Source organism: Phycodurus eques, chromosome 1, assembly GCF_024500275.1.
Source record: "Phycodurus eques isolate BA_2022a chromosome 1, UOR_Pequ_1.1, whole genome shotgun sequence".
NCBI lineage: Eukaryota > Metazoa > Chordata > Actinopteri > Syngnathiformes > Syngnathidae > Phycodurus > Phycodurus eques.
The window spans coordinates 48,492,363-48,564,451 of NC_084525.1; the positions used below are offsets into that span (position 1 = coordinate 48,492,363).

Genomic DNA, 72,089 nt, shown 5'->3' on the forward strand with positions numbered 1-72,089 from the left:
TATCAGATTTCTTCCGAGTAAAAGGCCGATATGTGAATGCTATGTTACCTTGTGATGATGTGTTATCCCTAACCGGCAATGTCTTTTACACGCCTCAAAAAGCAGCATCTTTCAGCATTGACACACTTTGATCTGCACTATTTAACTAGCGGTCTGTCTTTTCTGTCCCGCACAGAGTCTGGGTGCTGTTCCAAAAGACTCCAGAATTGGCTTTTTGGACTTGGTGTAGCCTAAGACAGTTTTCATTGTTCTTTTTTGGTATACTGTTCGGTACCTTCAAGAAAAATCTGAAGGAGAGGTTAGAGACCTTATTGAATAATTACACAGGACAGTCGTAATGTTTGATGCTTTCCAAATGACATGTACTGATGTGTTTCCTGCCTTGTATCTGTTCTGGTCTACCATACAGGGTATCGCCCATCATGCTGATGTTCAAACGAGCTCAAAACGAGGTTCCAAAAAAGCACAGTCGCCCTCCACGTCGCAAGGAGTTGCCGTGTCCTACTCACTCCGAAAGTATCAAGTGTGGAAGTATGCGGTCCAAACCTCCATTACGCGGTTTATAAAATGCCCGAATTAAGAGTGCTAAGGCTTCTTTAACACACTCCACAAACAGAAAGCATATTCGTTAATGTGCGCTCTACTATTCACAATACGTACATTGTGTAATATATCTCATATGCTTTAACATAAGATTGAGACATTAGTGGCTTGGTGCTCAATACTCCACTCAGTGGTTATTTTACAAAACTACATTTTAAGAAATTGTGTACAGGAAAACTATTCATTCTGAATGAATAAAAAGGATAGGTGTGCATTGTCATTCTGGAATTCAAGGTGTGAATGTGAGGTACAGTTGGACTCCATCTTACTGTTGACCGTGACACTGAATGGATGGGTGACGTATGAACAGCTGGGTAACCCGTGTTACAAATTCAACAACTGCAACATAACTGACAAGCTGTCCAAATCAACTGACAATCAAGTCGTTCAACTGCTCACAGTGCACAAGTATTTGTTTTCATGACATGCATTTAAAATCATTTGGTCTTTTTCCGATATGTACTTGTGCGACTGACAGAAAGATGAAGTACTTTTATTTAACAAAGTTGACTTTTCTAACTTTCTTATAACTAAACAAGGTCACACACAAATGACACAGGCATAAGGTGCAATTACTCATGGCAGGAAGTGCATTGGAGAGGATGTGAAGAGAGATCATGGGGCACCAATTTAATACCAATAACCACAATGCACAATTTAAATGAGGCACTCCTTCAGAGATATAACATGCAAACTCCACACAGGCGAGGCCGGATTTCAACCCGGGTCCTCAGAACTGTGAGGCAGATGTGCTAACCAGTCGGCCACCGAGCCGCCGTTTACATCACCTGAGAAGACAATTTAGTCGCAAATCATTTCTCGTTCTTGCCCTAGTGTAGGTAAAGAGTAAAATACTGTATCAGAACTGAATACATTTAAAACAGAAATAGTTTCCAAACATGAGGAATCAAGGAAGCAAGATACTCCTCAGTCAGTGTGCAAATGGAGCAGATGCTAATCTGGCATAAGTGGCCAGTATTGGTCAACAACAAATATGCAAATAGTGCAGCGTGGCGAGACTACTACAGTGAGTGCACGAGTAATGTATAATTGGCCCGACAAAAATGTGACAACGAACTCAAGTCAAAAAATTACCAGCATGTTGTCATGGAATGCCGCTGGAACTGTGGACTCTGGGGCTATGGCAGGAAATAGAGATGGTTGGTAACCATGCACAACGTGAAAAGGCGATAGACCAGTGGATGCAGAGGGGAGGGAATTGTGAGAGAATTCGACCCAAACCAGTTTCTGAGACCAGGATCGTGGGTCCTGTGACGCGAGACATCGGAGCCCAGTCTCCAGGTCCTGGTCCAGCCTCTCTGTTTGGCCGTTGGTTTCAGGGTGAAACCCAGATGACAGACTGACGGTAGCACCTCTGAGATTGCAAAACTCCTTCTAAAATTGCGAAATGAATTGGGGACCCCTATCCGATACCACATTCTTGGGGAAACCATGGAACTTGAATACCTGGTGTATCATTAACTCTGGAGTGTCTTTAGCTGAGGGTGAGTTTTGGGAGTTCAATGATGTGGGCCATTTTGGAGAAACTGTCCACGACTGTGAGAATGGTGGTATTTCCTTTCGAGGTCGGTAATTCCGTCACAAAGTCTCGGAGATGTCTGACCAAGGACTTTGTGGTATTGCCAGGGGTCGCAACTCCCCAGAAGGACTTTTACGAGAGGACTTGTTAGCAGCACATACCTGGCAAGCATTGACATAATTAGTAACATCCCTTCTAACATTGGGCCACCAAAAGCGCTTTTCGACCACAGATTGAGTCTTGGCAATGCCTGGGTGACATACAGTCCGGTTAGTGTGAGCCCAGTGGATAACTCTTCCCCTTAAGGTCGGAACTACATAAAGCCTGTTTTCAGGGCAATTTTCAGGGCTAAGAGTGTTCTGCAGAGCCTCCTTTACCGCAGTCTCAATGTCCCAAACAAAAGCAGAAACGAAACATGCCTTGGACAAAATGGTTTTAGGGTCGGACAAAGAATTCTCTGTGCAGAAAATGCGTGATAAAGCATCTGGCTTACCATTTTTAGAACCAGGTCGGTAGGATAACATGAAATTGAATCTCGTGAAGAACAGAGCTCACCTGACCTGCCTCGCATTTAATCTTTTAGCAGAATTAAGATATTCCAGGGTCTTGTGATCCGTCCATACTAAAAACGGAGTATGTGCCCCCTCTAGCCAGTGCCTCCACTGCACCAAAGCAATTACCAAATACTCATAATGTCCCGTTGGTGTGTTGAATGCTGTTTTCCATTCATCCCCCTCCCTTATCCTGACTAGATGAAATGCATTTCTTAAGTCTAGTTTGGCGAAAACCTTGGCTCCCTCCAGGAACTCAAAGGTGGTGGAGATGAGAGGAAGAGGGTCTAGTCTTACTGTGAGTCGGTGATGGGGAACAAGGAAGTCTGGTACAACGAACTGGCGACTAGAAAGAATGAGAATGCAAAGTGTAATTAGGGTAAACGAGGCACAGGTGGTGAAGATGCTCTCAAGAGCAGGTGTGTACGAGACAGGGGGAAAACAAAAACCGGAACACACACCCAGGACATTTGCTGTTAATTGTATCATGATCCTAAATTTTAGGCTCATGATGTTTGGGCCATCCCAAAAACATGCATGGTAGGTTAATTGGAAACTCTAAATTGCCCGTATGTATGAATGTGAGCGCGACTGATAGTTTGTTTCTATGTGCCCTGTGATTGGCTGGCAAGCGGTTCAGGGTGTACCCCGCCTCTCGCCCAAAGATAGCTGGGTTAGGCTCCAGCACTCCTGTGACCCTAGTGAGGATAATCAGTCCAGAAAATGGATGGATGGATGGATGGATGTTTGGGCCTAAAACATACTGAGGTACTGTGAGTTCGTTGACTTACAGACCCCTTGCAAGGATATCCTGTTCTTCTACTCATCTTTTCAGTCCCATCTGAATGGATGAATGAATGTGTTGGCAGTGATCTGGAATAGACTGTTTGAGATCTGCTCCTGTGTCATACAGATGGCCAGATTACCTGATGGTAGATCCTCTTATTTAATGAGTGAGGGCAGCTCATACGCATAACACACACATCTGCTGCTCTTCAGCACAAGCCATTGATCCAGCCAGTCAGCCAGAAAGCAACTGCTTTGGTTAAAAAAAGAAGAAAAAAGACCAGAGACAGAGTGTACGTATGTCTGCACCGCTGACTCGTATCTACATTGTTTCATTCATTCCTTAATTTTCTTCCGCTTATCCGAGGTCAGGTCGCGGGTGCAGTAACTTTTGCAAAGAAGCCCAGACTTCCCTCTCCCCAGCCACTTCCTCCAGCTCTTCCGAGGGGATCCCGAGACATTCCCAGGCAAGCCAAGAGACGTAGTCTCTCCAGCGTGTCCTGGTCGTCCCCGGGGTCTCCTCCCGGTGGTACGTGCCCGAAACACCTCACCAGGGAGGTGTCCTAAACAGATGCCCGAGCCACCTCATCTGGCTCCTCTTAGCGGAGGAGCAGCGGCTCTACTCTGAGCCCCTGCCGGATGACCGTATCCGGGATCTTGTTCTTTCGGTCACAACCCACAGCTCGTGACCATAGGTGAGGGTAGGAACGTAGATCGACCGGTAAATTGAGAGCTTCGCCTTTCGGCTTTGCTCCTTCTTCACCACAACGGACTGATACAAAGTCTGCATCACTACAAACGCTGCACCGATCCGCCTGTCGATCTCCCGTTCCATTCTTCCCTCACTTGTGAACAACAACAACAAGATATTTGAACTCCTCCACTTGGGGCAGGATCTCATCCCCGACCTGGAGAGGGCACTCCACCCTTTTCTCAATGAGGACCATGGTCTCAGATTTGGAGGTGCTAATTTTCATCCCAGCCGCTACACACTCGGCTGCAAATCGCTCCAGTGAGAGTCGGAGATCACGACTTGATGAAGCCAACAGAACCACATCATCTGCAAACAGCAGAGATGCAATACTGAGGCCACCAAACCGGACCCCCATTATGCCTCGGCTGCTCCTAGAAATTCTGTCCATAAAAGTTATGAACAGAATCGGTGACAAAGGGCAGCATTGGCGGAGTCCAACCCTCACCGGAAACGAGTCCGACCTACTGTCGGCAATGCGGACCAAACTCTGACACGGTTCATACAAGGACCGAACAGCCCGTATTAGGGGGTTCGGTACCCCATACTCCCGAAGCATAGGACTCCCACAGGGACACGGTTGAACGTCTTCTCCAAGTCCACAAAACATATGTAGACTGGTTTGGCGAACTCCCATGCACCCTCGAGGACCCTGCCGAGGGTGGAGAGATGGTCCACTGTTCCATGACTTCCCGACGGACACTCCTCTTCAGCACCACTGATCGTTTATCTGCCCCCAGACTCCCAATCCAGAGGCACTGTCCCCCGATGTCCACGCGATGTTGCAGAGGCGTGTCAACCAAGACAGCCCCACAACATCCAGAGCCTTGAGGAACTCTGGGTGAATCTCATCCACCCCCGGGGCCTTGCCACCGAGGAGCTTTTTAAACACCTCGGCGACCTCAACCTGCCTCAGAGAACCCAGACTCAGCTTCTTCATGGGAAGGCGTGTCAGTGGCATTGAGGAGGTAGTCAAAGTATTCTCCCCACCGACACACAACGTCCGCAACGGTCAGCAACGCCCCATCGCCCCATCGCCACTATGCACAGTGTTGATGGTGCACTGCTTCACCCTCCTGAGACGCCAGATGATGGACCAGAATTTCCTTGAAGCCGTCCGGAAGTCGTTCTCCATGGCCTTACCGAACGCCTCCCACGCCCGAATTTTTGCCTCAGTGACCACCAAAGCCGCATTGCACTTGGCCAACCGGTACCATCAGCTGCCTCAGGAGTCCTACAGGCCAAAAAGGCCCGATGGGACTTCAGCTTGACGGCATCCCTCACTGTTGGTGTCTGCCAACGGGTTCGGGGATTGCCGCCACAACAGGCACAGACCACCTTAGGGCCAGAGCTCTGGTCGGCCGCCTCAGCAATGGAGGAACGGAACATGGTCCACTCGAACTCAATGTCCCCTGCCTCCCCCAGGACGTGGGTGAAGTTCTGCCAGAGGTGGGAGTTTAAACTCCTTCTGAAAGAGGATTCTGCCAGACGTTCCCAGGAGACCCTCACAATACGTTTGGGCATGCCACGTTGGACCGGCATCTTCCCCCACCATCGGAGCGTATTCACCACCATGTGGTGATCAGTTGACAGCTCCGCCCCTCTCTTCACCAGAGTGTCCAAGACATGCGACCGCAAGTCCGATGACACGACCACAAAGTCGATCATCGAACTGCGACCTAGGGTATCCTGGTGCCAAGTGCACGTATGGACACCATTATGTGTTCGTTATGGACAATCCGTGATGAGCGCAGAAGTCCAATAACAGAAGACCGCTCGGGTTCTGATCGGGGGGGGGACGTTCCTCACAATCACGCCCTTCCAGGTCTCACTGTCATTGCCCACGCGAGCATTGAAGTTCCCCAGCAGAACGATGGAGTCCTCAGTGGGATCGCTCTCCAGCACCCCCTCCAAGCACTCCAAAAAGGATGGGTCCTCTAAACTGCTGTTTGGTGCATATGCACAAACCACAGTCAGGACCCGTCCCCTCACCCGAAGGCGAGGACTAGAGGCTACCCTCTAGTCCACCAGGGAGAACCCCAACGTACAGGCCGGGGGGCAATAAGAATACCCACACCTGCTCGGCGCCTCTCACAGTGGGCAACTGTGAGCTGTGCTTTGTCTGGTCCCTCACCTAGGACCTATTTGCCATAGGTGACCCTGCCAGGGGCATAAAGCCCCAGACAACTTAGCTCCGAGGATCATTGGGACACACAAAACCCTCCACCACGATGGCTGGGGGCATTGGGTCCCTGTGGCCGCCACTGGGTGGCCAGTTGTCAGGGTGCCTCGGTGGGGCCGGCGGACCGCCCTAGGTCCCTCGTGGGACGTGTCCCGTCCGCCGGACTGCTCTCGGGTGGACCCCTGGGCCTGATCCCGCCCCTCGATTGGTTGGGTGGGGTCACAGCGATTACAGGACACTTGTGTCAGTCTTTGTGTATGTAAAATGGTGTCAATTCACTTGCATGTTTCCGCAGGCACACACCCCTGGGACTCTTTCACTGGGCGTGGGGTCACGCACTTACTGCGACAAATAACTCATGAATATGCAAATCGCTTGTGTATCCCCTCACTTATACTCCTTTGCCCGAAGTCAGCTGGGATAGGCTCCAGCACCCCGCAGCCCTAACCAGGATAAGCGCTGTTGACAATGGATGGATGGATTCATAAATGAGGAAGACCTTAATTAGATCTCTGCAATTGGCTGGTGACCAGTTCAGGGTGTAACCCGCCTCTCGCCCGAAGATAGCTGGGCCAGGCTCCAGCACGCCCGCGACCCGCGGGAGGATAAGCGGTACAAAAAAATGGATGGATGGATTAATTAGATCTGAGTCCAACGGTGGGAAAGACAGTAAAAAGAGGAAAATGTGGTCGAAAATTTGTCGCTTTAGAAGTATCAGAATGCATGTGACCTACCCTGACTGTTTGTTTATCTGTCTCGAAGTTGGGTAATCGTTGAGGACCGATGGGGATAATTCTCATTAATCCTGTTCACGCAATCACCAGAGTGAAACAGATGTCAGATTTTACTGGTGAACACCATTTACATTTTAATGAATGAGTGTTTGTGTGCGTGTGTGTTCCTGTGCGTGTGTATGGATCTGTTACACTTTACTCAGAAATCCTTGATCCAGCACAATAATAAACAGTTTGAGAGTTGTTGTACTGTTTCTAACCCAGTCCTCCTCGTCATCATCATCGGAACAAAAAATCAAGAATTTATCTGATAAGGTTATACGAATTTTAAATCAGCCTGGCAGTTACAGTCCTCACATGGAAATGTCACTTCTTCCATGTCACATTAGCCAAGTCTCTTTTTACCCCCCCCGCAGCGGTGCATGTGTAAAATTTTAAAAACAAACAACCTCAAGACACAAGCACTGTTCAGTTCAGTGAACATCAGCCGACTAACTGTCAAACAAATTTCTTTGGAAAAGTTGAAAGGAGGCAAAGAAGAATTTACACTGGAAGCAGACTGCATTCAAAGCAATAAAATTCCAGTGAATCCAGTATTACCGAGAGTTGTCAGAGTTGAATCTTCCCATTGAGGGTGACATTTCCAGATTCCTTGTACGCTTTCTTTTCAGTCCCTGTAAAGTGATAATACAAATGTCGACACACCACAGAGAAGAGTGTTGTTAAGAACCCTGCCTAATTTGAATGATATATATATATATATATATATAAATCACCAACTCTATAAAATGAGGCTTGAAAATTGTAAAAAAAAAAAAACAAACAGGCCTTTCTTCCTGCTCCCGAACACTGTGGGTGTGTCTGCTGAATGCACTGCAACCACACCCTGCTCAGCTGTCAACTGATATCAAATTAAATACCACACATTCCTTGACATGGGAGTGGATTTTGACTCCTGCTCCTGAGAGACTGATCGCAATCTTGACTGAAAATTTTACTGAATCCCACTCCCTCCCTTTTCCATTTTTCACCCCTCTTTTTACGACCAGTCAATCCTGGTCCTACACACCAAGCAGCTATAGGGGGCAGGAGGCAGATAAATGATCGTAGGTGGGGATAGATATGTGAGGTCCGCGAACATATTTAAGTCACCAGCAGTTATCACCAGCTCATTCTGTATTTAATTAGGGTACCCGCTCACATTATCTGTTGCCACACTGGCCAAGAGCAGCGACAATGTTCCAGTTAGGTTTGGCTCACGGGCACATTAGAACCCAATGTAAAAAGGTAACTTATGTAAGTTTTTTTTTTTTTTTAATCTTGTATCAAGCTTTTCAGTAGCTTTTTGGATTTTCTACAGCTGAGTAAAAAAGTGGTAGTTGAAGTATTGTTGTGACAGGTGGAGGTATCATTTGGGGAAAATAACCTTAATTAAAATTAACTTGGTTGATTTCTATAGGCGGCACGGTGGTTGACTGGTTAGGATGTCTGCCTCACAGTTCTGAGGACTGGGGTTCAAATCCCGGCTCCATCTATGTGGAGCTTGCACGTTCGCCCCGTGTTTGGGTGGGTGTTCTCCAGCCACTTTGGTTTCCTCCCACATCCCAGGAACATATGTGGCAGGTTGATTGAAGACTCGAAATTGCCCGTGGGTGTGAATGTGGATGCGAATGGTTGTTTGTTTCAGTGTGCCCTGCGATTGGCTGGCGACCAATTCAGGGTGTACCCTGCCTCTCGCTCGAAGATAGCTGGGATAGGCTCCAGCACGCCAGTGACCCTGTTTTTGGGATGTGGGAGGAAACCGGAGTGCCCGGAGAAAACTCACCCAGGCACGGGGAGAACATGCAAACTCCACATAGGCGGAGCCTGGATTTGAACCCCGGTCCTCAGAACTGTGAGGCAGATGTGCTAACCAGTCGTCCACAAATCCGCCGTTTACATCACCTGAGAAGACAATTTAGTTGCAAATAAACACCATTTCTCGTTCTTGCCCTTGTGAAGGTAAAGAGTAAAATACTGTATCAGAACTGACTCAATTTCAAACAGAAATAGTTTCCAAACCTGAGGAATCAAGAAAGCAAGAACTACAAAATTATTATTTGTTAATTTGTAGGTTACGCTGCCAATTAGCTAAAGAAAAGGCAAGACGTTTCAATTCATTATGAAAAATGGGCGAATAAGAAGTCATTTAGTCCAATCATTGTTTTATTGATTTTCTTTTCCCAAGATTCTTACACTTTTTATGTGAAAATAAGTGTGTAAATTCAAGACGCTTCTAAACAAATACTGATTCTTAGTTATGTCACTGTGTCAGATGCCATTGGCTTTATTCAGCGAAGTGCTGCTCCTTTGTTTGGTACCCAAGTCCTCCATTATGGCTTGCTCAACAGCATCTGCCAAGGACAGCTTGTCCTCTGCTTCAGTCTCTCTGTGATAGAAATAGTTGAAATTGGAGACAATGACAGGAACAGGCAGAGCGATGGTCAGCACACCTGCAATGGCGCACAAGGTCCCGACAAGTTTACCCCCGAGCGTGATGGGACACATGTCCCCGTAGCCTACAGTAGTCATGGTCACCACTGCCCACCAGAAGCCATCGGGTATGCTGACAAACTGTGTGTTCGGCTCGTCTACCTCAGCGAAGTAGATAGCGCTGGAGAAAAGGATAACTCCAATAAAGAGGAAGAAGATGAGCAAGCCAAGTTCTCTCATACTGGCCTTGAGGGTCTGTCCCAGGATTTGCAGCCCCTTGGAGTGGCGCGAGAGTTTAAAAATACGAAACACCCTGACCAGACGGATAATCCGAAGAATGGCCAAAGACATATTCTGTCCAGAGCTCTCTTCCGTCTTTGTGACCAGTTCTGTAACCACTGTGACAAAATAGGGGATGATGGATACGATATCAATAATGTTCATCAGGTTGTGGAAAAACTCTCTTTTGCTCGGGCAGACCAGAAATCTCAAGCAGAGCTCAAAGAAGAACCAGCCAATGCAGGCAGTCTCAATAATGAAAAAGGGATCAGAGAAAACTGTGGGCATCACACCAGGTGGAGCCACAGAAGTGTAAGCTCTGGAGAGGTTGACAGGCTTTATGGAGGCGGGCAAAACAATGTCAGTGTCATCTCTGAATTCCGGCAGCGTTTCCATGCAGAAAATAATGATGGAGATGACTATAACGAGCACGGACACCAGTGCAACACACCGAGCTGCATTGGAGCTCTCTGGGTACTCAAACAGCAGCCAGAATTGTCTGGAGATATCATTATTAGGTAGTGGTATGTCAACATCTCTGAGGAATCCCTCTTCATCGCGAAACTGCTCCATGGCTTCATTTCCCAGCTGGTAAAATATGATTTCATCAGCAAACACATCCAGAGGAACATTTGCTGGGCGTCTGACCTTACCCCCAGATTGGTAGTAATACAAAATCCCGTCAAAGCTGGGTCGGTTCCGGTCAAAGAAGTATTCATTCCTCATTGGATCAAAATAGTCCATTCTCTTCTGAGGGTCTCCCAGCAGCGTATCAGGAAACTGGTCTAATGTTTTGAGCTGAGTCTCGAAGCGAAGACCTGCGATGTTAATAATGACTTTTTGGTCTCCATCGTCCAGCCCTCTTTTATCCACAAAAAGGTCCTCGCGGCACTCCTTAGCAAGTTGGCTGAAGATTGTCTCGCTTTCCTTCGTGCCTTCACTGCTTAGGAGCAGCTTCCAGTTGGAGATCATGCTGGAGCGACTACTTCTCCCGTCTATGCTTGGAGTAAGCATGGAATTGGGTACTTCAAGTGTCTGGATAAATGGGAGCGGTGTTGATGATGTGGATTCCCACATGCACGAAGGAACAGGACTGGGCTGGGATGGCGTACAGGCGGCAAACTGCGGGGATCGCAGTCGGTAGTTGCCGCCCGCCGTGTCGTGTTCTGACCGTATGTCCAAAGTAAGCGCTGTGGTCTCATCCGCATAAGTGTCCTCATCCTCAAGGCTGGCGTCGAGGTCATCTAGGCTCCCAAAGTCTACCAGGGCCATATCCATGGCTCCAGTTCAGCCAAAGCAGACCAACAGGCCCCAAGATTTGAAACAAAACAAAAACAAAAACATACACAGCTAGACGAGTGGCTCAGTCAGCAGATAGCAACTTGTAGACCCTCAGTCTTCTTTTTTTCCCTCATCCACACCTGCAGAATGAGAGACACGAAAAGTTAATCAGTTTGACATAGAATTGTTATCATGACTATTTGAACACCCTCAACAAGGCAAGTTATGTTAGAGCCAAAAGAAATATCTAAATAGAGAGGAGGGAGGTTGAACGACAGAAAATAAGACAACAACTCCCTACTTCTTTTACTTTCTGCATTCTGGTACTGAGGAGGCACTGTGATGAGTCATTGTAACTGTGAAAAGAACACCATACACGGAGATCTGGTCGCTTATTTGGATAAATTGTCATGTTTACAACGTGTCGGCGTAATAAAGCATCGGGAAGGAACAGTCAAGGGGCAACCACCGTATCTTGACGATGGCCCTTATTTAGGTTGCAAAGTGGATAGTGCAGCGTAAACGGAGCTGTGCATACTGTACATTAGCTCTTGACGAGCATCGGTCTCGCTTCCTTATAATACCAGGACAATCATTCAAATGGCACAATCACCCCTTAATCTGTACATTTGAGAAGTATGGAGAGATAGTGGCTCTAACAGAAGGGTGAATTTTAGAAACAGGAGCAGATTACAAACTGAAACTGCAAATGGAGAAAAACCCATAATAGTTTGTGTGTGTAAAAGAAGAAGCTGCATTTAAATTTTTTTTTTTTTAAAAACAGTCCTTTTTCTCAAAGGTATAATGCTCAGCAACGCCAAAGTAACACGTGTCTTTTTGCTCAAGGGAATAGCGACCATTTTGGAGCACCCAATATCTTTTGATTGTCCAATTTCTATTGATGTGAATCACCAGCGTTAAGCATCTGACCTCATAAAAAAGTGGCAAAATACTGTCTTTGTCCCAATAATAAATGTTCAAAACTTCCTGTTCCCTGGGGCTACAACGACTTTTTTTTTGCAGAAGCACAAACACCGTACTGTAATGTGCGAACAGTTATGCTAATTATAGCGCATGAAATTGTCCTGTAATGGCAACAAGCTCAATAACATACAAGGACGACGTCATCGGAAACGAGACTTAGTTGCCCATAAATTCGATCCTCATTTAGATCAAATGTAATTTAATGCAAATGAGATTACAATTTGTGATATAGTCACAATGAAGAAAGTAATACCGAACCGATCAATACATAGTCATGTAAAGGGGACATTCATTTATGCCTCCTCACCCTACGTGTACATTCGTTTTTACGATCCATTCATGACATCAGTCTAACAAAAAAGACGAGGCTGACTCTCCATCGCTCTGCCGTGTACTGTCCAAACAATCTTCCATCATTCGAAAGCAGAGCTCTTTTTGGCAACAGCAGAGTTTATGAATGATCAAATGTCAGATTCCCAGGATGCGCAAATCACGGTGGCATAGCACTTTGTCCGCACACTGTAAAAGACATTGGCATGTCGGAAGCTGACTTTACTTTGTAACAGGAGCATGTCTGCACAACCTCTGCAGACTTCTTGTCAACAGCCTGTACTCTCTTTATCTTTACCTATTTGTGACCCTCACATTAAAATATTTCCCCTGCTTCGATATTTACTTTAAGAAAAGAAAAATGTCAGCGATTCATGATTGTACGATAATTCATTTAAAGGTTGTCAGGATTTGACATAATTGTTGTTTTAAGTTGACAGACAGTAATAGACTGTAGCAGGGGAGGGACTATTCAATTGTAAAGAAACGGCATGACCTTGGACAGCTTAAAACAGAGGTGTCACATGGGGCCCACATGAACGCCTGGCACTCTTGTCTATTCTTGCCATTCTATTAATACACGGCGAGTCAATGAGGGAGAAAGCCGTAAGATAATAGCTTGCGGCGCATGTACATGAACAAGAGGAGTGCACGTAGAAGGAGATATTGGATTTTGCACCGGAAATATGGTATCGCATGCTGCTCGGAGAAACATTACATTATAGTGAGCTAACCCCTGTGACTTCGCCAGATGCGTGTAAACATGAACAGATTTTTCCGCTAGATCTAGCTCAGCTTCAAACAAACTCTTCCGTAGCGGGGCAGAAGGGTTTATTGTATACATCCAAAATTGCAACTTCTTTCCGATAAAGATTATTCATAAGTAGAGTGGATTAGGGCGTAGGAGTGAAAAAGTGTTCATAGGTACAACAAATAAAGGATCTCCACACGGGAGGCCCTGACGTACATTTGCTGACTATGCTAAATGTGTACGCACTTGGTCGAGATTTTATTCGTTAATTTTAATTGGAGAAAATGAATTCTTCTATTCATTGTGAGCTTGTGCTTTACTAGGGGTGTGAGCATACAAAATACAGTATTGGTCAATATACTACAAACACATCGTATCCGCAGTGTCCCAGATGTTTGTAGCTGAGTACAATTAAGTGTGGTGCATGGTGAGGTAATTTAATCATTCGTCACAAGAACCTCCACGGACATTGTTGTCCAGCTGACTTTCTGCAGCTGACTTTGGGCATTGTCCACCCTTTAGCTATGCCCGCTTATAATTTGGTTGCGGGAGGACATTAGTTGGTAGAGGTGATATTTTGGGACAAGATTTTTGGGATTAATGCAGGCTGAGCAGCACAGTGCCATAAGCCGAGGGATCTCTTCTGTCGGATCAACACAGATGCCAGCTAGCCGTCATAGATATGCAGACAAGCGCAAAAAGTGACCCCCCCCCCCACCTCCCCCACACACAAACACACAGGCACCCACAATGTGCTAAAAACATGATTAGTGCTTTGAAGCATGGGCATTGTATTTGGAAAATAAACACCACTGTAGATCATGGGTTTTCACAGTGTTGACCAGGACACCCACCCTGGCTATTTAGTCGAAATATTTTTTTTAGAAACCAATACATAATAGAGTCAATCAAATACAATGGCGACCTGAGATACCAGTTTAATTCATTCTGTGACCACGCTCGTAACTCAAATCATCTTTCCCCTTTGAAATGAGTGAAAATGCCATTAATCCCTTCCAGCCTCCCCCGCAGCCCAAAACTTGTGTAATGTGTTTTTCAATTAGAAAAATAGCACTCTATAACATTCCACTTGATAGAACATACACTAAAGACAGAGTTAAATATGATTTAACACATTATCAAATTTTTTGCTTCAAATCAGTGGACATTGTGCTGCTTCTCCTGGTTGTGTGTGCACCTTGGCCACCTGGAGGCAGTACAATACAGACATATGGCTATCGATGGAGCCGCTGAAAACAATAATTTGAGTCATTCTTTGCTGAGGATGAAGAATATATGCCTGTGAGTTTGTCATCTTATCTATCTACATGCATTGCTCTGCTGTTTGTGTGCCAATATCCGTTGCTCCAAGGGTTTTAACACCGCGACACAGATGCTATTCACGAGCCCGCCTGTAGCGTTTTAGACTGTTTCTTAGCATTAAGATAAACTGATTTATCCAGAGCGAAGATATGTGGTGGTTTTTAATAACGCGTTCTGCATGTACATGCACGTTGGTTGTAAGTTGTCAACACGAGTCATGACATCTCAAGGCAAGAGTTCAGGTTCATTCCAAGTATTATCAAAGTATCCTCCAGCAATTGAGACACAGAAATCCAAGTTGCTTCTTACGCTGCGTCGGCAGTGTTTGAATGGGTTGCTCGTGTTCCTTCCAGGGCAACACGCACCATCGCCATTGAGTGAATCAGGTCATCATTAAAAAGTGATGACCAATTTGAAGGTAAAAAGTCACAATTTAAAGCCTATTTACTGTAACATAAATAAATAAATAAATAAATCATAAATAACACAAAGCCGTATTTCCCACATTTTACAACATGCCAAATGTAATGTATTGAATGTAGGGCTGTCACTATCGAATCTTTTTAGAATTGATTATTGGTTGAATAATCGAATAATAATCACCCCCCACTAATAAATTATTATTATTGACATTTTTACAACGAACATGCATTTTATTTTCATTCATAAGGGATAGACTCCGATCCTTAAACTGCATATGTTGGTACTGAGTGGATGGTATAAATTTGGTGTACAGAATTGGAGGCAGCAAAATGCTGACTATTAAATGGTTAGCAATCATGATTAGCATTAGCGCGTAAGCGATTACCATATAATGTAAAAACACCATTCAGCTCACTCATAAATCATGTTATATCTACATTGCACATTGCACATCATTTTTGGCAAAGTTTATCAGTGGCACAACACTGCGTCTGTCTGCAATAAATGTCCATGTGAAACATTGGTTCCGGCGGCGAAAACATTGCTCCCGGAGCTTTTTGGGGTGGTCACAGCGGCTCTTCGAGGCAGCAATTTTGCGTCGATCTATTTTTTAAGTTACTCAATGTTTTCCCCCCAGCCCTAATTGAATGTGTACACCTATATTGGATATATTCAAAATAAAGGATTTATACGGTAGATACAGAAAGTTGACATGGCACGGTGGTGAAACATTTCCAAGAGAAGATGTGTCCAGGCATTACGGCTTCTTCCCACATTCTAATGGACTCTAAATTGCCCATACTTGTGAATTTTAATACGTGTTTGCCAATACAGTTTGATTGACTGGTACCCAGTCCAGAGTGCACGCAATCTCTCACAGAAAATGGATGAATATGGTGTTGCGTACACTTAAACCAAGACTTTGCTGAGGCACTTACGTGCTAATCAGGAAAGAGCCAAATAAGTGTCGACTCTGTGCAACAAAGTACAGAATGGTCAAAATGTTCAAAAACAGCCGCATCCTCAAAAACCTGACATTTTGCAGAGGGGTGTCAATGTTGCATACACGAGAGATGGCTAACACACCAAGATAATGCGCAGCACATCAGTGCTTTTTCCTCATCCACTTGTGTGGAGCACATGTGTTGTTTATGTGTAGTATCCGCGAGGCATTTAGAAGATGCATGCTGACAGGGGGGTGTGTCAGCAGGCTCCAGGCCAAGATTCTGTGCACAGCAGCTGGGTTCAAAATCGGTCTTTGGCTTTTTCACACACACACACACACACACACACACACACACACACACAACAGCTTGAGCAAAACAAAATCACTCCCTAATAAAATTAAAACTTCTTGTGAAAACGTCTATAAACAGCAAATATCAGCTTATTTCGCTTCTATCGTATACGGAGATACTAGTGACCCGACTTTAAAGTTCGCTTTGACTCGCGAGCGCAAACTTGAGATACGAGCGCTGTGTGGCGGGTGCGAACTCGACTCAACTCACTCCGCAATAGAAGCTGCACTGTGGCAAATGGTGAACAATCAGAATCAGAATCGGAATCAGAATCAGAATCAGAATCATCTTTATTTGCCAAGTATGTCCAAAACACAGTCAAACTAAACATCAAACAAAGAGAATTACACATTGTGTTTTTACAACTACTAAAACAATGGAAAATTTGACATGCGAACGATTGGGATCATTAGTTGCGGTTTGGGAACCCTTTAAACAACTACTATTTGAACATAAACGGTGGACAGAGAGCAAACCGATGGATGGATGTTTAAAATAAAAGGCCCACATACGGAAACACTATTATATTTCTAACTGGAACATGCCGAAAATATTAGAAAGATAATGTTTCATGTTGTAATTCTATTTCCTCTAAATTTGTGAGTATTGTTGTTGCAACACTTCCTTTTTATGTAGCTCTTACAATACATAAGAATTGTAAGTGGAGCTGTACGAACAAGGCCAAAACGTGTTAATCTGAACCCACTTCATTAACTACAAAATTCACAATCCCTTCCTCCATTCCACCTCCCAGAGAAAGAGATTAAGCCTGTCTCATTTACAGAAATGTTACATTATTTTCCAGAAGCCCACTTTGTATGCCAGACAGGGAAAATATAGCCATCTGGACCGACTATTACACTAATCCCAGGTGCCACACAATCATATAAAGCAGCCGTGCGCACACACACACAAAGATGCTAACATAGGACTGAACACAGCACCCTTTAACTCTCCGCGGGTGCTTTTTCGGCTCCTGCTTTCTAACGTTCATTGCAACAAATCGAGTTGCTTAACAGCACTTAAAACACTCCGGACCTTTCCATCATCTTCTTTTCGAGAGCGGTCACGTCCCCTTCATTACTGTACAAATGGCGTGCACTCACAGAAGCACTTCCACGTAGCTTTACGCGTGCCGGTAACGTGACACTTGAATGGGGACTTAAAAGGTACAGATTTTATACTCGACACATGTACTTGACCTTTCTTGGAAATAGTAGCTGCATCTTTTCGGCACTGGAAAAGATCCAAACTGTTACGCTGGATTCCGATAATTAGCCGTGGGTGTATGTTACTGATGATCGTAGCTTTTGAAACGGAAGAGCACAGGAGTCAATTGGTGTATCTCAAGAAATAATCCGAAAATAATAAGAACAATAATTTAAAAAATAATAAATAATTAAAACAAACATTGATTATACTCATAATAATAATCAATAAAAATAATCTGAAAATGAAGCCACAGAAATATGTGATTGTCCCTTGAACGGCGGAAATAATACTGAAAAACAGAATAACAGTCCAATATTATATACTGTATGCATACAGTATATATATGATTATTACAAAAATACTTTTAGCACGTTATAATGATAAGCCTGCTAATAAATTGCAAAAACAAATGCGCAAAAAAAAGGCAAGATATTTTTAGGAGCACATGTTGCGCCGTCACATAGTTTATTGCACTTGTGGAAGGATGGAAAAGTCACGGAAGCAGCTTACCTCGGTTGCCACTGAGACCTTTAAAACTCGCCGACTCTCCTAGCGTCGGTCCGGCTCGCCTGGCTCTAAGGGCCGAACCGGAGGCATGTCGGTCGCACACTGGACGCAGCCGGCACATCCGCAGCTGGCGTTGTTGCACCAGCGCCACAACTGCGGCCCCCGCGGGCAAGTGGAGGTCATTCTGGGGCCAGATGTCGTCGTGATATAACGAGAACATTATTACGTTTTATTTGGCCAATTCCCCGCTTGCCCTCCTCGCTCTCATATATTTAAAAAAAAAAAAAAAAAAACGACAACAACAACAACTGTGCAGCAAATTGAGAGAGAGAGAGAGAGAGAGAGAGAGAGAGAGAGAGAGAGAGAGAGAGAGAGACTAAGGAGATTAAAAAAAAAAGGTTGTTTCCTAACCTCTGTCATAAGCTTCCTCATGCTCTCTTGGCAGCACTCTGTCACGATGGCTCTCTCATTCTCATTTCTGATTAAGGCGAAAAATCATTCGTATTAATAGTTCAATTCTAAGGAGACCCAGATACGACAGTCGGGTGGAAAAAAATGATAATTGCGACTTTGAAATAGGTTTAACATGCGAATGAAATATTCCCTTTTAAGCCAGAAATTGCTCTCAAAATGCAAATCTGTCGGTTTAATATCATTGCCATGAGTTCTGGGTGAGCAAATGAAAGTGAACCTTTGATAGAAATCAACTTCTCGGTAGCACAAATTGATCGCTGATGGCGCATCTTAAAAGAAAACAAAAACAAAAAAGGGCTCTTGGACAAAAAAATATATATAAATAAATAAAATAGGGAGGACAAAACAACTAGAAGCCGTGCTAAAAAGAGTTATAAACTCATGTTTCAATTGTCTTCCATCATTCTTCAAAATGACATACACATTGCCTGAATGTTTAGCCACTGAGGTTGGAAGGTTTCCATCTTATGTGGGTCAGTCAGATCCATTCACTTCATTGTCAAGCGTCATCTTAAGCCCCCTGTCATGTGACGTCACCCCATCATAGCCCACATCCCTGCCGACTGACCTTGCTGGCCTTTCTCACATGGAGTGAGGAGATGCTGCCCTCTGCTGGCTTCTCTGCTTAGTGTCGTGACTCGTGGGCCTATTGTTGTTATTGATTGCCCGACTGTTCGTACCATGCTGAGCCAATCAAATTGCGGCCACGTGTTTTTTATTCTTCCCCAGGCTGTGGCGTCTGAATATCACCCGTCAATCACTCTTCAGCTAACGGTACTTGAACCTGTAGATAGATAAGAGAGCCGGACCGCAGTTAAGATGGACAAGAAAAACAACAACCTTCCCCCGAGGAAGTGGCGACCACGCATAAGAAACTGCTGGATATCGACAAACACCAAAGTCCTAGTGATATAACGGGAAGTTATGTTTGAAACTTTGTGACGCTTGAGGTGAAAAGGCTTATTTGGCTAACATTAGCTCGGTTGCTAACAGCGTGAAGTGCGTCGTGTTAGCTTACATTTCACAGAGATCAAAATTAGCATCTTCCAAAGAACAAATGTTTCCCAGATTTGCCAACCTGCGTACCGATATATATATATATATATATATATATATATATATATATATATATATATATATATATATATATATATTTTTTTTTTTTCTGGTTGAAATCAACCTGTTACTTTCTTTGAACTGACTCTGCTACTAAATGAATAAATAGCTTATATATTTTTTTCTGTACATGCCCCGCCCTTTGTACACTGGGATCTATACATGGGAGATTTTGATGAAAAAAGTTTGAATTCTTAACATTTGATGACTTGTTTGCATTGTAATTTGATGTATTTACCTTTAACATGCATGTATTTACTTCCAAACAATAAAATATTGAAATACACATGGCCAGTGTCTTTTTTAATCTATAGCCTTTGAGGCCAGCTAATAAATTTCATTTGTATTACAAAAAAAAAAAAAAAAATGGCTGTTTGAAATCGGAAATGAATTTTAGGTTCTTGAGAATACTTTTTGATTCTTTTCAAGTCCATCCCCACGTCTCACTGGAATTCACTCAAATAACCAGGCAGCTTTGCTTTTCTTCCTTTTCTTCGTGTGCAGTTTTACGACAGCTCAACAAGCCATTAGCCTTGAGGTGAAAAACCTTTGAATCAAAGAAACATACAAAAGATGTATTTGAATTCCGTGCATGTCATGAATATGTCCAATGGCTATATACAAAATACAAGACAAACGCCTGAGAAAATACATCCCGTAACACCCGACCTGTTCCATTAAATTGAAAATTAAGTGCAAGTTAATTTCTTTCTAATCCTAGTCACTTTTTATTGGCAAGATTTTAATTAAAGTGCAATTTATACACTTACGAAGGGTGAACATTAAAAAATGACTAAATGTTTGCATCCACGCCATTTTTACATTGCTTGATTTACCCTGTGATTACACAACAAATGATCTTTTCATAATGAGCTCAAAATTAAAATCCCACATATTACACATGTAATTTCACCACATTCCAATAAATCAGGTGCCCAAAGTCAAGTTCGCAGGCTCCAGTTTTTGATCCTGATGAGGACAAGTGCAAGAGAAAATGGATGGCTTGGTTATTATTAAGCGGGACTTTATTTGTACAATATAGCGTCACATTTATCGGATTTTATAGAATCATTTATTGGTCAGTTCTTATTTGTTGGATGAACATGCGACGTAGGCAAAGGCCGGGCAGTCAAGGGCACCTCAGCAGTGTTCTGAAGGCAAACACGTACCAGCAACGGGGTCCTTACTTTGCAGCTCAGGCAGGCCTTCTGCTTCATTTAAACATTTGTATGTGAAATTGGCTGATATATAAATACAAATATAAAGTAAGCAAAGACTGAAGATTACATTTAAAGCAATACAATCAATGACACATAAATGACTTTCCTGAAACAACAAAACTTGTATGTACCTCCTGGTGGCCACGAGGGGTCAGAAAAGATCACGCACAAAATATTTCTACGGGATTTATTCCCTTGTTGACCTCATGACCCCTGGAATGAAATGCATTTACGGACCAGGAAAGCCCTGTAGCTACTGTCCTTCACTTCTCCAGGCGAGCTCTTTCTCTGTCTTTGTTTAAATGTCTTAACACTGCAGCAGCACATTTTTATTACTAGGGTAACATAATTCATGGCTCAATTCATTCAATAGAACAAACTGTATTTTCACTTCCGGACCAGTGCAATCTATTTAGAACACGGCAGGGTTTCGCTTTGTGTTGTGTTTAAATGCACCTCAATTTGTACTGCATGAGGCGTTAACACAAACTATATGTCAAACAAAATAAAAATAAAAAAACACACAACATGCAGCCCAGTGTAAACTCATACGCACTCCTGCGTTCAGCTCTGAGTAAACTTTGAAGGTCAAAGCCGCTTCTCAATTCATTACACGAACTGTCAGGTTGGAGCTCCCTTGTGGCGTTTTGCATCTCCATCTTTGGTATTCCCTCGCTCTTTCATTAGTGCAGCCTTTCTGCATATATTATTTTCCAAAAATAAAGAAATCAAAACTATTAAAATGCGATTTTAGTCGATTTTAGTTGACCAGCACACAGTCTTTAATCTATTCGAAGCAAGGAGCAGGCATTCCCTGTCAACAGAGAGGGAATTAGCACTATGTGCTATAAATAGAACGCAAGTGCAAAGGGGGCTTCCACTGTTGCGACAGGAATGATGACAAACGCCTCCCTCACCTTCTCTCTCCTCCACGCGGGCACTCAGAAACGGTACAGGTTTCCTCCGCTCTAAAGTAAAAGTTCATGTTGACAGCTCATTAAAAGGCCCGAGGATGAAGTGATAAATCAGCATTTATTGCGCGGATCTAAATGTTGCCAACATGGGAAGTGAAAAAAGACGGGACTCTAATTTAGAGGCTTCAATCAACCTACCACGCATGTTTTTGGGATGTGGGAGGAAACCGGAGTGCCCCGGGGAAAAGCCACGCAGGCACGGGGAGAACATGCGAACCCCGCTCCTCAGAACTGTGAGGCAGATGCCCATATGTATATGTATGGGCTGGGCTGGTTAGTAACTTCCAGTTACTGCTATTCTTAGCTGACTTACTGGATGCCAGCCAACTGTGATGGACAGAGGGTGCGTCACCCTGGATAATGTGTACAGCAGGCCTGCGTTTGAGAGGCTCTCATGTGTTTAGGAAGCTGCCGCAAAGAGGGAAACATGAGAGGAAATGTCTGCTTAATGAAATGTGAGAAGGGCGGAGAGCGCGGAAGAGCTGAGTGGAGCCAGCCCAGAAGAGAAGACGAGAGCACTGACAACAACTTTCTGAAACTACACTAGTAGACCACCAAGATAACAGGTTCTGAGGTTGTTTGTACGTGTCCCACTTTCTGTAGGAGCAGGAGACATGAACGGTTTTCTTTCCTCTGTGCCAAACTCTCTGCCTCACTTTCCCTACACCGGGTTTATAAATAGAGCACTTTTCTTTCGCTGTAAATCACAAAACGAGCAGCATAGAGACTCACGAAAGAAAAGTGCACGACAAAGCAAGAGGGAAGGTTTACAGTTGACTAAGGTGGTCCTCCCGTAATGGGCACGGGCCCCAGTGGCGTGTTCATCAATGCTGTACCAGAACTTTCTATTGCCATGTGGACGACTCCGCTCTTGCAGGCAAACGGACAGACTTGGTGATAAGCTGTGTGCTATTTCAATATATAAACAAAACAAAAGAAATGGCGATAAAAGCAGTTCACGTCCGACTCATGCTCAGAAAAAAAAAGACACAATAGCTCGAGGATATTGTGTTAATGTTTTATCATCAAGACCAATATAATTCATATTACATTTAAAGATCTCCATTTCATTTTGAATGACTAACTATTCTCTAGACATTTTATACTAAGTTTGTAGTTATTCTCTGGAAGTCCTTTTGAAGGGCATGGCAAACGCTAATTTGTAAATAACAATGAACAGCCTGCTAACATTGGCGAATTGTGCAAAACAATGCAATGACTCATGGATGTGTTCTCCTTGAAATTATACGTTCTTAATGATTTCTTCAAAATGTTCCTTTTACAGAGCATTCCAAACATATAAAATATACTTCAGCTGCGTATGCTGTAACTCGGTCATGTCGCGTGGCAGAAAACAAAGCTAATGTGACGCTTCGGCCGTTCAGACATCGTGGAAAGCAGCTATTGTGCACATGTGCTGATTGTTTGATTCCCCATTCAATTTTAGTGTCAGTCTCGACAGCAGATGTTACAATAAAAGCAAACATTACGCTTACAGTCACTCTTATACTGTATGCATGTACAGACTGGATATGTACTTGTAATTGTCCATGCATTTTTTTTTGCGGGGGGGGGGGGGGGGGGGGGGGGGGGGGGGGGGGGGGGGGGGGCGTGTACCCTCTGGTCCACTGATGTAAAGTACATCCGTGATTTTCCCGTATCTCGATGTGCCGCCTATCACATCGGTTGCTCAAATAGCCTAATTTGGTTTTGACAGTACTGCAGTGCCCTTGTGAACAAAAAAAAAAAAAAAAAATGGATAAAATGCACTCCAGGCAGACTTTGCCGACTACATACTGTAAAGACAATAATCCACGTCAGGAAGACAACCTCGTGGGCAGTGTTAATCTCTTAATCTTTCATGTATTTATCCCCACATTTAATACCTGGATTTGGTTGATAATGCATCTTATCTCTTCCTCACCTGAGCTCCACAAAGCAAGCCGTTGGATCCCCTCACTTTATTGTGCTCTGTGTCCATGTGCCGATTACACACTCAAGCTGTAAACGGTCCGCTGAGAGTGCAGAGTGTATAAGGGAATCAGGTGTATGCAAACCGCACGGTATTTTCCTGTCGTCACTTGACTGAAGCGAAACAATGGCAAGTTCGGTCCCCCCATCGTCAAGTGCGATTTTGTCCTCCTGAACTAGCAAAATGAAAACTTTCAAATGGCTTAAAGCGCACATAGTTTTTGTTACAGAAAGCATATACAAAGATGCATCAACAAGACACCAACGTCTTCCACATATTGCACATTCTGCCAGTGCCTATAAATACAGTGGAGTATATGTGAGTCCATTTGCCAGGATTATTCATACTAATGCATGCTACAATGATTACTTCCAAAGACATGCAGCACTACAAGAGCAGAATAGCATAAGTTTGATAAATGCGGTTGAAGAATGTAAACTAGGTCTGCAATAGCTCATGGGCACCATCGGAATGATTGTTCAAAGTGCACAGATACAAACATTTAAATATACTGTATAAATGCTGAGCTCACAGTACATCTACAGTATTTTACAACTCAAGACGCCAATCCAGGTGCCTGCATGTTTGTCTTTGGCTTCCTGCTAAGCCATCCATACAGTGGCTACGGAAAGTTTTCAGACCCCCTTAAATCTTTGTTACATTGCGAGCCATTTGTTAAAATCGTTTAAGTTCATTTTCCCCCCCTCATTAGTGTACACACAGCACCCAATATTGACAGAAAAAAAAAAAAACGGAATTGTTGAACCCTTTGCTGATTTATTGAAATAGAAAAACTGAAATATCACACAGCCATCAGTCTTCAGACCCTTTGCTGTGACCCTCATATATTGAACTCGGGTGTTGTCCATTTCTTCTGCTCATCCTTGAGATGGTTCTACACCTTCATTGGAGTCCAGCTGTGTTTGATTATTCCGTTTGGACTTGATGACGAAAGCCACACCCCTGTCTATATAAGACCTTACAGCTCACAGTGCATGTCAGAGCAAATGAGAATCATGAGGTCGAAGGAACTGCCTGAAGAGCTCAGAGACAGAATTGTGGCAAGGCACAGATCTGAACAAGCTTACAAAAGAACATTTTGCTGCACCTAAGGTTCCTAAGTGGCCACAGTGGCCTCCATAATCCTGAAATGGAAGACGTTTGGGACGACCACAACCCTTCCTAGAGCTGGACGTCCGGCCAAACTGAGCAATCGGGGGAGAAGAGCCTCGGTGAGAGAGGTAAAGCCAAAGGTCACTGTGGCTGAGCTCCAGAGATGCAGTCGGGAGATGGGAGAAAGTTCTAAACAGTCAACCATCACTGCAGCGCTCCACCAGTTGGTGCTTTATGGCAGAGTGGCCCGACGGAAGGCTCTCCTCAGTGCAAGACACATGAAAGCCCGCACGGAGTTTGCTAAAAAAAAAAACACCTGAAGGACTCCAAGATGGTGAGAAATAAGATTCTCTGGTCTGGTGAGACCAAGATAGAAATTGTTGGCCTTAATTCTAAGCGACATGTGTGGAGAAAACCAGGCACTGCTCATCACCTGTCCAATACAGTCCCAACGGTGAAGCGTGGTGGTGGCAGCATCATGCTGTGGGGGTGTTTTTCAGCTGCAGGGACAGGATCACTGGTTGTAATCGAAGGAAAGATGAATACGGCCAAGTACAGGGATATCCTGGACGAAAACCTTCTCCAGCGTGCTCAGGACCTGAGACTGGGCCGGAGTTTCACCTTCCAACAAGACAATGACCCTAAGCACGCAGCTAAAATACCGAAGGAGTGGCTTCAGAACAACTCCGTGACTGTTCTTGAATGGCCCAGCCAGAGCCCTGACTTAAACCCAATTGAGCATCTCTGGAAAGACCTGAAAATGGCGCTCCACCAATGTTCATCATCCAACCTGAAAGAACTGGAGAGGATCTGCAAGGAGGAATGGCATAGGATCCCCAAATCCAGGTGTGAAAAACAAAAAAAGACTCATGGCTGTATTAGCTCAAAAGGGTGCTTCTACTAAATACTGAGAAAAAGGGTCTGAATACTTATGGATGTGTGATATTTCAGTTTTTCTTTTTTAATAAATCTGCAAAAATTTCAACAATTCCGTTTTTTTTCTGTCAATATGGGGTGCTGTGTGTACATTAATGTGGGAAAAAAATGAACTTCAATTGATTTTAGCAAATGGCTGCAATATAAAAAAAGAGTGAAAAATTTAAGGGGGTCTGAATACCCCCAGAGATTTATATATGTACAGTATATGGATACGTTTTCTCATATTACAACGAGCAATTCAAATAAAACATTTTGTTGTTGTTTTACTGAATGCCAACGCTTACGACAAAAAAAGCTTGCTATTTTCTTTTTAATGTTAATAATTAACCCCTGGAGGGTTAATACACTTAACGCCTAATTAGCTGTACATTTAAGCATTTATCTTTGCTGTCATTAAGCTGTAATATAAATTTTTAAAAAAAGCAAAAATATCACCACATTTTTGTTGTTAATTCACATTTATCTATTTCTACACAGATGGAATGCAATGAAGTTAAGGACAACTGTTTATGTTGGGCAGTGGTGTCAACCTAAACAGTACGGTATTCCTGTTACAATCGGTCTGGGTGGCAGTTAAAGAGACACTTAAAAGTAGAACTAATAACCCCCCCCCCCCCCCCCCCCCCCCCCCCCAAAAAAAGGCACTAACGTACAATGCGATTCAGATACTTTTGTTTCCCTTAATTTTCTTATCATACAATCAGGCATTTCTTTTAAGTACCAACTGATGAAATGTGATCCGAGACATTTCCTCTTTTCAGAGACGTTTGCAGTGACTAAAAACCAAAACTGGCTTGGGAGCGCGTACCTACTGCGTACCCACCAATGTATCATTGGTGAAAAGGAGAAAAACTAATGTGTTGTTGTGGTTCACACCCAGTGTAGAGCAATTCCCCGTGGCCTACGCGTTGGTCTCTAAAGAGGCCACTGGTCTGGACTACATCTAGTGATGGTCCATCAGGGAATGCTAGTGCACTGACAGAGCTTATACCGTTCCATATGGAGCATTATATGACCATGGCGCCAAGCGGATATTAGCATCACTTGCTTTCTCAGTCGCTCCCTTCAGGTTTCCCTTGACAGTAGGGCTGGGCTCTGGTCAGTTAGAGCAATTTTGTTCATACTACGGCCTGATTGAATCGGATTTACGTATGCTCTCGTGTGCATTGTAAAATAAACATTATGCTGATCTTATTGTGTATTTTCTTCTTCAAACACGTGGACCCATTAGTCTGTTTCTATTGATTATTACTTCTTAGGCTACTATTTGGCTACTTTTCCCAGCTGGACAACGACTGCCACAAAAGTAAGACTAACTCCATGCGGAAGCCAAAGATGTCCCCATAAGACAGGTTTCAGTTCTATGATGTGCTCCAGGTCCCTTGAATGTGGGCAAGCATGAGGTCTTCTCCTGTCGACCTTTGTGCCTTCATATGCTCTGGACTCCCACACTTCTCCCCGCAAATATTGGTCACGTGGGGCCACACTATTCCAGTCACTGCAGACCCCACATGAGGCGACTCATCGATAATAGCTCACATTATACATCCGTGCGCATCTTGGCGATGTTGACGTAGTTGGCGTTGGCGAGAGTGCAGTTTCCCGTTTTCATGCCCTCAGGTCTGAAGTCCTCAGCGCTGTGGTTGACAGCTTCCTGAATCTCCACATAGTCAGATTTACTGAGGGTTGAGCCGCTGCCACTCCGACCGCTCTTCTTCAGGTCATCAACTGAGCTTGCTTTCGGCACACTCGGGATATTTAGATACTGAGCCTGTTCTTCACCCTCCGTCTCTCTGTGGTAGAAGTAGTTGAAGTTTGACACAATGACCGGCACTGGCAGCGCGATGGTCAAAACGCCAGCGATAGCGCAAAGAGACCCCACAATTTTTCCTCCGATGGTTGTCGGGACCATGTCTCCGTAGCCGACAGTCGTCATGGAAACCACTGCCCACCAAAAGGCCTCTGGGATGCTGCTGAACTGGGACTGGGGCTCGTCTGCTTCGGCAAAGTAAACGGCACTGGAGAAGAGGATGACGCCAATGAAGAGAAAGAAGATGAGGAGTCCCAGCTCGCGCATACTGGCCTTCAGAGTCTGTCCCAAGATTTGGAGCCCCTTGGAGTGACGAGAGAGTTTGAAAATGCGAAACACTCTGACCAAGCGAATGACACGGAGAATCGCCAAAGACATAGCCTGCTGTCCGGCCTCTCTATCCTCTGGCCTCTCTGCTAACTCTGTGCCAAGGGTGATGAAGTAAGGAATAATTGCCACGATATCAATGATGTTCATGATGTTGCCAAAAAATCCCGCTTTGCTGGGACAAGCAAAGAACCTGACAAGGAACTCAAATGAGAACCAGATGATACAAAGGGTCTCCACGATGAAGAAAGGATCGGTAAAATACGGCGAGGTCTCGTAGGTCGTGGTGACGTTGGAATTGGTTTGGTAGGGATAATTGTACATCTCCTCATCTTCGATTCGGAAAATTGGCAGCGTTTCTAAACAGAAGCTAACAATAGAGATAAGGATCACCATGACGGAGATGATGGCAATGATACGAGCTGCACCTGAGCTCTCAGGGTACTCAAAGAGCAGCCACACCTGTCTCTGAAACTCATTGTCTGGCAACGGACGCTCCTCCTCCTTTATGAAACCTTCATCCTCCCTGAAGATTTCCATTGCCTCCTCGCCCAGCTCGTAGAAGCGAATCTCTTCGGAAAAAATATCAAGAGTGACATTTACGGGCCGCCGCAGCCTCCCTCCAGATTGGTAGTAATAAAGAATGGCATCAAAACTTGGTCGATTGCGGTCGAAAAAGTACTCGTTCCGGAGGGGGTCAAAGTACCTCATCCGTTTCTTCGGATCGCCGAGGAGTGTCTCTGGAAACTGGGACAGGGTCTTGAGCTGCGTCTCGAAGCGTAAGCCCGAGATGTTGATGACCACCCTCTCGCAGCACTCGTGATCTGGCTCGGGCTCGTAGCGGTCGCGAGGCTGACCTGGATGCGCAGCCGCTTCGTCTGCGGGGTCGCCGGTCGCGACCGTCATGCTGGAAGGCGATGGAACCTGCAGCTTTCAAAAGGGGCGGGGCCACGCTTGGCCTCTGGAGATATGCCTATAAAGAGCTAGAGGGTAGAGAAATTACAACTGTAATTTCACTATGGTTTGATTGTCGCAGACAAAATCAACAGTAACACCCAGAAAAACTGAATTCATGAAAACAATCCTGCAGACAAGCAAGAACTGTTCTGCGGGGCTTTTGAGAGACGGAAGCAAGGAGGGGCCCGATCATTTGAGCGCATCGGCTCCACTTTGTCTCTGAGTATTAGGTTATGTGTTGTGTCGTATGAGCGTGCTGTTGGATCAATAGGCCATCCCGTAATATGGTATCAGCTCTCGCTGGGCGCAATTACAAGCAACAGATCTGGTTATGCACTGAGTGCCGCATACAACCTCTGAGATTTTTGTCTTTGCTTGTGTGGTATGAGAGCCCTTATGTCCAAAAAGATGTTGATTTTTAACATACCTTTAACTCTTTAACTGTGCTAATATATATATAAATACAAATGCAATTTGTTAGTAAAACAAGCGATAAAGAACAAAGCCCTCTACCTGTTTGATGTGTTTTTTGTAAGACTGGCTCACAGCTGTCGCTCTGGGCAGTGCTGATGCACAACAGGGCCAGCACAAGTGTCCAAAGTTGCCTCTTGCCGTCCAGCCAGCTCCTTCCCTGCTCTTCCGGCCACACATCACCCAACGCTCGCGCGCTCTGCAGCAAGGCAGCGGAAATAGGAGAGGGGACGAGGGATGAGGACGCAGGAGTTACCGCCCTCAGCTCACGTGCGGATACATGCCGGGATGCACTTATGGGCGACAGGTTGGGCATAGCACTGCTGGCGAATTTGAAATTCAGTCATGAGCAAAGTCACATTGAAGAGTTTCTTATTCAGCATGTCGACGGATGGAGCAGCAGAACTCTTCAAGCCACACGTCAGCAGACTTGAGGGAGGCAGCTGATGTCTTTATGCATACTCGTGATTGCCATCAGAAGCATCTGCTCCAGCAAATCCATAAATCACCCACAAAAAGATTTTTGTGTTTTAGCAAGATTGAATGGAGTTGATAATTTGTCTCCTGACAGCTTTATTCCTTGTGGGGAAGACTGCATGGCGCGCATCACTAAGGCTATATTTATATTTCGACTTACTCCTGAGGTTAACCAAGTAGCTTGACTGAATCTTTCAACATTCCAGACAAAGCAGCCAAGTCCATGCACTGGCTCACTTCAACATTTAACGCCGGTGTGGCTGTTGTTGTTGTTGTTGTTGATGATGATGATGATGCTGATGATGATGAGGATTGGCACACACACGAGGGAGAGTTAGTTGGAAGTGGCAGGTGCCAAACATGCTTAAGCCATTTGCAGCCCTTTCCTGTTGATCCAGCCACAGTCATGTCCATGCACTAATCAAAGCAGAGCATTGCATTATTTCTTATTGTTTCAGCTAATTGCATGCAGGAATTCACCGTGATTCTCTGAATGCGCAGACGCACGAGATCGTATCCAGTTGGGCTCCTCTTAAAGTGCGCTTTTGCAGTGACGGTGCTGAGTCTTCCTTGCTCTCCTTCTCCCCTCATCTGACTCGTACGCTGTCGTATGCTGCGCCATATCTGCTCACGGCCGTGTGGAGCCAGTCGCCTGCTCGACCCTCGTCTCTCACCTGTCACTTCCATCCACCGCCGTGGAGATGCGTGGGCTGCAGTTGGGCATCGCGGCGCATACTAAGAGCTTCTGCGTGGCGCGCCTCGCCCCTCACTGCTGCTCTCCCCACTTTCCCGACACGCCAGCGTTCCACGTTAAAGGGGAAGCGTCGCTAATAAATGCAGAGTGGAAACAAGCCTCCTCTCTTCATTTTATTGTGTGTGTATTTAGAACACAGATATGCGTATATGGACTGGATACAAACAGCAATTCAATGTTTTCTTGTTTTGATTGGACAAAAATCATGTAAACGTTCACAGTGCACGCTGGAAATATTTTTGTGAACGAACAAGCGAATGACTTCTCCAAGCTTCTCCAAGAGCTAAACAGAGTCGGGAGTCAGCCGACCTAGAGGCCGATCAGTGTGACGAGACTGGAGGTGTTGGTTAAAGCTGCCTTATAAAAAAAAAAAAAAAAAAAAGTATCCACTAATTTTGAGTTTTTTATTCTCAAGAAGCATTTCCCGCCTTGAATCACGCCGCACGCGAATCGGCTCTCAAAATGTCTGCTGCATTGCTATCACTGACGACAAAATGAATTCTCAAATTTATCGGTCGACATTTTCCAGGGAGAACTTAAGACGGTCTGTCTGCCAATTGAAACTTACTAACGGTCAAAGCTTTAGACACACTTTCTGATTCAGTAGTGTATCTGTATCTGTATTTCCACCTGCCCGACTTCCAAGCGGGGGAGGAAAGATCTAATCGCTGCGCACTCACGTGAATTCCAGCAATTGTAGTTCATGATTGCATTAGAGTCTTGTGTTTGTATGCCTGCATGTGCCTAATAGGTCTGGGCAGTAGTTAGTGGCCAGTGATACAGTGAGCAGGTCTGTAAATAATCCGAGCGATGTCAGCAGCACAGCCAATTGCATTGTGCAGGCTTGAGTACAGCCTCGGGATTCTGCACTCAAAGGCACCTGGCAAAGAGTCACGTTAAAGGTAACATTTCATCGGCAACGAATACAAACTTACAAATTATAATGTCCATATGATGTATACGTTTCTCTATCATGCATGATATGTGGTTAAATTGAAATGCTTTTTTTCCCAGACTGTTTGCTGTGCTTTCGTTTCACTTTAACAGTAGACGAAAAGGGTCGAATACACGCAGCAAACAGTTTGTTAGTTTTTCTTTTTCATAGTATGTCTGTAGTGTATGTCTTTAGGCAGACAAGAGCAACTTCACAATGATGATTACTATATGCTACAATTTTTGGAGAGGAATACCTCATGTCCTATTCTCCTTCCCTGCTCTGCCATTCTGCGCAATCCAAGGACAGGTTGACCATGATACGCAACCCTACTCCAATCAAACACAGGACCACAAGAAACATTATCTTACCGCGCACAGGCCAATAGTAATCAGTTTTCCACTTGGACCGAAGAGCAAGTGACACTTAACATAAGACGTGTGACTGATGGCCAGAAACTCTTAAACCACCACCATCCACGAATGTAAACGAAGAAAGAGCTAATCTTTAAATAGAGGGCCAATGGAGCCTGCGCGCCGATGTCCAATTCATCATCCGTCCATGGTGCTCACTGAGATGATCTACGGCACACTCAACAAGCGCACTGAGGTGACGGGCATTGAGAGTATGGAAATTGGGGGGAATTTACATTGAGTGGAACATTCACCTCAAAACACAGGCTATGCTTTACCTCCAGTGGAAATAACACTTTGAGCTCCTGTGTAGCTATGTAGTACCTTGCATGTGGGCCAAAATAGTGCGGCGATAGTGGGAGAACTGGAATAGAATGGAATAGAACAGAATAGAATAGAATAGAATAGAATAGAATAGAATAGAATAGAATAGAATAGAGTAAAATAGAAAACAGTTTCTGGTTGATACACCTCTGCAATATCGCATGGACATCGGGGACATTGCCTCTGGATTGGCAGACTGAGGTGGTGGTCTCCCTTTTTAAGAAGGGGGACCGGAGGGTGTATTCCAACTACAGGGGGATCACACTCCTCAGCCTCCCTGGTAAGGTCTATTCAGGGGTGCTGGAGAGGACGCTCCGTCGGGAAGTCGAATCGCAGATTCAGACTGAATCTGATCTGATTCAGATGCAGACTTTGCACTGGTCCGTTGTGGTAAAGAATGAGCTAAGGTGAAAGGTGAAACTCTCGATTTACGTGACCGAAAGAACAAGATCCCTGATACAAGCGGCCCAAATGAGTTTCTTCCGCAGGCTCTCTAAGGCTCTCCCTTAGAGATAAGGTGAGAAGCTCAGAGTAGAGCCGCTGCTCTTCCACATTGAGAGGAGCCAGATGAGGTGGCTCGGGCATTTATTTGGGATGCCTCCTCCACGCCTCCCCGGTGAGGTTTTCCGGGCACGTCCCACCGGGAGGAGACCCCGGGGACGACCCAGGACACGCTGGAAAGACTACGTCTCTCAGCCGGCCTGGGAACGCCTCGGGATCCCCTCGGAAGAGCTAGAGGAAGTGGCTGGGGAGAGGGAAGCCTGTGCTTCCCTGCTGAGGCTGCTGCCCCCGCGACCTGACCTCGGATAAGCCGAAGACAATGGATGGATGGATGAATGTTTTCTGTATAACATAAGTCAAAATAAATCTATGACCTTGTTTAAGTTTGACATCTTTGTGTTTTTTCAAGCATAAGGCTTGCAAATCAACCGGATCAGATTTCCGTGTGTTTGTGATGTAGCAATTTAGTAATTATTCAAATACCTGCCCACTTCATGGTCGCTACACACCCACTCATCTCCGGAAAACTGGCTGAGTGAGGACGTGGCTGCTTTAAAGCTTTGAATTACCTGCCAAACTCAGACGCGTTCAGGAATAAATGGCTTCAATTTTGGGAGTGGGGGGGGGGGGAATTCCGATGCATTTCGGAAACCCAAATTGTGCAGTGTTCCGGCCCAATTCGCGGAGGATGATTTCGTAAACATGAGCTTTCACACACCGCTGGAGCGGGTCTTGATCGAACGACCCAGCCTGGCAGTCGTAGCCAAGCCGTGCAAATACAGTAATACAGTAAAGTAGAACCTCGATTTACAATAGGGGGGAGGGGTCGTCCGTTAAATCCGATTGTCTGTTAAATTGAAGCACTTTTTTTTCGTGGCCTAAAAACACCTAGTAGAGTACAAAATTATTGTAAATAAATATGAAAAAGCTTTAAAATGTCTTAAAGTTTATCCAAACTTAACTCGCTGGAGCATAGGAAGGGGAGTTCAAACTGGACACTTCTTTCTGTCCGGTAAAGCTCAGGTACGTTAAATTGGGTTCTGTTAAATCGAGGTTCCACTGTATATAAAACCTTACATGTGTTGTGGTTTACAACAATATTTAACTATATTTATGTTGTCGAATGTAACTGTTAAATAGTGAAGCTTGCAGTCACTGTCGCCAAAATGTGCGTGAGCGGTGAGCATCATGCCGGTTACGTTGAAGTGACTCGATAGGACCACAGGACCCGCCTCTCAAAATATCCTTCTCTCTTTTATTTCACCCATGTCCCCTGCTCTGTTGTGATTAGTGAACAAACAAACCAATGCTTAGTGAATTCTGCTTCACGCTGATAGTAAGACACCCCACAAAGAATGATCCAAATATATGCGAGGTCGCTATGAATGCTTGGCCGCCAGGATATCACCAACGGTCAATCAGAGCGAAGCTGTTTTTCATATTTCAATTGAGAAAATGAACGCTGCAGTCAGACCAAAGTTTATTGACATGTCACATATTAATGAGAAAGCCGTCCGTCTCAACTGCCAGGTGAAAAAGATAAAAAGAGACTTGAAAAAAGGACATTCTGGGCATTTTCGACCCAAATTACCTTGCAAACCTGATAGAAGGACATCAAAGATTATTAAAACAAAAAAATATGGAAGGGGATGAAATGGTATATTCATGCCTTAATCGGGTTTACTACTTGTTTTCCTGAACTAATGTGGAAAAGGTCAAATGACTGCATATACGAGTGTTGTTTATTTATATCGTATTCTAAGTTTCTTCTTTGACCTCGAGAGCAGTTGATGCATAGATTGGGCCGTCTCAGTCTCGGAGTAACAACTGCCAGTGAAACCACATCCAGAATCAATAGAGTACTCAACTGTGATGGTAAGGACATATCTCACCATGAGAGCAATAATGGCCAACAGCCTGGCTTGCTCTCAGCAGGTAAATTGACCATTGTACTTCCAAGGATCATGTCTAAAAATATAGCGGTAGATCACTGAGGACTGAAAGGTGAACAGCTTTAGTGTTGAAATAATTCACAAATTTCGAAAAGAAACACACACCATTGTGGAGAGTGAAATCTAATGTAATAATTGTCTGTAAATTGTGCTGGTGTGTGTACATGTTGTAGGTTGTTATTGAGCAACACCTGCTGCAGCAGCAGTAGAGGTCATTCAGGACTCCTCCCCTGCAGTGTGCTGTCATAAGTTGGATCCGTGCCCTCTTCTCACCTTTTCTGTGCCTCTTATCCGCTCACCTCCTCCTCTGCCTCCTCCAAACATCCTCCTGCGTTGATAAGGGAGGACTGCACCACTATGATCAAGATTATTTATTATTTATACTAGACTCTTACAAAGTGGAGTGAAATGTACCCTCATACTGTATGCCCGCAGACAGCAACAATAAATAAAAGTGCAGCATTAAGGACACAATAAAAGCATTTCGACAAGCATCCATCCATCCATCCATCCATTTTCTACCGCTTAGCCGAGGTCGGGCACGGGGGCAGTAGCTTTAGCAGGGACGCCCAGACTTCCCTCTCCCCAGCCACTTCATCCAGCTCTTACGAGCGAATCCCGAGGCGTTCCCAGGCCAGCCGAAAGACGTAGTCTCTCCAGCACGTCCTGGGTCTCCTCCCGGTGGGACGTGCCTGGAACACCTCACCAGGGAGGCATCCGGGAGGCATCCGAATCAGATGGCCCAACCACCTCATCTGGCTCCTCTCGATGTGGAGGAGCAGCGGCTCTACTCTAAGATCCTCACGGATGACCGAGCTTCTCAAGCTATCTCTAAGGGAGAGCCCGGACACCCTGCAGAGGAAACTAATTTCGGCCGCTTGTATCCGGGATCTTGTTCTCGAGGACCCTGCCGAGGGTGTAGAGCTGGTCCACTGTTCCACGGCCAGGACAAAAACTGAGTCTGAGATTCGACTTCCCGACGGACCCTCCTCTCCAGCACCCCTGAATAGACCTTACCAGGGAGGCTGAGGAGTGTGATCCCCCTGTAGTTGGAATACACCCTTTTTAAGAAGGGAGACTACCACCCCAGTCTGCCAATCCAGAGGCACTGTCCCCGATGTCCATGCGATATTGCAGAGGTGTATCAACCAGGACAGCCCCACAACATCCAGAGCCTTTAGGAAATCCGGGGGAATCTCATCCACCCCTGGGGCCTTGCCACCGAGGAGCTTTTTAACTACCTCGGTGATCTCAACCCCAGAGATAGGAGAGCCCGCCTCAGAGAACCCAGACTCTGCTTCCTCATGGGTAGGCGTGTCGGTGGAATTGAGGAGGTCTTCAAAGTATTCTCCCCACCAGCTCACAATGTCCCGAGTTGAGGTCAGCAGTGCCCCAGCCCCACAAAGTGTTGATGGTGCACTGCGGATGGTGGACCACACACGGATGGTGGACCAGAATTTTCTCGAAGCCGTCCGGAAGTCTTTCTCCATGGCCTCACCAAACTCCTCCCATGCCCGGATTTCTGCTTCAGCGACCACCAAAGCCGCATTCCGCTTGGCCAGCCGGTACCCATCAGCTGCCTCAGGAGTCCCACAGGCCAAAAAGGGCCGATAGGACTCCTTCTTCAGCTTGATGGCATCCCTCACCGTTGGTCTCCACGAAGAGGTTCATGGATTGCCGCCACGACAGGCACCGACCACCTTACGGCCACAGCTCCAGTCGGCCACCTCAGCAATGGAGGCGCGTAACATGGTCCACTCGGACTCGATGTCCCCCGCCTCCCCTGGAACATGAGCAAAGTTCTGTCGGAGGTGGGAGTTGAAACTCCTTCTGACAGGGGATTCTGCCAGACGTTCCCAGCAGACCCTCACAATACGTTTGGGCCTGCCACGTCGGAACGGCATCTTCCCCCACCATCGGCGCCAACTCACCACCAGGTGGTGATCAGTTGACAGCTCCGCTACCTCTCTTCACCCGAGTGTCCAAGACAGGCGGCCCCAAGTCCGATGACACGACCACAAAGTCAAATCATCAAACTGCGACCTAGGGTGTCCTGGTGCCAAGTGCATGTGTGGACACCCTTATGCTTGAACATGGTGTTCGTTATGGGCAATCCGTGATGAGCACAGAAGTCCAATAGCAGAACACAGCTCAGGTTCTGATCGGGGAGGCCATTCCTCCCAATCACCTCCTTCCAGGTCTCACTGCCATTGTCCATGTGAGCATTGAAGTCCCCCAGCAGAACGATGAAGTCCCCAGCGAGAGCGCTCTCCAGCACCCCCGCCAAGAACTCCAAAAAGAGTGGGTACGCTGAACTGCTGTTTGGTGCATAGGCACAAACAACAGTCTGAACCCGTCTCCCCACCTGATGGCGAAGGGAGGCTATCCTCTCATCCACCGGGGTCAACCCCAATGTACAGCCGCCGAGCCAGGGGACAATAATTATACTCACACCTGCTCGGCGCCTCTCACCGTGGGCTTCTCCAGAGTGGAAGAGAGTCCAACCCAAAATCCCAAAGTCGCCCAAATGTGTAGCCCCCAGGTGGCCCCAATTGTAATTGTGGTCAATTGGGGCGACTCGCCCCTAAATGGGCGACTCTGAGGCACCCAAAACGTATACTTCTACGCCAAAAGGGGACGCCCAAAAGAGACAGTTCCTCTCGAGAGGACTGGTACCAGAGCCCAAGATATGTGTGGAGGCGAGTCCGACTATATCTAGTCGTAACTTCTCGACCTCACACACCAGCTTGGGCTCCTTCCCTGCCAGAGAGGTGACATTCCACGTCCCTAGAGCCAGCTTCTGTAGCCGGGTATCGGATCGCCAAGGTCCCCGCCTTTGGCCACCGCCCAGCTCGCACTGCACCCGACCCCTATGGCCCCTCCCACAGGTGGTGAGCCCATGGGAAGAGGGATGCATGTTACCCTTTCGAGCTGTGTCTGGCCGGGCCCCATGGGTGCAGGTCCGGCCACCAGGTGCTCGCCTTCGAGCCCCACCTCCAATCCTGGCTCCAGAGGGAGGCCCAGGTGACCCGCGTCTGGGCAAGGGAAACCTAGATCCATTTGTTTCTTTCTTCATAGGGGTTTTGGACACGTGCTTTGTCTGGTCCCTCACCTAGGACCTGTTTGCCATGGGTGACCCTACCAGGGGCGTGAAGCACCAGACAACTTAGCTCCTAGGATAAGTTATCAGTCAATTACAGGGCACATGCGGTCTAGCCTAACAACCATTCACACGCATTCTCCCCACCGATTCACAATGTCCCGAGTCGAGGTCAGCAGAGTCCCATCCCCACTATACACAGTTTGATGGTGCACTGCTTCCTTCTCCTGAGACGCTGGATGGTGGACCAGAATTTCCTCGAAGACGTCCGAAAGTCGTTCTCCATGGCCTCACCGAACTCCTCCCATAGTCCGGGTTTTTGCCTCAACGACCACCAAAGCCGCATTCCGCTTGGCCAGCCGGTATCCATCAGCTGCCTCAGGAGTGCCACAGTCCAAAAAGGCCTGATAGGACTCCTTCTTCAGATTGATGGCATCCCTCACCGCGTGTGTCCACCAACGGGTTCGGGGATTTCCGCCACGACAGGCACCAATTACCTTACGGCCACTAACTCGATCATCGAACTGCGACATAGGGTGTCCTGGCACGTGTGGACACCCTTATGCTTGAACATGGTGTTCATTATGGACAATCTGTGGTGAGCACATAAGTCCAATAACAGAACACCACTCGGGTTCTGACCGGGGCGGCGGGGGGAGGGCGTTCCTCCCAATCACGTCCTTCCAGGTCTCACTGTCATAGCCCACGTGAGCATTGAAGTCCCCCAGCAGAACGATGGAGTCCCCATCGGGAGCACTCTCCAGCACCCCCTCAAAGGACTCCAAAAAGGGTGGGTACTCTGAACTGCTGTTTGGTGTATTGGCACAAATAACAGTCAGGACCCGTCCCCCCACCCGAAGGCGAAGGGAGGCTACCTTCTCGTCCACCGGGGTGAACCCCAACGTACAGGCGTCGATCCGGGGGACAATAAGTATACCCACGCCTCTCACCGTGGGCAACTCTAGAGTGGAAAAGAGTCCAACACCTCTCAAGAGTACCAGAGCCCAAGCTGTGTGTGGAGGCGAGCCTGACTATATCTAGTCGGAACTTCTCGACATCACACTCCAGCTCGGGCTCCTTCCCTGCCATAGAGGTGACATTCCACGTCCCTAGAGCCAGCTTCTGGAGCCGGGGATCGGATTGCCAAGGTCCCCGGGTTCGGCCACCGCCCAGCTCACACTGCACCCGACCCCTATGGCCCCTCCCACTGGTGGTGAGCCCAGGGGAAGGGGGACCCACGTTACCATTTCGGGCTGTGACCCATGGGTGCAGAAAACAATAGAAATACAATTTTAATTGAAAGGGACTTTTAAGAGATGTGGGTTCCTTCTGCCGAATGTCTTCAAATAGTGGCCAGTGTTCTATTTTTGACTTGAATTTGTTGTCTACTTCTCGTGGCTTGTGTGATTGCTTTGTCTGAAGACTTCCTGCTATGTGCTTGGGAAATGCTGGAAGGTAAACAAAAGTTGAATTGACTGGCGAGTTACATGCCAGATGTCACACTATGTATACGAAGCTGACGCACCTATCTGCTGTGCTGATCGGCCATCTTTACACACTCTTTGGGAAAGCCACCCAGATGATGTTGCCCAAATTTGGGTGAAGCAAACTGCCCACGTGAGCGCAATGCAACTGCTTGGTGGAAGAGGAGTTTAATTTTCTTTAGTTTTTATCATTTCTGGTTGTATTCAGCTAAAGCATAAAAACAACACTTTTGATGGTGGCTCATGACTTTTTCGCACCGTATTAGTGATGTTCGATACCACAGATTTCCTTTTCTGATCCGACAATTCAAACTGGTATCGACGGTACCGATCCAATACTTGATGCAACGGTACGGTAGCTAAATCTAAAATGAAATCGTGTACTGTATTTCAAATCAGCTTCACAGATACTACAAGCCAGTTTTTAAATGTATTTATTTTGAGTGTATTATTTTTTTTAACTCTTTTTTATTTTTTAACTCTTTTTTAAATATTTTAAGGTGGCCATCAAACATAATGGCCATCAAACTGTTTTATAATGCTGGCTGACTAAAATTGTCATTGGTTGTAAATTTTTAATTCAGTAAATAAATGTGTGTGGGTGTCACAATAATTGCACAAATTCGTAAGTACATACATTTTAAAATATTGATTTAACGGTGAAAGCAAATTAGACTGATTGTAATGTCAAACGTATCGATATTTTGATTTGAGAATCGATTTTTGCGCATAAAGATCTGGTATCGGAGTGATCGGTATTTCAGCATGGATGCGCACAGTATAGTACAAGTTAAAATGCAGTTTGAGTCAGGTCAACCTTGCACTTCTCACAGCACGGTAGTCTGACTTAATATACTGTAATTCTGAATCTAGAATGACGTGAAGGAATCGTTCCCACGACAAATGTTTGCTCTCCAGGCTGCGGGCGACAGTTAAGTGCTCTCCGTCTGGTCAGTCCAATCAAATCAGCAGTTAATGCACACTAGATGAGGTCTGACAGTCGCACTAATCAGCCACGATTGTGTTTCAAGAGACGGCGCCTTTTAAAAATTTTTTTTTTTTTACGTTGTAACAATGTGGTATTGAGGTAACAGTTGACCAAAGCCAAGGCAAACTGTGGTTTAGCAAGTCCTCAAGACCTGTGGAAGTGTGCGGGCAATGAAAATGTGGGAAAGAGGGGTGAGAGAGATGGCGATGGAAAGGTCACATGACATGAGTCATCGTGAAGGGCACACCTCTTTCACTCAAGTTAGCACTCTCTTTTCCACCCATCTGTTTTGCTTTGCTATGTATTTGACTTGGAATACATAAACAGTGCGAATATGTTGAGGTAGCTGTAGTATTAATGTCTGCATTAGCTTGTGTTCGCCCTCACTATATTGTGAATATGTGGACACGTGAGTCTATTCTGTTCATTTGCAAAGCATATTTCTGTTGAGGGAGTCCCGCCCTCTCTACTCTGCCTGCGGCTGAATACCGAACCAGATCAGCCAATCAGCATTCTTATTTTGTGCGGCAGCATTAGCAACGAGAGCATCATCCCTGGCAATAATAAATCTCAGCTCTGACACTAGCATAGCTTTATGGGCCCATATAGAAACAAAAATGAATCGAATCTACAAAATTGATCTTAATCTGGTTACATTTTTGCCACACATGATGTATGATTTTTAATTTGTAAGACTATCATTAAATGACGGATAGCACAAGATGCACGATTCAAATGTAAATGTTAAAAATACATTGACGACTCTCTACTGCTAAAGCTTTCTGTCGGGCCAATTACATATTACTCGTGCACTTACTGTAATAGTCTCGTCACGCTACACTATTTGCATATCTGCAAATATGGCCACTCATGTGCCTGAGTAACATCTGCACCATTTGCACAATCGACTGAGGAGTATCTGCAACGTTTGCACTTCTAGTCACTTTAAACTGCATACATTTCTTGAAGTCCCGGCGCCCTTTGCACAATGGTCATTGCACTGGACTATTGCTCTATTAGTCATTCAAACTGCTCTCATTGCTAGAGAACTCTGCATCTTTTTGCACAATTGTCAAAAAAATTAGTAACAATAAATAAAAATTGTACTGGCATTACCAGATTACTAGCAACTTTTTATTGCTCAGTGACTGTTTTTCTCAATGTCTTGATGTCTCCAAAGTGTTCTCTGTCAATTGATTGTCTGTTGTCGTACTGGAGCGGCTCCAACGACCGGAGACAAATTCCTTGTGTGTTTTTGACATACTTGGCAAAATAAAGACGATTCCGATTCTGATTCTGATAACATGGTTCGTAGGTTACCCGAAGACGCTAAAACGTCATTAGGTGTGAATGTGAGCACGAATGGTTGTTTGTCTATCTAGTTTGTGCCCTACGGTTGGTTGGCAACCAGCTTCAGGTCGATTCCGCCTCTCGGCCAAAAAACGGCAGCTGCGATACGCTCCAGCGAAGCCGTCACCCTGTAGTGAGGATCAACTGTATACTGTAGAACATCTTGATTTTTTTGCATTGTGCCTTATACAGATATATTTTATACATTAATTTCGGTAACTATCTCATTTCTTTCAAGGGGATGAATAAACTACCTTTCGTTATTGATCTATTCTAAACACCTTCAGTTATAGTTTCATAATTTACTGATGGCTGAGCCCCTTGCTGTTTTTTTATTTGCTTGTTTTGCTGGTTCCGGCTCAGGGATCTGGTCCTGCTATTGTTTTCAACTCCTGTCCAAATGGAGTCCCTGCCTGCTTGTGGGGTTATGTGCTGTTCCTCTGCCAGGAAGTAAACACACAGACACACACAGGCCACGCACACCAACCACCTTCCTGTCAGAAAGTGTAAAGAGGTCACCGAGGTCTTGAGAATTTCGATGAGTTCTCCGTCTGTGTGTGTATACGGTCTTAGCAACAGCTTGCTCTTGTTGCTATGGTGATTTCCTGCTGTAGTCCTTTGGCGAGCATGCACTTTCACGACATTATGCATATTTTCTCAGCGTCAGGGAGCTGTGCATACGCCTCTCATGATTATGTTTGGCTGTATAGATTCATTCCTATGTTTGAAACAAATTGGGAGAATAACATCACCACATAGCAATAATCCCCCCAAATTCTTCAGATAATCTTTTACCCTCAGAAAGGAAAAAAAATCAAAGAAAGATTGTTTTCCAATGTTCAAAAACACGCATTTTGGAACATGAAAGCGGTTTTTCAGTTGTGGCACATACAAACGGAAAACATAATCAAATTATGGTCACAATTGTTTTTGAGTAAATAAAACATTCTCTTGGAAAGTAGTCTTCTCATACAAAGAGGGATTTCCCATCGCAGCACAACACATCTATTGTGTGACTGCTGTTGAAGCTTCGCCTTGAGACAGTACTCACGATATAGGATTTCATAATTAATAGGAAAAGCGCATCATGAAAATGTTATGCCCCAAGATTAACCCAGATATATTTTCAACTGTAGATTCTCTGTAGCCAATGTAAATACTTTCAGCTCAGCATTTCTGGCAGCCGCAGTGGCAACTAGGAAAGAATCCACTTCAAACTCATCGTTGAGGCTATTGGATCTGTCCCAGCCTTCTCTCTTGGTGTTTTATTTGTATACATACAGGATTTACGCTAACTCCAAAACTATATGGTGTTTCTATGACCCTCATTTATGGCACTATAGTAGGCACATCTTGTAATCATGTAATAACCATGTAGTAATCACGTAATACCACACATGCGCAATCAATTCTGCCTTCTCCTGCATGAAGACACGCTGTTTCAAATGAAGACAGTGCAACTCATGATCTCGTTGTATACGTCATGTTTAGGACAGCACAGAGTAACACAGAACAAATAGTGACAAAACCTTCCCCCTGACAACATTCGGCACTCGAGCACTCAGGGGCTGATGCAAGCTTCCCACAGCAGGCATCTACGTGTGTTTGCATGTCTGTGTTGCATGTACCTTTTTATCATTCTGCATGTGTAGGTCAGGGGAATAGCAGCGGCAATTACATTTAACATATTTTAAATGTTAGCAATACAGAGCACACTGATCGAGCTAACAAAGGCATGTGGTTAACAGTCTTTGATTTGTGTCACAGTTTCTTAACACTCAATGTTTGGCCTCTTTTTTGCCACTTTCAATATGAAAACGACATCTGTGTTCTGAGGATCAGTTAGCAGAAACGCTGATATAGTACACACGTAGAAATCCTTACAAATGCAGAGAATTGTGTGCTTTGTGTTTTAAAACTGCCGGCTGTTTCCCGGAGCTGCCGTTTTCTCCGACTTTTAAAACTTTAAGCAACATGGAGAAATGTCTGACGCGGGCTTCTCGAAGAATTTTCTCACTGCTTGCAATTTTTAATGCTGCGATGCTCCCAAACAAAAAAACAGAGAGCGGTTAGAAAACACTAGCTCCACAACTGTAAATGAAGGATGTTGTTTGGTAAACTGTACTTTATATACAGTATCAACCAATTTATTTGTTTTCATTTGAATTCTTGCCTTTTCCGAACTTTTTTTTTGTTTTTGTTTTCGAAAGTTGATCGACTGGCAGGCGGGAGCTGCTATAGGCACCAAGTAAGAGGACGCCAGTCAGAAGGCAGAGGGGAATTCTTCGTCAATCAAGTTTATCCCGTTTGGTCCACAGAAATACTGCCTTCACGTCCCTGCAGAGACAAAAGGGCCGTAATTTAAAAAAGCGTAACGAAACATCAATCAGTCATTTTCCGTACATTTTCGGGCTGCTTTTGAAATATTACCTGCACGAGCGACAGTCGACGAGGGAGCATCAAAACTTCCGGGCGACCTGGACAGCTTCCACCTGGGAAAATGACATGCAAGGCAATATTGTCAATGAACTGCTCGTATGAATGATTATATTACAATATATTTTACTTTTCTCTCTCCTTAGCATGAGCAAATCCAAATCCAAAACTTATCAGCGAGAGCGGAGAGACCTTAATTTGACCATGGATTCATGTGAAGATTGCATACATTCATAAATGTTTACATTTATGAATGTAAAATGAGTGATTCCTGCATCAATATACAATATATATTTTCTCACTCCCCCACAAATAAATGAATTGCAAACCAAAGATGAAGACCCTGTCCTATAATGTCATGACTTCCCGCTTGTTCCATCAGCGGTCAATAACTGGCACAATAAAGATGGCGTTATGCATATCATATACACACTTATAAAGCGCTTTTATCTACACCATCATGGTTCGTTCACAGAGGCTCATATTCGCCCACCGACGGGCAGCTGCTGCCGCGCAAGACGCCGCCAGGCCCACGGGGAGCAATTTGGGCCAAGGACACCTCGACAGCAGGCGGTTGCAACCGGGACTTCAACCGCCGACCCTTCGGTCACGGCCCGCCGTATGAGCCGCAGCCGCCCCGAAACACAAAACTCGAATGGAAGAATAAAAATAAAATGCGCAAAAAGCGAGGAGAAGAAAGTATACGGCGTGTTCCTTTCTCTCTCTGATATTGTATAATCACTTTGCTTTGGGATTGAGCAAGATGTAGTCAGTTGCACGAGGCAGATGATAACTGCCTGTTTATGTGTGCGAAAATGACGTCGCCGAAGGGGAAATAGAATAACACTTTTCAGAGGTCTTTAGGTTGTTTTTTGAATTCTCCCCTTACGTTGCAGGTTTTTAATGTGATTGCTATTTTCAAAGTGCTCTTGTCTACTCGAGGGTTAACATTATTCCCTTGACGCGCAGGACGGGACAGCTTGACACTGACACCTTTTACATGAGCTCGCCCCTTCTCACCGTTGTTTCACTCCGTCGTTCATGTCGAAAAGAAAAAAGAACAACCTCAAATGAAGCAAAGAGGTACAGTAACTAAGGATGTGAATTATACTACATATGTCAAGGGAAATGTCATGTCGCTCTTCCTTTTCAGATGAATATCTCAAGTCTTTGCTGCTCTTGGGTAAAAACAAACATAGGTCACAGAGACAAACGAGCCACCTGTTCTGCTGGCGGGCGATGATGGCCGCCAGGGGGCAGAGACGAGAGAAGCAAGGTGGACATGCTTGCCATCCACAAAGTCAACTGAAGGTGAACGTTCGACACACAAACAAAACAAAACAACAACAACAACAAACAAACAAAAAGTCTGTTTACCTCAGCAAACGACATGAGTATTTGACACAACCTCTTTGGGAGCATTCCGAACAAACAGGAAGCCAGCAGCAGTACCTTTGCAGCCACTTTGGTGGTGAAAGGGAAAGAAATATATGCCATTAGGGCACGGGTGGGGGGGGACGTGCTTGGAACTCACTTGTGCCATCGATGGGTCAAGCGCTCCCCCTGCTGGGCGCCATCGGTGTTGCACCCAGGATAGCTAAACAGTCCATTCAGAATTCCTTGAAGGCTGTCTCTCCATCCGCTTCCTTCATTCAGGGCGGGAGTTGATGGGAAGTTTTGGATCGTCGCGCGGCTGCATTTAGGAAATCTGCTCGCTGCCGGACGCCCTCCGCGAGGCTGCGTTCACGCACACGCCCAGCCGACGTCAGCAACGGCGGTCCTTGAAGACGGATGCTCATCTTCAATGTCGCTCCCGAGCCATCTGGGAGGTTTCTGTGGAAACAGGGGCGCCATGGCAACGGTGCTCGGGGTTACCCAGGAAACGGCCGTCGCCATGGAGATTGCATCACGGCGGGGCGATATTTGAGGCGTCCAAAGAGAAGCGCGTGTGTGCGCGGAAGAGCTCGGCCTCCCTCTTTTTTTGTTTGCTTGTTTTTTGTTTTTTTTGCTCCCGTTCTCACACGTGTCTTGAGCGGGTGATGAGACGCAGCACGGCGGTCCGCGCGGCACCTCCAAAAGCCTCTATTCTACACATGTAGTAGCACTTTGGACTCGACTTTAACGCACGATAACGGCATAGCACAGTCTAATTGATAAAGGCTAATATAGGTTAACTTGTTGTGTTCCCCAGCCCTCCCCCCCCCCCCCCCACCCCAGACATTACGCGTTTCTAAAGACACATTGAAAACATCGAAACGATCGCACGTTGGCTACGACTGATGAATCACAACTCACGTTAATACGACGCGAAGGTCATTAGACGACACATTTGAGGTCTCGATAAAGCTTTTCCGTCAGCGGCTACAACGGGCGTCCTCTCTATTGCAGGCTTTTCAGGAGTGCCTTTTCTCCACACGCGAATGATTTTATTTGGACATCGTGAGCTCTGAAACCAATTGTAATTCTCTCAATGTGAGCAGACGGGACTTTGTCTCCTTTTTTTTTTTTTTTTTTTCCTAACTCCTCACTGATCCAGCACCGCTCCCGTGCTCGTTGACCTCCGACCCCGCGCACGTCCACTCGCGACGTCCGTGACAGCGGAACCGACTACACGTCGGTGAAGATCTTCTTGTCGACGCCGATGCAGTTCTGCGAGTTGTTCTGAGCGCTGGTGGGAAAGTTGGGCTGCTGCTTGAAGGCGCTGTTGATGCCGTGCTCCTCCATCACCATGTACTCGCTCTTGCTGAGCGAGGAAGATGAGCGCGTCTTCCTCAGCTCCTCGGGCTCGGCCAGCGGCTGACAGCTGCCCACGTGCAGGTACTGGGCCTGCTCCTCGCCCTCCGTCTCCCTGTGGTAGAAGTAGTTGAAATTGGACACGATGACCGGCACGGGCAGCGCGATGGTCAGCACGCCGGCGATGGCGCACAGAGAGCCCACGATCTTGCCCCCGATGGTGACCGGGTGCATGTCCCCGTAGCCCACGGTGGTCATGGTGACCACGGCCCACCAGAAGGCGTCCGGGATGCTGTTGAATCCCGAGTCCGGGTCGTCGGCCTCGGCGAAGTACACGGCGCTGGAGAAGAGGATGACGCCGATGAAGAGGAAGAAGATGAGCAGGCCCAGTTCTCGCATGCTGGCCTTGAGGGTCTGACCCAAAATCTGCAAGCCTTTGGAGTGACGCGAGAGTTTGAAGATGCGGAAGACGCGCACCAGGCGGATGACGCGCAGGATGGCCAAGGACATGGCCTGCTGGCCGTTCCCTTGCCGCTCCGCCAGCTCCGTCCCCAGGGTGATGAAGTAAGGGATGATGGCCACGATGTCGATAATGTTCATGATGTTCTTGGAGAACGTGGCTTTGCTGGGACACGCGAAGAAGCGTACCAGAAGCTCGAAGGAGAACCAGATGATGCACAAGGTCTCCACCACAAAGAAAGGGTCCGAGAAGGGGCTGACCGAGTAGGCGAAGGTGCCGTTAATCGCCGGCGCCGCGGGGAGGGCGTCCCGGTTCTCGTCCCGGAATTCGGGCAGCGTCTCCAAGCAGAAGATGACGATGGAGATGAGAATGACCAGGACGGAGACGATGGCGATGCCCCGAGCCGGGCCCGAGCTCTCTGGGTACTCGAAAAGCAGCCACACTTGCCTCTGGAACTCGTTCTCTGGCAGGGGCCGCTCCTCCTCCTTGATGAAGCCCTCGTCCTCCCGGAACTTCTCCATGGCCTCCTCGCCCAGCTCATAGAAGCGAATCTCCTCCGAGAAGATGTCGATGGGGACGTTGACGGGTCTCCTGATGCGCCCTCCTGACTGGTAGTAATAGAGAATGGCATCAAAACTGGGTCGGTTCCGATCGAAGAAGTACTCGTTCCTGAGGGGGTCGAAGTACCTCATCCTCTTCTTGGGGTCCCCCAGCAGGGTCTCCGGGAACTGCGACAGGGTCTTGAGCTGCGTCTCGAAGCGCAAGCCGGATATGTTGATGACCACCCTCTCGCAGCACTCGTGGTCCGGTTCGTATCGGTCCAGAGAGTGGTGGCCCGGGAGCGCCGCCGACTCCTCCAGCATGTTGTCGCACGCTACCACGGTCATGACGTCAGCCTCCGTCTCGGTGTACGCGTGGTTCACCAGGTTGTCGCCCCGTGCTTTGCTCACGCTCGGCGGGGGTGATTGCAGGAGGCTCCGGTGGTCGTCCATGCGCGGCTCACGACGCATCCGGGGACGGCCGCCTCGCCCCCTCCGCGGCGGGACGCCGCCGCTACAGCCCGCTGTCTGGCGTCTCCGTCGTCCTCCTCCGCTCTCGCTCCGCTCGGTTGTTGCTGCTCCCGCCCACCACCGGAGACGCGGGGGTTATAAACGAGCCTTGCACCCGCCCACAGCGCGCCGCGCCCGGGTGCGCAGCCAATGGCAGCGCGCAAAGGACGCGCGCTCAACGCGCAACAGTCGGTCGTCGTTCAACTCGCAACGTTCTATGGGCGTGCCCGCCTGTCCTGCGTGTCGCGCGCTCAACTCCATTTCCACAGCGCTTCATCAAACAACCGCACCTGGAACAAAAGTGTTGTGCAGATTTGCGCATAAAACAGAATCAATCAAATGATGATTGATTGTCCTCCACCCCGCCCCTTATGTTTAATGCAATCATGGAGACCTCGGGCTTCACCGACCATCCGAAAATGTCGTTGTCGTGCTCATTCGCCACAACAGCCAGCAAGCGATTTGTAAACGGGACTACATTTGTTCCTCCCAATATACTGGAGTATCCATTGATCGAAATATCACACGTTGTATTATTCCCCCCAAATTCTTGTTCCACTGGGTTGCAGAAATGTTCCAAAACTGTTGCTGTCCAAGGTTCTGAAATGAAAAGTTTCAATCAAAATAAAATCCATCTTTTTATGCATACGTATTTCTATTGAGGTCTGGTTAGCTGCACCCTTTGCCCCCTCTGCGCCCCCCCCCCCCCTTGGCGACCATTCCCAATCAGCCCAATCAAAGTGAGACTTTTGTAATGTCCATGACAAACATTACACTCAAATGACGACGATGAGTAAAGCCAAGTCGCAAGTGAAGCTGTGCGTGGCTTCCACGTGACTTTTCACGAGTCCACCGGCACGCTCATCGTGACAAGAAGTAAGAGATGGTCGGTTATTATTCTGTTTGGCGGAAATGAGGATCATCCTCGCGTGGAGGGTATTAGGAGGAAAATACTGTGGCAAAAAAAAAAGAAGAAGTATTTATGCGAAACTGCTGGGCACTTGCGTGTGCACCCCTGCGTGTGCGTGGGTGGTTGTGGATTTAGCTGGTAATAAAATGAAAAATACAGAAACTTGGCTACATGTGCTGAAAAGGAAACATCAAATATACTCTTAACTGGTGGTTTAAAACCTTCATGGGCACTTTTTACACACCGCTGAATGTCTTTGAGGATGACGTCACACACGCAGATTCTCGCTGCGCGAGTGAAGGGACTGACTGTTTGCATATCGAGGCCACACTGAACAAGCCTCGCATTAAAGATCCACTGGGACAGAGCTCGGAGACGGGCGAAGGGGGCCTCGAAATGTGGGTTCGACAGCGCCGCGCTAAATATAGAACGAGTCCGACTCCCAAGTCAGCCGACAAAACTGTGCTACAAAAAGGCAGTGAAGCCGGCCTGGAAACATATAGCTCCGGGGGTGTGTGTGTGTGTGTGGGGGGGGGGGGAAGTGGGTCATTATGTAGGAAGACGAACTCAGCCGGCTGAAGTCACGGACATCTGGTTGCGCTTGGGAAAATGGCTTGGTGCGCATCCCCCTCCTGAGTTCACTCAGACAATTCCCGGAAAACGGACGGGGTTTGAAGTGAATTTACAGGATGTTAATAAGGCGGATCACGACCTGTCTCGAGGTCTTGGGCCGCACTTGCGATACTGTGTCGGCGATACTGTTTATTTTTGGGGGATATTACCCGAAAGGTTGAATATCGTAATAGGATCCAGATGGTAATTACGCCTCCTTCGTTCGGTGACATGCTCTCACCACCCAGTGTTCATGATCTCATAACCCGCCGATACTCGCAAATAAAAAAAAAAAAAGGGCAATTGGGGAGGGGGGAATGAAAAACAACACCTGGACTTTGCAGCTGCACATGACAGAGGCAAAGAGGAGGAGGACGGCGAGAGGCAGAGAGGACGGGCCCATCTGTGGAACAAAGGCCGGCTGGACAGGAGCTGCATCACATCCCGCTGTAACCCCGGCAACAAGGTTGGGGGGCGGGGTTCGGGAGGGGGGGGGGGGCAACGGCAGGGAGAGGGAGCAACATGGCCGTGACACTGCGAGCGTGCGCTTTTTTTTCTTAAGCCTTTCAGTCCGACTGTCAGCGTAATAAATATGAACGCGTTGTATGGATGCGTAAGAAATAAGAGACTGACTGGGAGCTCAGCACCCCTCAATCGCCGATTTTAGAACCCCCCCCCCCCCCCCCCCCCCCCCCCCCCCCCCCCCCACCCCGGCTGATCATGTTTTATCCATACTGAATCTCCGGAGCCAAGGGGACTTTGATGAATTATTAAGCCTCTTAATTATCTATTAAATAGATGTTTTTGTTTTGTTTTTCTGTGATGTGTAAAGTGCATGAGGACAAAATGGAGGAGGAGCAGGAATAAATCACACGTAACGCACAAACTGGAAACAGGACACGACTAACATATTTCAATAGCACTTCAAGTACATTTATAAGTGTGTACTTTTGTGCTTTGGCATAAGTAAGGGGGTGGCTGAAGAACTTTTACCAGACTTTTACTTTTACCGAAGGACTGAATACCAGTGCTTTTGACATCCCTGACATGTTCCTGAGACAGCCGGCGCCACCTGGTAACGTTCCCCGTAGTCCCGAGTCCGCCGTGACTGAAAAGCAGGTGGAGGAGCAGCGAAGAGTCGACGAGGACGGGCAGCGACAGAGGACAGCGACAGCCAGGAACACCCAACATTCACTGTGGCCGCAAGGCGGAAAAAACACCCAAAGTGCAAAGTCAACACAGAAAACCCCCCAGCTGACACCCACAAATATATGCGCCATATATACGGAAGCGTCTCCGGCCCGCGTGCGGCTTCTTTCTCAGGCGGTGCGTCTTGCTAAGCGGGGTCAGCTCCTGTTTGCAGACGGCAACGTGAGCCACGCGCGTGCAAAAAAAAAAAAAAAAAATACGAGCAAAATCGGAGTCTTGTCTGGGATTTTTGCGGATGGGCAACACCTGCCACTTTCACCGGTCCTACCTAATCGAGTTTCATACGGCGTCATAATATCAGACAGTCGTAAACGACTGTGTATGCCTTCAAATCCATTTATATGCAAGCCCATACTACAGTTGTGCCCTTGAAGTCAAGGTCAAACAGAAGCGCAATGACCCACTACAAACATCCAAACAAAAAAGAAAACAAACAAAAAAACGACCTGCGACCTTGACCTGTGCTCACCATTGCATCCCCGACCTTCATACATGGAAACCCGATAGGGAACAAAGCACATGAGCTGAGGATTGCCCTGGCAAACCTTTGTCACGTACTAGAACACGACGTAATAAGAAGGCGCTCTAAACTGGGATAGCGGTAAGCAAATGGTGCACACACACTTAGTGCAAGAAGGGGCTTTTTTGGGGGGGTTAGTTTTTTTTAATTTCAACCCTGACGAACATCCTACAGCCGCGATTGTCTCCTTGTTAATTAGCTTTTTGGTCCCTGTTGTATAGGCGGACAACGTGATAAAAGTATTAACCCAATTTCCTCACAGCATCCCGTAAAAGGCTTGCATGACATAACGCCCACAGCGAAGCGCGCGCGCGGACGAACCGATGATTTATCTCTCTTCTTTTTAATAGGAGGAGTCATGAGAGAGCAGGACACTTCCCATAGAAAACTTTGCAAACGATCGAAGAACTTGCTTGAGGTAATGGACTGGGAATTCTATTTTAGTCAGCGGCATAATTCCGAGACACAACGTCAGTACATGTGCGCTTTGCGACTCACCTCCACTGCTGGGACGCAGTGCTCGTTCGGCTTGGAGAGAAACGAGGGCTGAAGGAACGAGAAGAGCTGGGGTCACCTCCTGCGTGAGAATACGTAGAAGGCGGCAAAAAAAAAGCGGAACCACCAAAGAAAGTTCAAGAAACACAGCAAATGAAAAACATCCAGTTGCTGATGTTGAATTGGGATTCCCGGTGTCTGACCTCATTGATTTCATCAGACAGCAGCTAATTCATTAATAAACTAAATCCATTAGTTGATTTCTCTCTCTCTCTCTCTCTTTTTTTTTTTTTTTTGAAATAAAAAATATTTATTTTTGCATTGCAGTGGCAGAAATAACACAGCTTCAATAGCTCGTCTCAAACAGCTGCTCGGGAAAACATTTAACACCTTAAGCTGCCAAATGTACTTATTCATCTTTCTGCTTATGTAACCGGGCAGAGGACAAACAAATATAGAAGTTAAGAAATGCTATAATAAAATGTATAAGGAAGGACATTTATTTGATCAACTTTTAGGAAGTTTTAGTTATTGGACTACATGGTCAAAAAATAATAATTATTATTATTTTTTTTTTTTGTTACCTCAACTCATTTTTCTGAATCAGAAAACCAAACAGCTTCCGGTGTCCCATAATGCAGCATTTCATGGAGCCTGGAGAGACAATGCATTTTCGGGCAGCTGATTACGTGCAAAAAAACAAACAAACAAAAAATAACCCCTCCCACCACATACTCGGAAATTCTCGATGATCCAGTTTACATCCGGCAATGTCGCCCATACTGTGCAGAGTGAACATCACATACTCAATTTGACATCATCCTAAGTATTAATAGTATGTTGGCATGACTGTCATATACTGCCTGCAGTTCCGTTATTGTAGCCGGGAGGGCGCTGTGCTTTCTCTCTCTCTCTTTCTCTCTTTCCCCTCCCTTCCCTGTTTTCAGCACCTGTCTCCAATCAGCTTTCTCGCCACCGGTATATAAATCTGCCTGTTCCAGGAAATCCTCGCCGAAGTATTGCAGTTACTTTCAGTGGCACCACGGCCCTTTTACCTCCCGCAAGTCGCCCTGTTCCTCGTTTCCCTAGTTTTTTTTTTTTTTTTACTCACTCCTGTGTCCCCTCTTTTCCCCTTCAGACCACAGTAGCGCATCCGGCCTCCGGGTTGTCTGGACAAACTGAAGTCTTTCTCCCAGGTCTCCCGTCATACCCCATTGTCATTTTAGTTTGTTTTTGCTGTGGTTTCTCTCATTGATGTTTTCCTGTTTCTTGTGTCTCTCCTGTGCCAAGGTGTCATCGGCACCTCCAGTCACTCCGGCTAAAGAGTGTGCGTTGATAAATCCGGAAAATAAATGCATTACGCATGTATTTAGGGGTGATTCGTTATGGGAGAGCAATGTCACTGACGACGCACTCGTTCAGGTGTTGATGCAATTTATAAAGTAGTGCAATGGATCCCTTCTAATTTTGCATTTGTCGTCGTGTTGGAGCTGTGCCATTTTGCCCACGGCAAAGAAAATTGCTTCTTGGAGCATGCTCAAACAAACAAACAAACAAACAGTGGTTTACTCTGCATGGCAACACTGAGCAGATTTCTCCGAATAAATAGTTATTACACATAATATGCATGTAAGGTAATGCGTTCCTACAGTGGAACGTCGGTTGACGATTGCTGCAGATCAGTTGAGCCTAAACATCATTCAGTTCGTGCGTCACCGTATTTCGTTTTTTTGTTTTGCGAATTTATGTTTCAATAACGTCATCGCAGTTCGACATCGCGGAGGAGGCTGCTCCTGTCTAGCGGTTACTGTAGTCCAAGCTCGTGGACTCAGTGTGTAGAAGATGATTTTCGACAGCTATTGTGTTTTTTAATTTTTTTTCTGCAAAGCTGCATTTGGTTCGCGTCTTATTTTGTTCTCCAACGCAACCACGGAAGACTCCTTATCCTTTCAGCGTGGGTCCAAATCTCACACTGACTCGCTAACTTGGGGGACTTGAGAAAACCTCAGCCCTGTTCACACTCCATCAATGTTACAATGGAGGGATGGGAGAAGCATCCTATGAACGTGTAACTCCTGTTTCCATTGTCAGTTTATTATTGGGCAGATCAATGTTGCGTGACCAAGAACTGGAAGAGGATGACTCCGCAGCACCTCTGCCGGTGGCAGCCAAGCAGTGTGCTAACTTTGCGCTCACTTGCTTCGCCGACACAATCCATAATTCAACAATCGGTAAAAGGTATAATTCCGACGTTTAATTGTGATTTTAAAATGATCGTGCGATTGTTGTGAATATTCACTTCAGGTTGGCACGTTCACGTGAAATGTTAGTTCTTCCCCAGGGGCCATGAACGTGACCTAGAGATAAAGTCAAATTATTCATGACTTCCATGTCTATTAGTCTGCAGACTAAAGCCATGTGAAAAGGCCACCCGACTCTCCGTGCGTCACTCTGACCTTCAGGAAGACTAAATTTGGAACGCCGCATAGAATAAAGTGAAGAATGGTGGGCCGGAAGGTAAAGCAGAAAATAGGTGTGTGATTAGAGGTGCTGGGGATTGCTCTTTTACACAGCTGACTGTCCTCTTGCCTGGAATGGCTTCCACCATAGAAACAAGGTCTAATAGGAGCGCATTAATAATGAAGCAGACAAGAGAATAAAGCTGCCAATCAAAGCGCTCCGGTCTCCGCCGGGCCGAGTGAATAATTCACCACGGTCGCTGATGAGAACGGGGAAGGTAGGGCGGAGAAAACGAGTGTCAAAAGTGGAGGAAGAGCACGGCGAAGGAGGCTGATGTCGCTGCATGCCAGCGAGACAGAAAAGACCAGAGGAAGAAAGACAGCTTTTCGCTTGTTATGTAACTCACAAGAGAAGGAGGGAGATGGATGTGGCTCGCAGACAGCTCAGGACATGACAAAATCCAAGTGGAAAAGGTGAACACGGAACACACAGCAAGAAGAGCGCTGCAACCGGTTGCTCGGTCGCATTCAAATACAATTTGAGGTTTGACCTTTGTTCCTGTTGCGTGCTTCAAGGCCGCCGCTAGAGTGCAGACTTGAATGACACGCATGAAACGGGTTTGGCCCAAACCCGGAATCCCGCCGCATGCCACACACCGCTCACAACCGCACCGCACAGAAAAACACAATGGCACAGCGGTTTCCTCTGCCGCCACTTCAATTAGCAACAACAACAGAAAAAAAAAAGGCGGCCTGTCACTTCCTGGCAAACTGTCAGTTTTATTCGCCAACTAACGGATGTTGGCTCATTATGGCTGCTGTGTGTCTACAAATGGAAAGCATTCGGAGGCACATGGTTCGACATGCAGGTTGTGTTTTCCATTGCGAGAGGTCAAGAACGTTCTTTCCATTCATCGGTGCTGGGGAATGGAATGTTGCAACGGGCCTAGGCTTTCTTTACCTATATTCAGTATTGTATATCGTGCACTTTTGAAAAGAGTACTTTGCTCAAAATTAGAGTAAGACCTTTTTCGTTGTGTAAAAGGTCTTACTCTAAGACGTGGGGGGGTCTATTGAGTGTGAAAACGCAGCGGCCAACACCGTGCTGGAGTTGTAAACCACCGCTGCAGTCTTTCCTTCATGACCCATTTTTTTTTTTTTTTTTTTTTCCCAGCATCCTATTTCCACATGTGTCTGATGTACACACGTGGATAAAATTGTTGGCACCCTTTTCATTTCCCCAAAATCACTTTGTCAAACGTCAGTGCGACCTGACAGTAATACATGACGTTTTGTGCCTCGAATTTGATTTGCAAGAAAAACAACCAATCAGAGACCAAAGGCGTGCCAACAATTTCCCGTGCACTGACCGGAACGCTTATATCCAGCACTGACCTGTTCACTCGGGCTTCAGGAGCTTTGCTGAAACTATGGCAGAATATCCAACTCCGGAAAAGAAACAAATGCAAACAGGGATGGACATGGTTGCCTTTCAGAGGTAGAGGATCTTTATCCCGTTGAAGGACCCATGAATGGGGGCCGAGGCAGAGCTTTCTGACCCCGGGCAGCGCATTTCGCTCCTGAGCGCCTTGACAGTCTTGAGATTTCGATTCAGGCGATCTTTTATTTCTATACAATGTACAGCCCGTTGTGTGCAGCTGTGGTTGTTTTAAAATACAGTTACGACTATGGACAGTTTGTCTTCAATGAACCTAAACGGCATGTTTCGGGAATGCGGGAAGAAGCCGGAGTACAAGGGAATCAGATGAACTGTTGCCCTTTACAAAAAAAAAAGAAAAAAAAAAAAAAAAAAGATTTTATTTGTATTGCAGCTTCCATTTGCCATTATGATTGCTAGATAAGCACTGCGGCTCCCAGTTGGTCGTTAAAAGGAACTGAGCAGGCATGCAGTACACCGCCTTTCGTGCGAGGGCCCGGGGAAAAGCACACGAAATAGAGAGTTGAGATGGGAAAGGTGAGCGGATTATGCAAAAATAAAAAAGGTGAAAGGCAAAGAGCCCGTCTTTGTATGAGAGTACAAAAGAGAATACAAAGAGTCTCAGACACCTGATCAACAGAGTTGTAGCCCAGAGTGAGAGAGCGAGACAGAGACGAGGGCATTAAGTGCACGGTGCGTGCGCGTATGGAGGATTTATCGGGGGACGACGTGAGCGGTGGGAAGCAGGTCCCTATTGTGCCGCTTTCACTAATGAGGGTTTGGGTTTCCAGAGCGGCCCGTTGCGAGTGTGCCGCGGCCCGGTCCAGGAGAGCAAAGGGGGGGATGAAGGGGCAGCCCGTTTGACGAATGCGAAAGGGAATCGGATCTTAATTTGACCTTCGGGTTCCGCACGATGCATACCGGATGATATTTGGTTCGGAGAAATACTGTATTGTATACGGGTTAGTTGTTTCTGCATATAAACACGAAGCTCACGGAAGAGTGAGAAGAGGAGGCGGCGAAAAAAGAAATGGAACGTTTTTTTGTAGCTGACCGGATAAAACGCACACTTCTTTGGTCAAGCGAACACTGAATTATGTGGAAACAAACAACTTTTTGGTAGGTTGCTAGTGGAAGCAGTCCAAATATGGAATTTCAGGCTTTCATTTTGAAAATGTGTGATTTTTGAATGTTGAAATTGAATGAGCTGAGCATGGTGTGTATAGTGTCTGTGAGTTTATATGCGTGCATGTAGATATGCATATATAAATAAGAGCTCCAAAAGAAGAGGGCAATAAATAAGTGGAGTAAAGGTTCGACTTCTTTCCAGCCTTTTTCGGAGATGGGAATGAAATGATTGTGCTGTTTTCTTTTCCATTGTGCATTTTGTCCTAATATTCTGTTTTACTTTGTCCATATCTGTTGTACATCATTTGCTGGTTTGGAATAAAATCACTTACTACTACGACGACTACCACTAGTGTTGCTGTTATCCACTAGAGGACAGCAAAAAACAATGATACACCGAAGTTCCTGGCCGAACTGAAAAGCAGAAAAGGGAAGCGTCATGTTTCCCACCAGCAAGAAGATTCCCAGACTGGAAGTGAGCAAAGTGAAGCAGTTTCATAGTTTCCATTATATTCTAGCTTTGTTGAATTTATTCCAATGCTTTATTATGACTTTGCAAGGTCATCACATGTTAATGGGAAAACTCTAATCTGCAAATGTGTTTCACTTTCATATCCCTGCAGAGAACACGCGGCTGTGCGTGAAACCAGCACAGCCACGTGCACTCTGTTTTGACTTCAGTTCTGGTTTTACAAGGTTATTCAAGGTCATGCACAGTGTGAAAGAACCTAGCTGAGAGAATGGGGACACGAGGTGGGTGTCATCACATTCTTCCCTGTGTATATCTTGGATGTCCCAACTCTGTGTGACTGTCAACTATGCAAAGGAGAATACACCGACACCAGCACAATTCACGCCAGAAATGGAAGGAGAGCGTTTGGGAATGTGGTCTGTCCTTGTTTTGAACCGCTGGCAGGGTTTGTTCTGTGCTGGTGCCCGCCAGAACATACACGCTTTCCTACAATTTTAGAATTCCGAAGTTGTATGCAAGTGTGCATGGCGGGAGAAGATGACGTGGCAGGCCCAAACGTATTGTGAGGGTCTGCTGGGAACGTCTGGCAGAATCCCCTGTCAGAAGAACTTTCAACTCCTCCTACCTCCAACAGAACTTTGCTCAGGTTCCGGGGGGAGGCGGGGGACATCGAGTCCGAGTGGACCATGTTCCGCGCTTCCATTGCCGAGGCGGCCGACCGGAGCTGTGACCGTAAGGTGGTCGGTGCCTGCTGTGGCGGCAATCCCTGAACCCACTGGTGGAGGGATGAAGAAGGCGTCCTCTCGGGCCCTGTTGGCCTGTGGGACTCCTGAGGCAGCTGATGGGTACCGGCTGGCCAAGCGGAATGCAGCTCTGGTGGTCGCTGAAGCAAAAACTCAGTTATGGAAGGAGTTCGGTGAGGCCATGGAGAGAGACTTCCGGACGGCTTCGAGGAAATTCTGGTCCACCAACCAGGAGGGGAAAGCAGTGCACCATCAACACTGTGTATCATGTCAGTGGGGAGAATACTTCGAAGACCTCCTCAATTCCACTGACACGCCTTCCCATGAGGAAGGCGGGCTCTGAGGCGGGCTCTCCTGTCTCTGGGGTTGAGGTCACCGTGGTGGTTACAAAGCTCCTCGGTGGCAAGGCCCGGGGAGTGGATGAGATTCGCCCGGAGTTCCTAAAGGCTCTGGATGTTGTGGGGCTGTCCTGGTTGACACGCCTCAGCAACATCGCGTGGACATCGGGGACAGTGCCTCTGGATTGGCAGACTGGGCTGTTGGTCCCCCTACACCAGCTCTACACCCTCGGCAGGGTCCTCGAGGGTGCATGGGAGTTCGTCCAACCAGTCTACATGTGTTTTGTGGACTTGGAGAAGGCGTTCGACCGTGTCCCTTGGGGAGTCCTGTGGGGAATGCTTCGGCAGTATGGGGTACCAAACCCCCTGATACGGGCTGTTCGGTCCCTGTACGACCGGTGTCAGAGTTCGGTCCGCATTGCCGGCAGTAAGTCGGACTCTTTTCCGGTGAGTCCGCCGAGGCTGCCCTTTGTCACCGATTCTGTTCATTACTTTTATGAACAGAATTTCAAGGCGCAGCCGAGGCGTAGAGGGGGTCCGGTTTGACGGCCTCAGTGTTGCATTTTGCAGATGACGTGGTTCTGTTGGCTTCATCCAAGCCGTGACCTCCAACTCTCACTGGAGCGGTTCGCAGCCGAGTGTGAAGCAACATAATTGGCCACTGTGCGGTCAGATGCGACTGTGCCTTTTCAAGTCCATAATCACTAGCGCGGCGGTCGAGAATGAAGACGCAAGGGCAAAGATCGGATGTATGTGGTCGCATTCGAGTACAAGCAGTAAGTAAGTACTTGTAAGAACCACATGAAGAAATCACGTTCAGCAGGCATATAGTGCAGTTGTGTTCAGAATAACTGCAATGAGTTTAAATAAGGAGCATTTTTATTTGCACTCGAAGGCTTTGGGGACATTGCCAATTCTATTCCAATGTTGAAAAAAAAAAATGGAAACAAATGTGTTATTCCAGAAAGTGAGGGGAAAAAAACTGAATTCTAGCCTGTGTCAGCATTTTTATTTGTAGACTCAAACATTGAGTGTATAAACTGAAAACTGTTTGTTCAGATTTTTGGAAACTGAAAGGGGACAGCAGAAAGATAAAACGTTCAACAACATAAAACACAAATTCCACTGATTTGTGTCGCCCTTTGGTGGACAACATCTCCGGACAAAGTCTGAACTGATTTGAATTGATGAAAACTGAATCATCCAGAACGTTCAAATCCACAATGACTGGAGTCTCCTGACGTGTGCGGGCAAACAGCGAGAAGACGGCAGCCTCCTTATCAGCCTATTAGCTGACAAATAAACACACCCCTGACACCCAAAGCACCGTTTAAGCGCCGCCACTCAGCACCGAGCTGTAAATGTTCTTTTTCTTGGCCCGTGTCCGAGACAGTCTAAGGGTCATTACCGTTAAGAAGCTGCCTTATCGAGCGCCTGTGTGTTGTGTGATCGCCCATTTTGAAGTGTGTGTGTGTGTGGGGGGGGGGGGGGGGGGGGGGACACTGGATCTCCACCTCGGGTGAGGCAGGTGAGGGTGTGGAAGGGAAACGACAGCTTGTCCTTGTGGCCCCTTTCTCTCTTTCCTTTTCTATTTCTTCATTCGCCTTCCCTCCCCCGAGGATCTTGTTTCAGCAAATGGGCAAAGGTGGAGCCAGTGAGCCTCTCATATGTCACGGTAGCTGTGAGCAACCCCTGGTAAAAAAAAAAAAAAAAAAAAGTCAAACTCAATTAAAAACAAATTATTAATTTAGTGTTTGTTGTTAGATTTTGTGGGTTGATGACACGGCTGTTTTAATGCCGCTTGAATACGGTTCGTTTTTTGCTCTTTTGCATTTTTACCGAGATGATGAATAGTTTTCAGAAACAAACGGAAAAAAACAAAAAAACAAGTCAAACTTCCCAAATATGTTTGGGCATTTATTTCACAACTTGTGAATTCACCACCGCCTCAGAGATTTCTTGTTTTGACATCATCAGTATTTTTCCTCCCACCTATATTTAGTGTTGTGTTTGCAAAGCACAACTCCAACCCACTCTGAAAATCGGTGCCAGAGTTGGATTCGTTCTTTGCTTTCCCACCTATTTTAGTCAATCCTTGCGGCATGTAAGAAGTGTTTAAATGAAAGTCTTGAGTCACCGTGAGGTCAGCTCGGCCGTGTTATAGATGTGCCCCCCGCAGGCCAAATGTGCTCTGTAGGAATTTTTACAGTTTAAACACAGACCCGATTGCCTTCCGAGCGTTTGGAGTTCCACTCAACGGATGTGGCTTTTTTTTTTTTTTTTTGCGCTCCAGCTTTATGAATTCCAAAGTACCGCCTCAGCGCAAGATTGTGGCCACAACGCGGTATTCTCAAAGTGCTTCTTTCGTCCGCTCAACGCCGTAAACAGATAATTAGAACGTTTGCTCAGACGCAAACACAAAATGGTCTGCATGCTGTGCATACTATACCATCTTCTACTAAAAGCATCAGGAAAATGTCCGCAAGGTTTGGTTTACATTGACTTACATAAGCTCCGGAGGAAACTGAAGGCCTGATGCAAACAGGGTTATGGTTTAAATGGATTTCTGTATTTTCTTAAATTGTAAATCTTGATAAATGCTGTCCAAGAATCAAGTAGAAACAGATGAGTCAAGAATCTTTGTGCACACGCCAGAGGGTCAGACCCAAAGGTGCCGTTGTTCGGTTGCGCCGCAACGGCGCAGACATCAAAATCTACGCTGCTGAACCGTGAAATCGATCAAATCAGAGGAAGCTGACGACTCAACCATCAACAACTTGTACGTTTTCATAAGCGACACCGCGATGCACCAAAAGGTGCATTTGTACTGAGATAAAAGTAGAGGAATTTGCAATTTTAAAAAAAAAACTTCACTTTTGGCTATATTTCTTGAAACTGTCAATATGACCTGACAGTAGTACGTTAGTACAATGATCTATGAAGTCAGCCCTCAATCTTGCATCTTGTACCTCTAATTTGACTTTTAAGTAACAAACAGAAGCTGAGCGAAGTGACCCCAGGCACCTGAGAGGACTCAGAAGCAACATTTCTACTTGACAGGTAAGTTTATCACCTCTGTTTGATTATTTGATGGTACATTTAAAAAAAAAAAAAAAAAAACATCAAACAATTAACACTTAGTGTTTTGTCACACTCTGTTATCATGATTCAGTGACGCTACCAATGGAGCAGCCGTGGCTAAAGGTGGCTTTTTTACAGTGCTAATGCTAGTTCAGTGTTGCTAGCGCCGCGATTTTGTTGAAGCCGGACAGCGTTCTCTGCGACTGTTTACCACGCCTAAGCACTTTCAAAACGCGTGCCATTATGAATGGCCGTCGTTGAGAATGGCGCTTGTGCACGTTGGTGACAAGCGCGCGAGGCTTTGGTCCAAGTTTAGTGAAGCGAGACTACATTCACTACATTCTCCATCCATCCATTTTGTGAGCCGCTTCTCCTCACTAGGGTCGCGGGCGTGCTGGAGCCTATCCCAGCTATCTTCGGCACTCGGGAAAGACCAACGGTGTTATTTTTACGAGGTGAACTAATGAATCACACACCAGCATCATATGTATAATATTAGCTGTTACACATACCTTTGCAACCACATATGCCACACCTTTTTTTTCTTCTTTTTCCTAATCTATTTTAGTATGGTTTGATAATTTAATCCCCACACTAAGCAATGACTTCATCATCATTTCAAGCAATTACAGTCACATGTCATTCGTGTATAGTGGATTGTGCTCACATGTCGCAAGGGCTCTTTTCTCCTCCAGAGCAAAAGGGCCAAAGCGGAAACACCACTCAAGACTTATCTGTGCACGTCTGGACCGGTGTTTATTCGATAATGCATCGAGTCACTTAGGCAGGACTTTCCGAATCTAACAAACAGGACAGTACAATATGTCATTTGATTCACTTTTGAAAAGTGATTCTGCTTTATCGCCTGATTTCCAGCCACATCCCTCCAGATGTTTTCCATCTGCTCTCCAAGTGTGTGTGTGTGCCCCCCCCAAGTTCAACACATCACCTGGCATATCAAAAGACGTGGTTTTCGACGTATTACGCTCACCGTTGGACAAGGACAAAAAAAAAAAAAAAAAAAAAGCCTTTTGGATCGATGGTAAACCAGCAGGTGGACGTGACAAATCCATATGATTTAGATTAGCGGGGACGAAATAAGCAATATAAATGGTGTGTTCCGCTTTCCAAATTGAAACTCAAGCCGTCCAAATGTCTTACAGCCATACAATGCAGCACGCTACCCACGCTGTGCTCAGCATACGTGGGCAAGATTAGTTTACGAGCGCAATGTTTTATTTAGCACGTGTCAAAGTGCTTGCGTGTGTGTCACAAATGTCCGAACCTATGCCTTGAAAGAACCCCAGAGGGATCAACAATGTACAGAAATGTAAATATTATCGGGGGCCTTTTGCCAAAATCTGATCAACCCCTGCTAATGTGTATGAACATACGGAATACGTCAGTGTGCGAGTCTGCGTATGCGCCATCTCCTATTCAGCAATGTCACGGCCCAGGTCACGCTCATCTGAACCAGGAAGCAACCTGAAACCAAAGGGTTGAATGGCTCTCTTGTAATAACCCTGACATCATTAAATATAAAAAAAAAGACAACATGACAATTACTACTTATTAGAGTCTGCCTCACTCAGTCACACACATCGAGTGTTTGCATCCTTTTTCCCGGTTTATACATTTTAGTTGGAGTCAACCGCTCGTGCACGTCCAGTCACAAGCAGCACAACGGAATACATGAATGGTGACTGTTAATTCAATAAAAAAAATGTTTTTTTAATTATTTTATTTTTTTTTACCTCGCAGGAAACACATGCATGTTGTCCAACCAACCTGCTGACCTCGATAACCGGAACTGGAATCCTCTGGCAAGCCAACCCGAGAAGAGGGAGGAAGTCATTTGGTGTGAGGGCTGGGGTCCGGGACCAAACCCCTCTCTCTGGGTTACATTAACTGTGATCTGTTTATCCCACCATCCACTTCACAAGTCTGATGGATGTTTAACAATGAATATAGAGGGTCAAACGTGGGTTGGTGGTGTGTATATACTCTGTACGCTACTTACAAAAAGTCAGGGATGTTCATTTTTCAGGTCAAATTTCAAGGTAACCTAAATGCGCGATAATATTGACACGTGAACTTTTTAAACTTTTGAATCCGGATGGACAGCTTTTCAATATTTCAGTATTTTGCTGGAATGAAACAGCTTGCTGTTCTGTAAGAACCTGAATTGCAAAATTTGCGATTTGCAAGCGTTTGAGCCATCAGTTGACCAATAAGTATCCTGGCCAAATTACGTACACGTACATTTAAAAATTCCAAAAGGTCAAATCAAGCTCACCTGGAAAGATGATAGTACATTTTAGGATCATCCTGAAACATAACCAGAAAGCTGAATGCCCCTAACTGTTCGGGAGTAGTGCATAAATTGTATATATACTGTACACAGACACATATAGTATATACAGTACACGTGCATACAGTCACATACAAACAAACAGTATTTAATTTGTCTCTTTCAGGGCTTGTAATGCTGTCACAGTTGTGTTGGCAATTGTGAAAATGAACAGTAGGCTTTATTTAGTTAATCGCCAGTGGTTAATAATGTGCCCGGTGATTTTCCATGATCGTACACATCACTCGTGTGAGGCACATCTATAAACACGTGCTGATCGCCACGGAGACCTGTGAACACTTCACCGTGTGATGCGCACCCACGCACGCACGCACGCACGCACGCGCACACACACTCCTAATAGACTGTCAGAGCTGTGATGGCGAGCACCTGGTCACAATCAGTCAAGGTCAGGGGTTAAAATGATTGTGTCTTTAGTCTGGTTTTAAAAAAATAAATGAAAAGGGAGCGGCTGGCAAAGTGGGAAGGAAATTAGACTTGGTAATTGAAACGTATAATGTGTCCACATGTTTCCTTAACTTTAGGAACCGATATGTTAGAAATTGTTGACGGTTACTGAAATGACGGGATAATTTCACCAAATTTCAATTAAAATTGAACACGAGACTGATTGGAAATGCAGCGCAGGCATGACTAATGTCGGAAATTACGCGACGCCTTTTGTTGGAAATGACTTTTGTCTGAATGTTTACACAAGCATAGCATCATCACTCTTTTGGTCCAAACGTCACATGGTGCCAAGCCAATAGTTTTTAAAAGCGAACTGATTATTGGGGAAACTTTATAGTCATACCAGTACAGCTGGAAACGGTTTCCTGTAAAAATTGCTCAGACGAGATCAACATCGGCGTTTATGGTTCTAATTATAGACTCCAAAGTTTTTTTTCGAAAACATTTATTTTTATCCACCCACTTTTAATTTGATATATATATATATTTTTTTGCATCCACTCTGTAGAGGTTAATAAGGAAAAGGATGTAATTCTAAACTACTCTCGATAGTACTCAGATTGTGCAGGTGGGCCGAATGCCGTGGCCAGTAAGTGTATGGAAATTCCAGAAGAATTCCGAACTCTTGAGTGGTCGTCGACACTGCTGTGAATCATCACAGAACAGAGAAAATCTTGTAAGCAGGAGGCCTTTTCATGCCTCAGAATCGCTTCAGGTCGGCCGATGCCCAGCGTCTTGGCGAGACATCTTTCAACTGACCCCATAACTCGGGAATGTAATGCAAATGCCACACCTCGTGTTATCTAGGCACTACCGATGCTGCGTAACCGGCAGCAGCTGTCTGCTTCCACGGTAAGACACGAGCATTCCTTCGGACTTTCTTTGTCTGTCTAACTGTCAGACTGACACAGACTGCAGCAGACAGCGGAACAAAGATGGCGACTGTGGAGGGTTAATCTAAACAACTTGCCTTTTTGCTGCGGGGCAACCCCCATTCGTACACTCGTATAAACACACACAAACATAAACACACATCCGTCACCAATATAACACGAAGGCATTTAAACACTGGGAGAAGCATGACCTGCCCCGCTCCTTGGCCACATTGATCACCTCCAAGCAATTTGGACTTGCTGGCTTATGTCCTCACAATACAGATTGTAAGTGTAGTATTGTACAGGAAGAAAATAACATATGTTTCAAGTGTTTACTTTATCACATTTGGTGTATGAGTGTGCAAGTAACGATCGCTCGACAGCTCATCGGAGTTGAATGTCCTGTTGGGTTCCTCTATTGTATCAACTGTATTCATAATAATGCTTGGTAACGGATCAAAGAGTAGAACATTTAGACAGAGTTATACGAGATAACTGATCTTGCATGTGATGAGTAAATAAAACATATTTATCAGTTTTATTTTGGATGAGTTAAGACCAAAAATGCTATGAATCAAACCAAAATGTGTTTAAGAAAAATCGGAACAATCTGTCGTGGTGAAAACAAAAAAACGTTTTGGTGACATTTTTGTTTGGTCCGTGAGATTTTTCCACTTTAAAACAGGTTGGGAAACTGTTATAAACCATTCGACGTGCTCAATATGGACAAAAGTGGACGGAAATATGTCGTTGTCGTCCGAGCGCACGTTCACGGTCTGTGTTTTCAGTTGTCGTTTCGTCATGTCACGCTTTTCCCCTGTGTCCTTTGTCGACGTCTTGTCTTGCGCGTTAGGTTTTCGTTTCCACCTGTTCTCGTCAGCCCTGTCCCTTATGTCTAACCAATCAGATTCCTCCAGCCACTCATGTCTTGTCCAGGTGTGCCTCGTTGTCTGGTCAGTTTTTGCAATGAGAAACCGATTTGAGTTTCCTGCTCTCCTGCCTTGCCTCCCTGCTTCCTTGCACTCGTCCTCCACCTTGTTGCCTCCATCACGGCAAAAACCCAAACCCCGACACGTGCCTTCCAATCAAACACGTCAGTTTCAGTTTCCAAGTAACAGCAGGCTTGAGTTTCTGTAACAGATAAACTGAGATCTTTAAACAGTTTGACAGCACGGACCCATTACTTTAGTTTGGTTTTCTCATTTTCTGTCAGTACCAGGATGAAGTTGAGAATTAATAACGTTGGAGCCAGTGAGTCCCTGTGTTTCATCTTTGGCTTCCATTTACCTGCCAGAAAGAGAGTCAGCAATATCTGGGTGAAATAAAACAGCAAGATTGTCTCATCCAACACGTTCTGATTCTTGTGTCTCGCTCTTTTTTTTAAAGTTCCAAGTCAGACCTGTCCCCCAGTGACAACTCGTGAAATGGGTTTGTTGGCACGACGAGCATTTCCTCACCGAGGCCTACATGCGTTTCGTCCCTGACCCTTGGCCAACATTGTGCAGAGCAGAAACGTGGCAACGGCAACACGTGACATCATTAATGAGACGCTGGACGTAATGCAAACAGGACATCCGTCATTCAGACACTGTTTTGTCCGGTTGATATTTGCGGAACTTCCTCCACCATTTTCTTTCTGGTGGTGAGTCTCAATTGCTCCAATAAACTGGAGCGTGAGCATGCGCCACATTTTCTAAAGGCTGAATGACCCCTTCAAACTGGGAGGCCAGATGTTTCTTTGCACACAAAACTTTTCTCTGCATCTCATAAAGGTGACTGTATCTTGCCCGTGTTTTGAGCCAATATTTTAGGACACTCAAACAAAAGTGTGTTTGAGCAAGTTATATGACTTAAAGAAGTGGACTGTTTGCCCTTAGCTTCTTAATAGGACACACAAACCACTCATTTTAGTTTATCCAATACACACTACTCCGTAAAAATGAGGCCACAGTATAATTTCTGACAGTGACAAATACTTGTTTTCTTCCTCCGGTGCTTCTGGTCTGTGTTTATTGGAGATGTGTCTGTGTGTCACTGTACGTGCTGCGGTGGAAGCCAATTGGCTGATGTAGACAATGACCGAGAAGACCCCAAAAACAAGGCACCAAACAAACGTTCGACACACGTTATTGTAAAAACAGGTCAAACTAATTTCGCAAAAACACAACAGAAAGTAGAAACACGGATACAACACAATATCACCCAATGTTTAAAGTAGTCGAGTAAAAGATGTCCTCCAGTTGTCGGTGGCTCGATTGCTCCGAAGAAAGAGTTCATGTCAGGAGGGTTCGTGATTATCTGCCATAGATTTGAAGCCCACTGGTTTGAATGACATCATTCAAATATGAGAGGCGTGCTCATTCACAAGCTTGACCATGCTTCAGGCGATTCAGTTCACCGTGATGTCATTCGACAAGAATCCATGTCGCCGAAGGCGTGCCACGGTTGTGCGCGCGGACACACAGGAAGTTGGTCAGAATCGTAACCCGTAAGGAGAAAGCCACTCAAATCACATGAACGATGATTCACAAACACGCGCGCTCTTTATATTCTTTTCCTCAGCCGCGAAGCACCCTGAAAATGCAACGGATGCACGAGATTCGCAGAGCCAAAGTTTGTCCAGACATCTGAAGCAATTCAGAATTTGCCATTGAGACTCTGCCTAAATGGATCTATAAAGCTTCAGCAGCACCTCGGCTTTAATATTACCACGTGTGAATGACACAGCAGTAACCTTTCTCATTCCAATTCAAACAGAGGACAGTGCTGCGGTCTCTGACCACCTGAAACGTTTCCTACTTTAACAAAAAAAAAAAAAAAAAAACATCAGTTAAGTCGTATCTAACAACATAAACAATGAGCTACGATTAAATGCAGCAAAAATGAGGATTGGTAATGATAAGAGTGTGTTGGTATTGAGTGGTAGTGTCTTTTTTTCTTAGCTCAGCAATTTTAGGGGAGCATAAGCTCTCCCCAAAAAAAAAAAAAAGAAAAAGGGGGGATCGAAATGCCCTATGCTGTAATATAAGAAATATAGACAGCATACGTTTTATGAAAGAGGCCCACAGATTGACTGTAAAAGGTCGATGCTGTCGTAGCAGCGGTTTTATAAGAACAGGATGCACACTGAATGAGGTCACTAATGGAATGAGGTCACTGTTCCCTTTATTGGCTGCTTGTGACTTTTTTGTCCAGGCTTCTGAACATCAGTGCTGAAATTATAATTCATCGTTACTATCACACAAAACAAAACAAAAGTGATTGACCAGCCAGTAGTGTGGCACTACTCACCAACATTGCCCTGACGTGCTCTTGTGTGGTCCAACCGAAGTGGCAGGAAGTTAGTAGGACGTTTAAGTTTGGCGTGGGAGAGACATCTTTATTACTCCGAGGCCCTCACTCACGCCACAACACTAAACACCAGCAGAACTTGGCCTCGCAGACCACCGCCCCCCGCCCCTCCCGATCTCCTACACGCAGTCAAACGTGTCTGATCCTGTCGAATTTACGGGTTGGAACAATATCGCCTTATATCAAAAAAAAAGTATTTACTTTGAAAGCAATCTCGACTACAAAGCAAGCATGGAAACGCTTACTGCAGCCCTCATCGTAACACGTTGAGCGGCTCCGCCCTCACCGCGAGGACAAAGGACACTGAAACCCAGGAGTAGTGCCCCCCCCCCACCCCCCCCCAAAAAAAACAATGAAATTTCTCCATCTTTGAACAAGGGAACAACGCTCGGCTGAGAAAAGGCAGAAGCCGCCACATCTTTTCTCAGTTAGAGAGGCTTAGACAGCAGCCATCTAACTCCAGCGGCCTTCACTGATTGGAGAAGTGTTTGGCATTGAGGAAGGGTGTGCTCGCCCACTTCTAATCACCCAACCACACACGCACATGCACACGCAATGTGCATTTTTGCCTCCTGTAAAATACTGTGACGCTCCTCCTCTAGTTTGGGGAATTCATGACTAAAATCTCACGTGGCATCGTACTCAGTTTTGCAATAATTGTAAACATTTTACGTTGACATTTCCAGTCTTGCTGTTTAATTTGATATTTCAGAAGACGATTACAATGAGACGAACGACTCGTGGAGTAATTTGACACTTTGTAGCTATAAAAACTTTCACTCTTCTGGGAAGACTTTTGGTGTGCGTGTGCGTGTGTGTGTGTGTGTGTGTGTGTGTGTGTGTGTGTGTTGGGGTGGGTGGGGGGGGAGAACCTTTCTACATTCACCCAAAAGAACATTTGTGTGGTCATGGGTCACCGATTCTGGTTCGTCCAAAAAAGGTGTTTGATGGGGTCGAGGTCAGGGCTATCAAGTTCTTTCGCACCACAGGTAGGTTAGGTTTACATTTATCCCAATTGTAGTCCAAAAACTCAACCTTGTTGGGTCATGCTGGATGGAGCCCAAAATGGTCTTCCCGTAACCGTTTCCACAAAGTTTAAAGCATATGCTGTAATTGAGGCACTTTACCAACAACTCCAAATCAACCTTCTTAAAATGTTCACTTTTGCTCATTGGTAGCATGCCCATGCATTTTAAATTTGATATTTTACCTAATAATTTGTATTATTATTTTTTTTAATTTATTTTCGGTTAAACCCAGAAGAAATACAATCACGGATATCAATTCTGTCAAGGCAGCTGTGATCAAAAGGTCTTGCAGGTACAATGAATACAAAAAGTCTACACACCCCTATTATATCTTTTTGGGACGTTAAGAAAATCAGACCGAGATAAAGCATTTCAAAACTTGTTCTACTGTTAATGTGACCTGTAATCTGTACAACTCCATTTTTTTGGTAATCTTTTCGAGAGGGGAATGACAAAAATAATATTGTTGCACAAGCGTGCTTAGCTTCTTATCAATAACCAACACCATTCAAATTAATCTAAAATGTCAGCACACACCTGCCAACGTTTAAAGTGCCTCCGATTAACCTAAAGTTGATTTCAGATGTTCTAGTCGGCTTTTATTGATTTTTTTTTCATTTCCACCTGTTAGCCCTGTTCCTTGCGTCTACCAATCAGCTCCCTCCAGCCACTCGTGTCTTGGCCAGCTGTGCCTCGTTGTCTCCCCCGTTTGCTTGCATTTTGTTCGGTTCCCTGGTCTTGTTTTGTTTTGTTGTCGACTTTATGTTCGGTCGATGACAACATATACATTTTCTCTCAGAGAGCTACATTTCCTGAACTTTTCTGCCCTGCACACTGCTATAAGGGTACTAGTGGATGATGCATGCGTGTGTGTATATACTGTACGAATGGCCCCAGCCACCTGATGGCCAAGCTGTGACGAAGCTTTGTGGGAGAGGAAACAACTGCTACTTTCAGCCCTCATAAGTAAAACACGACTTCTTCGAGAACATTTAAAAAAATCAATTTGGAAGTTTTTAAGCTATACTCTGGTTATTGCCTTATCGCTCTAATTTTAGAAGTGTTTCATTCAACTGTTGCAGACTCTTCAGCAACTCTAGAATTCAAGCTGATGTAATAATTCAATGCATGTATAGAATAGTGGAGAATTTGTTTTGCATTTATGGTACTTCCTCTTCAAAACACTTTATAGCAAGATATGTCTCAGACATGACCTGAAATGTCCTTCATGTTTTGCTTTATATGAACTTTGCCAAAGTCCAAGAACAGAGCTTGAGTGTCTTTGTGTGATAATTCAACTCCTTCACTCCTTGAATATTATTATTAATTATATAGATATAAGCTGTTGGCTACGTTTTAAATAAAGTAAAATGGCATTGTTATAACACACTATGTATAATGTAAAGAAATAAACTGGTTTCATAAAGTGTAATTATTCCTGGGTCGGATTTGTGCCTTCAAGGGGTGCGGCCTATTGAGTAATGTCAGGAGCTGGAATCCGATTGGCCGGTTATTAGGCAAAGACGGCAAAGACGAAAACGTAACACGAAAGCTCGTGAAGGTGGGGCCCTCGTAAGTCAAAGTTCCACTGTGCTCTATTTTTGTGAACACAAACACATTCGTCTAATTGAACAGACAACGTTTTGCAAACAGCTGACAAAGACATTCCTCATAAACCGATGGATGGCAACTGACGTAATGTCTGTGGGTGGTAAGTGCTCCTGACTGCATGTGAATACGCTTGTAAAGTAGAAGTCATAAAACAGTGCGAGGGGAAAAAGTCATCATGGGAAAATTGCCCTTGTTCCACCTGCACTGAATGAACGGGTATAAATTATAAAGGTTTGATTATTGTCGGGCGTGTAACAGGATTACTACGCCTGGTACACTTTTACAATATCTTCCATGCATTGTTTCTCGTAAATAAATGTCTCTATTTTTACAGTAAGTTAGTTCTATATGCATGGAGAGGTTTACAGCATGTTTTTTTTTTTTTTTTTTGGTTGGTTACTGTGAGACTCTCCAGAGTAATTGTGAGGGCATGTTCCTCAAGCGCGGGCAACACGTGCATCTGCAGTGCTGAGTGAAAAGAAATTCGAAAGAATATTATAGGTGTCGTCTGTGTTTATGACTGCAACCCGTGAGGCCATTTCCAGTAAACTTTGTGTTTTGGTTAAGGCCAAACAAATGTCAAATATGGGCTTGCACAAATTCCGCCATGTCAGCCCTCATGTGTCAAAGTGCCTGTGTGTGAATTCATTGGATCGTATTTGC

General features: G+C 45.7%; 4 protein-coding genes and 1 long non-coding RNA gene across 5 annotated transcripts in view; 1 reads left to right on the forward strand and 4 right to left on the reverse strand.

Annotated features, from left to right (window-relative positions):
* pnpla1 (patatin-like phospholipase domain containing 1) overlaps positions 1 to 806 on the forward strand; it is a 3,725-nt gene extending 2,919 nt beyond the window's left edge. Inside the window, exons 8-9 of the mRNA XM_061669896.1 lie at positions 176 to 298; positions 410 to 806. Coding sequence (XP_061525880.1) covers positions 176 to 298; positions 410 to 566 — 280 coding nt within the window. The 3' untranslated portion in view covers positions 567 to 806. The remainder of the gene's footprint in view (positions 1 to 175; positions 299 to 409) is intronic.
* Positions 807 to 9,374: 8,568 nt separating this feature from the next.
* On the reverse strand, positions 9,375 to 18,250 carry kcna10a (potassium voltage-gated channel, shaker-related subfamily, member 10a). The gene is made up of 2 exons (XM_061697029.1): positions 18,011 to 18,250; positions 9,375 to 11,319 (listed from the first exon to the last, which is right to left on the reverse strand). The coding sequence occupies exon 2, from the start codon at positions 11,174 to 11,176 to the stop codon at positions 9,458 to 9,460; it is 1,719 nt and encodes a 572-aa protein (XP_061553013.1). The 5' UTR covers positions 11,177 to 11,319; positions 18,011 to 18,250; the 3' UTR covers positions 9,375 to 9,457.
* An 8,951-nt stretch (positions 18,251 to 27,201) lies between these two features.
* On the reverse strand, positions 27,202 to 28,858 carry kcna2b (potassium voltage-gated channel, shaker-related subfamily, member 2b). Its single transcript, XM_061669961.1, has one exon. The coding sequence runs from the start codon at positions 28,856 to 28,858 to the stop codon at positions 27,356 to 27,358; it is 1,503 nt and encodes a 500-aa protein (XP_061525945.1). The 3' UTR covers positions 27,202 to 27,355.
* Positions 28,859 to 43,301: 14,443 nt separating this feature from the next.
* LOC133398461 (uncharacterized) lies at positions 43,302 to 46,263 on the reverse strand. The gene is made up of 3 exons (XR_009767854.1): positions 45,628 to 46,263; positions 44,088 to 44,149; positions 43,302 to 43,994 (listed from the first exon to the last, which is right to left on the reverse strand). It is a non-coding gene; the product is annotated as an uncharacterized LOC133398461 (long non-coding RNA).
* Positions 46,264 to 46,664: 401 nt separating this feature from the next.
* Positions 46,665 to 48,395, reverse strand: LOC133398566 (potassium voltage-gated channel subfamily A member 3). The gene has a single exon (XM_061670003.1). The coding sequence runs from the start codon at positions 48,294 to 48,296 to the stop codon at positions 46,701 to 46,703; it is 1,596 nt and encodes a 531-aa protein (XP_061525987.1). The 5' UTR covers positions 48,297 to 48,395; the 3' UTR covers positions 46,665 to 46,700.
* Positions 48,396 to 72,089: the final 23,694 nt, after the last annotated feature.

Excerpts from the sequence above, each read along its gene's own strand:
- kcna10a (XM_061697029.1), bottom strand. The coding sequence starts at position 11,176 with ATGGATATGGCCCTGGTAGACTTTGGGAGCCTAGATGACCTCGACGCC.
- LOC133398566 (XM_061670003.1), bottom strand. The coding sequence starts at position 48,296 with ATGCGTCGTGAGCCGCGCATGGACGACCACCGGAGCCTCCTGCAATCA.
- kcna2b (XM_061669961.1), bottom strand. The coding sequence starts at position 28,858 with ATGACGGTCGCGACCGGCGACCCCGCAGACGAAGCGGCTGCGCATCCA.